A 70522-nucleotide genomic window follows, 5' to 3' on the forward strand; every position below is an offset into this window, starting at 1 on the left:
CTTTTCTTTCAAGAAATCATTTTTATCCTTTAACACTTCATTTTCAGATTTGCATTTGTTATATTTTTTTAGCAACTTTTCATAATGATGGATAAGATCATTAACAATGATGTATAAATCATCCATAGATAGGTCATATTAATTTACCTCATCCAGTTGATCTTTACCAGTCATGAAGCAAACTTGAGCTTTGTATTCAGAGTCCTCTTCCTCATTCGAATCGTTCTCAAGATCCTCCCAAGAGGCCATGAGCACTCTCTTCTTTTCTTTATTCCCTTTTTCTTCCTTCTTGAGATTTGGGTAGTTGTACTTCAAATGTCCAGCTTCCTTGCAATTGTGGCATATCACTTTGCTCAAGTCCTTCTTGTATTCCTTTGAGCTCGAGCCCTTGAACCTGCCTTTGTTTCTCATTAGCCTCCTTAGCCTCCTAGCAAAAAACACAATTTTATCATCTGAAAAACTATCACTTGACTCACTCTCATTTGATTCTACTTTTGATTTTAGGGTTGTTCCCTTTTTCTTTGAGTCTTGGCTTGTGTGTGTGATTTCATAAGCAAGAAGTTTTTCTCTTAGCTCATCATAGGTTATAGAACTTAGGTTATTACTCTCAGTTAGGTCAGTGGCTTTTGTTTTCCACTCTTTTGTGAGGCTTCTATGGACTTTTCTCACTAAAGTTTGTTTAGTGTGTGTTAAGCCCATAGCATCAAGGCTGTTGATGATGATTGAGAATCTCTCAAACATCTCATCAATGTTTCCTCCATCCTTCATGGTAAACATCTCATATTCTTTTCGCAGCATATCAATCCTTGTTTCTTTAACTTGTTTGGTGCCTTCGTGTGTAACCTGGAGTTTTTCCCAGATTTCTTTGGCTGTCTTGCATCTAGACACCTTTCGGTACTCTTCAAAGCTGATAGCACAATGCAGCAGGTTGATATCTTTAGCATTCAGTTTCACCTTCTTTTTGTCATCATCATTCCATTCAGCTTCCTCCTTTGGAGTCACCACTCCATCAGCACTTGTCTTTGTTGGGATCTTGGGACCATTCACCACTATCTTCCATATGTTGTAGTCTATTGATTGAATAAAGATCCTCGTTCTCTCTTTCCAGTAGGCATAGTTCTTTCTGTTCAAGAAGGGAGGCCTGTTATTTGATTGACCCTCAGTTAGCATGTAGGCCACAGTGGTTGTACCCAAGTTGTTTGCTATTGGATCTTGCTCCAAGCTATTAAGCTTAAGCTTGATTCTTGAGACCTTGGCTCTTGATACCAATTGAAGGTTACAGAAGCCTTAGAGAAGGGGGTTGAATCTATGGCCTTCTTTAACTTTTAATTATTAACCCCGTAAAGATAGAAATTTAAAACTGATTTCTATTGATCTACACAGCGGATAAATCAGGAGACAATTTTGTTTTGTCTCATAAAAACCAGAAAATAGAACTAAACCAGAGAAGATGAAGAAGAAGATGACACAGCCATATATCCTGGTTCAGTTACCTTGTGCAATGTAACCTACATCCAGTCTCTACTACAACTTTAGTGGAATTTTCACTATGATCCAAGTATTACATACACCAATTTCCTAGGACTCAACTCAATCCTATCTGGGCACACAAGCTTCAACATAAACTTGACTTGGTTATGCTAATAACTCATCACACTAAGTGCTTACCCAACTTAGCAAGGGATACCCCTCAGGTATATGACACAAGACAGAAGATACAACCAAAAGAAATCTGAAATCACTCTTGGCTTTTTCTCAATGCCTCTCTTTCTTGCCTTTTACGTCTCAAAGAAAACTAAGAAAGATATACATTGAAACTGAATTACAAAATAGTAAAACATGAAGGAGATTGATGAATCACAGCTTTAACTCTATACACTGAACCCAGCATCTGAACTCATAACCTTGTTCTTCATCTTGGCAGAGTGCTCCCTTTAGTGTAGGTGCAATACTTCCAAGACTTCAAACTCAGTAGTAAGGTTCTCTCTTTGCTCTCTCTTTCGGGTTCTCTCTCCTTGCCTTCAAACTGAAGTGATTTTTCTATTTGTATGAACTCTGTCTCAGCATCAAGAGCTTACTTCATAAAGTCAGCTTCTTAAATCTAGGACTAGCTGAGATCTTTCTTCTTTTTTCTTCCATCAGCCCCAAAAATAAGGGATTTGAAATTAGAGACAAGTAATACAACTTCCTTGAAAATAGATTTTCAATGGATTTGATAAATCCAAACCATTAGATTTGTGCTTTGCCTCTAAGAAATAATTGTAGCCATTGATTTACAACAGAGGTAGGATGAATCCATTTTCTTTTCGTATGCCCAAAAATAGTATGTATAGAAGAAGGTAGGTTTCAATCAAGCTAACAACATGCATATAAGTGGAAATAATCTACCATTATCTTCTAATCAAGCTAGAGGAGCCCTTTGCTTTTGGCTTCATTGATTTGACCTCTTCATTAAGAAGCTTCTTCCCCTTTTTTTCTTTGTGTATTATTCGAAAGACAAAGCTTGCAATAAAGAACTCTCTTTTTCTTCTCTGTGTTATACCTAAAGGACACCTAGCATTCCAGCTATTGATTTCTTTCTTTGAGAAACCACATGGATGATGTGAAAGAGAGAAGAGAGAATGTGGTTTCGGTGGATTGAGTTTGGTTCAAATGAAATGGAAATTGAATCGCATAGTTTAGAACCAAGAGAATGAGTTTGGATTTGCACCACCGTTGGGCTTGTTTATTTTCTTAGGCCAATTGCTTTCTTTAATCCCTGAAGAATTCTTTTCATCTTCGACGAAAATTTTGTGATGAACAATTATTTCCATGAACTTGTGTAAGTGGGCCAAACTCAATTTGGGCTTATTTTTATTCTCTTGGGCCAATGTGATTTAATTAATTTCCTGCACACTAACACACTAATCACAAATACAATTGGACTTCAACTCAAACACCAAATGTTTGTCATCATCAATATTATTAATTTTTCAAACTCAACATTTTGGATGAAAAATCGGATAAGGAAGCTTCTTGCTAAATCATCGAAGCACGTGACTGATCTAGGTAGTAAACTATCAAACTATTTCATGGCCACCTTGGTTAATGTAGTTGGGAAGACTTTACGGCGAGTTGCATCCAACGCATCTCTCAAATACATGCGGCTTTTGAAATTTCTCAAAAGATGCCTCAGATCGGTAGTTCATCATAAAGATCCATGTCCGGGCTCTTAAAGTTTTTAGGAACCTTAAAGTTGGACTCTAGTTTCAAGAGTTTTTCTTCTAACTTCCTTTGCCGTCGAACCTCCCTTCTCAAGGCTCTTTCAGTTTCTCGTTGTCGCTCTAGCTCTTGCTCGAGTTGTTTTAGACGTTCTTAATGTCCGTAGACAAGTCCCATGATCTCTGAGGGATATCTTTGGCCCAAATCCTTCAGGTCAGTGTACTTCCGAATGCTTCAGGTCAGTGTACTTCCGAACTATCCTGTGTCCTTCTGAGTCTAAAAGGTGCGCGTCTCTGGCTACACATTTCCCTTTATAAGCTCGGGAAGGTATGACTAACGCTCGCTTGTCGTTGTGTTGCTCTTCTTCTTGGGCTTCCGAGTCAGAAGCCGTGTGTCCATCTTCTGGCATGTCGTCCGCCATCGTACGGTCTTGATTTCCGAGTCCCCAGCAACGGTGCCAATGTTCCGAGGGTTACCTGAAACGGATGGATTTGGGTCTCAACACGAGGTCCAAACTCCTTTTTGGGGAGCGCCCAACGTCTTCTGGTGTCAAGGTGCCGCCGTCTGAGTTTCTTGTGAGGAGGTGAGGGTGGTATCTGCAAGGAACTACGATGTTTAAGTTAGCAAGTGTTTTAAGCATGTTTTTAGTAGATTGGAGTTGGAAAAATACTTGAGGGTGTCAGGACATTTATAAGTGTAGATATGGAATCGATAACTACCTTTTAGAATTATTCCATCTTTTTTTGGTGAACAACCAAGAGAAAAAACAAAAGATCAGAAAAGAAAAAGAAAAGAAATCAGGTTCTTAACAGCAAGAGAGGACAAACCACCTCTGGCGGCTGGTGCCAAAGGTGAACCTCATCAGCTCCGCTACCTCCAGATCCCATCTTTGCCAACCGATCTGCCACGACATTAGCTTCTCTCGGGATAAGCTCAAAACGAATATCCCAATCCCTTCTTAACTTCAAGTCAAAGATCAGTTGTATCACTTCTTTTCAAGATGCCAGAATGGAACTTGCCAACTAGTCACTAGCTCAAAAGCTGATGCACAATCTGTCTCACAGACAACAAGCTTAAGACCCGCATCCCAAGCCCAAGCCAAACCTTTCCATATACTCCACAACTCCATCTTGATGACACTAGATCCAAAGGAATTTCCTGAGCATCCCATTACCCATTGACTGGAGCTATCGCAAATTACCCATCCAAAACCAGCACAATCATCTCCCAAGTTCACACTCCCATCACAATTTAACTTTCAAGCACCAGGTTCTGGCGGAGACCAAGACAGAGATTTTAATCCCTGGATGCAACACACTCGATTCTGAGTTGTATATTCAAAATCCACCATGTACCTGCGAGCCTTGTATGCAATTGACCCAACAGATCCAAAAATTCCCTGAAAATTACCCATATTTCTGTCTTGCCAAATTGACCATATTATAGCTGCAAATTTGGAACAACCTTCATTGAGGAGGCCATGCTTGAACCAATCATGCACCTCGTGAGAGCCAAAGAAACACACATCAGAAAAACCTAGAGAAACCCAAACTGATCGCACCACTTCACAATCCTGAAAACAATGAAGAATTGTCTCCGGAAGTTGATTGCAACGTGTACATAAGGATGAGGAGGAGAGATGTCGCTGAAAATGCAGATATTGAGTTGGTACAGCATCATGAAGGCAAAGCCACACTAGGAGCCTCAACTTTTCAGGGACCCGCGCCTTCCAAAGCCAAAGCCAATTGATATTCCTATCCCAATTCAACTTATTCTGAATTAACCATAAATATCCTTGTTTAGCAGAGTAAAGAGTGTGCTCCCAACTCCAACCCAAATCACGACCAGAAGCCGAAATATGTACTAAACTAAGAATGTCTTCCCTTAAGTCCATAGGAATAAAAGAGTAAATCCTCTCCAAATGTCAAACTCCATCACGGTAAACATCTTCAATGGTCAAAGCAGCCTCACAAATATCAAGAAATTCAACCCTCGCTCCTACTGGCCCAGAGTGCAACCAAGAGTCAAACCAAAAATTCTTAGAAAGAGCTCCCACTTCCCAAACAAACCCTTCCTTTAATACGGAAGCTGTGTGCACAATAGACTTCCATATATACGATGAAGAACCCATTGCTTTAACTGCAAATAGGTTTCTATTCTGGAGGTATTTTTGAAGCATAATCTTGACCCACAGTTTCTCTTGATTCATCAAAATTTGCCAAACTAGCTTTCCTAATAAAGAAAAATTGACCAACCGCGACTCCCGCAAAGCAAGACCTCCAAACTTTTTCGGAGTCGTCAAAACTATCCAAGATGCTAAATGAAGACCACGGTGATTATGACTACCACACCAAATGAAACTTCTAGTAAACTTATCAATGTTAGAGCACACACCTGATGGAAAAAGGCTTACTTGCATCCTATAAATAGGTATAGAAGATAAAACTGATTTAGCAAGGCAAATCCGACCAGCTTTATTAAGGAAGCGACCTTTCCAAGATGCTAGCCTATTAGTAAGCTTATCAACCACATCATTAAAATCAGCTTTAGTAACTCTGCCATGCTTGAGGGGGACACCAAGGTATTTTCCCAGAGAATTAGCAAATCGGATAGAAGAAATACCAGTGAAGAGATCCTTGCGTTGTCTAGAAACATTCATAGAACAGATAGTACGAGATTTGTCAAAATTCACCTTCATACCAGATGCTCTGCAAAAGGTGGCCATAGTGTCCAAAACATGAAGCACTTGAGATTTCTTCGCTTTGCAAAAAAGGATAAGGTCGTCTGCAAAAAGGAGATGGGAGATTACAGGACCTCCCCTAGACACAGTCACTGGTTTCCATCTACCAACCTCCACTTGCCTAGCAATGAGGCAACTCAACCTCTCCATACAAATAACAAATAAATAAGGAGACATCGGGTCTCCTTGCCTCAAACCCCTCTTTGGCTGAAAACCATCCAACCGGTTACCATTCCACATTAGAGAAAGGGAGGAAGACTTTACACATTTCATAATAAGAGAAACAATAGTACCTGGAAAGCCAAACATTAGGAGAGATTGTTCCAAAAACTCCCAGCTCACCCTGTCATAAGCCTTTTCTAGGTCAATTTTAAAAGCAAGAACACCTTTCTTTCATTTGGTTTTCTTCATAAAATGGAAAACTTCCTGGGCTACAATAATATTGTCTGGGGCACCCCTTCCAGGAATAAACTCTCCCTGCAGAGGACCAATGATATCTTGTAGAAAAGGTCGTAACCTCTCCACAACCACCTTAGTTATAATCTTGTAGATAACATTACAGAGGCTGATAGGACGAAACTCTTTCATGCGAGACGGGTTATCAACTTTAGGAATCAGCACCACCAAAGTGTCAAACAGAGCACTATCCAGATCAAACCCAGCGAAAGCCTTCTTAACAAGTTCCCATACCTCTGTACCAACCACTTCCCAATATTCCTTGAAGAAAAAAGCCTGAAAACCATCGGCACCTGGGGCCTTAAAAGAGTTCATGCCCATAACCACCTTCCTAACCTCTTCTTTAGAAACATTTCTTGTGAGACTTTCAATAGCCTCACGAGATAAAGAAGGTAATTCCTGATCCCCCATCACATCAAGTTCTACTTGTTCCACATTACAAAAAAGATCTCTATAAAATCCAATTGCACATTCTTCGAGTTCTTGCGGATCAGTACTCCATCTTCCATCCTCCAAAAACAACCCCTGAACCTTGTTACGCTTCCTCCGCATAATGGTTTGCATATGAAAGAACTTAGTATTTCTATCTCCAAATCTGACCCAGTGCTCTCGGGATTTTTGATACCAAAACAACTCCTCTTGCATAAGCAGATTACTATATTCAGCCTGTAACTCCCTTTCTTCCTGTATGAGGGATAAAGCATCAACTCTCTCCATTCGCTGTTGGATACTAGTCACACGCCTCTCCAATTCCCTCTTTCTTTTAAAAATATTCCCAAAGACATCTCGGTTAAAGGCCAAAGCATCATCTCTGACCTGAGAAAGGCAACGAATAGGATTGGGTCTACCCTTGTCCCAAGCACCCTGACCACCGACAAAAAACTTGGGTGATAAGACCAAGCTACTTGAAAACGGAAAGGTTTTACCCCGACTCTTCTATCATTACCTTGACATCGTATCATAATGGGACAGTGGTCAGAATGCATCCTCGCCAAATTCTCCACATAGCTTTCCGGAAAACGAAAACACCAAGCATCAGTAGCCACAGCCCTATCCAGCCTCTTCGAGATGAACCGATTACCCTGCATATGTCTGAACCAAGTGTACAAAGATCCATGGGCTCCCAAATCAATCAAACCACACTCATCTAGGAGAGCTCCAAACCGCTCTGCCCTTCGAGAGACAAAGTTCCCACCTTTAACCTCAGATGAAAGAAGGATCTCATTAAAATCCCCAATAGCTAATAAAGGACCTGAATAATTTCTAGAAAAATCTGTCAAAACCCTCCAAGCTTCTTCCCTTTTGCTAGGAACGGGACTTGCATAAATTGCTGCACAGACCCAAGAAAAATCGCCATTCAAAAACTCAACACACACCACTTGCGAACTCGCTGCCACGACATTGCAAGATACTCTGGGCCATGCAGAGAGCACTCAAATACCTCCACTATGCCCCTGAGCTTCTTCAATATGAATAGGAGTATAACCTAATCTGTTCCAAAAAACAGCCATCTTTTAGAAAGCACAATGAGTCTCTAAAATGATAAAAACGTACGGATGAAAATTTTTTACCAATTGTTTCAGATGCACCCGAGCCAGCTTATTTCCAGCTCCTCTCACATTCCAAGCTATAATGTTTGCACAATCCATATTAATATTACTTGGAGTGAGACCCACACCTCAGATTATTTGAGGGTAGTGAGCGGGGTCTCCACTGTAACCACACTGTGCCCATTCTCAACCGGAGAATTCTGAAGAGAATTAGGCCTTAATCTCTTTAAATTGCTTTTGAATGGCGTTTTAGAAGTCTCCGCGCCTTGAGAATAAGCCCCTGCCCGTTCTGAACCAGGTCCTTGCTTGCCACCCGTCACACCTTGAGCAGAGGTAAAACCTGACGAAGCTAATTTAAAGTTCCTCGCTTGTTTTAGCACTTGATTGCCCTTACTTATGTGTAAAGCTGATTCAACCACATTGATGCCTTTCATAGCAGGTTCTCCTTTAGCAACATAATTAGAAGATTTATCCACATAAACTTTTTTGGACTTATCCTGGTCATGCCTACCCAAAAAGACCTTCTTGCCCTTTGCCTTTCTTTCCACTTTGGTCCACGTTGTATCCCCTGCATGTGCCCCTTCCATTACATGCACTTCCTTATCCTTATTCTTCTCTATCCCAATTGTAGTACAACCAAAAACAAAAGGCTTCTCAATATTAGAAGAAAATGGCACCTGATCTATCTTCTCATGATCTTGTTCCTTGTCTTCATTCACCCCTGTTTTATCAATGTTCGCTGAAATTGAACTAATCAATTTACAGTCCACACCAACATGCCCATAACAACCACACGTATTGTAGACCAACTCAAGGCTTTCATATTCAACATCAAAAACCCTCCCATCCACCTCAACACTACGAGTAATGGGAACGCCTAAATCAATCTCCACACAAGCCCTCGCATACTTCCCTCTTGCTGCCATCTTAGTTGCTACATCGACTTTCACTGGCTTTCCCACCGCAGCGGCGATCCTCAACATAGCCTTCTCATGGTAGTAGCGAATCCCTAAGCCGTAAAAGCGTACCCATACCATGGTGGATCCAAAAACCTCCTCCTCTGAATAGAACTCAGGTGACCATGGTTTTACAGCAAGATAGAACCCAGATATCATCCAAGGACCACCAAGTAATACCCTCTCCCGATCTTCGAAAGCATCAAACTTCACCAGAAAATAACCATTTCCTACATCCAGAACTTGAAACCCACCCTTCAATCTCCACACCATACCCAGCTTATGCACCATTGCCGTGTAACTCATATGCTTGCCCAAGACTTTGACGATGATCGCTTCCTTATATGGTACAGATAACGCCGCCAGCCCTTCTTCTGAGAAGATGACCCGAGGAGGATGCGAATCCCCGTGGTTCCCTTTGATCACCTTGGCTAGCCTCTCTCCATCTAAAGCCTCATTCCAAAGCATAGGAGACGGAGACTTCTGTCCAGTCACCATGTTGCGGAAGGAAACCTTTTGAAAGCCATGTTCTTTCTTAGAAACCCTAGTACCTTCCTCCTTCTCACCAGATACAAACCCCCGACGCTCTCCCCCTTAGTTCTACCGCCGGCATTACTGGTTACCTCACTGTGTGTCACCCTCTTCGTGAATCCCCCGCTCACTCCGTCACTCATACCTAAACCCTAGCAGAAAGAGTACAGAAAGAGGCGCTTACTTGGTATGACTTTGAATGTAGAATTATTCCATCTTTGATGGTAAGTAGTCGTTCCCTTTTATTAGGGAGGTTGAAATCTCCTTTCTAAATTAATAGGAGATATTGAGGGGATTAGTTACTTATTTAGATAAGTAGGGCTAGGCTCATGTCGCCGTGTTCAACCTCTATTAAGGTCAGGATATGAACAATAGTGATATGTAAAGTATATAAAATAAGAAAAAATCGTGAATAATAATTTTAAATAAGATAAAAATTTTAAAAAATAAAAAATGTGAATCACGATTTCAAATAGGATAAAAGATAATCAGAAATCATAAATCACGATTTCAATTTTTTAATTTAAAAAAAATTATAATTTACAAAATCTACAAATTGGCACTCACGATTTTTATTATACATCAGAATATACCAATTTAGACTCATGTTAGTGTATTATACGAGTTCATCTATCGTATTAAAAAATAATTAGCGTTATTCAGTGTGTCAATGGTGTTGACAACTTGACATTTTTTATTTACACTACATCCTCAAGCTTGACATTTTTTATTTACACTACATCCTCAAGATTCATTTGACATATGACATAAAAAAATTTCATACATTTCAAACGTAGCAGCAATTTCAAAGGAATTGAAGCAACAAATTAAAAACAACTGTCCACGCATGATGTACATGGTTTTCTCCTTTTTTCCATGGCCGCTGCCATAAAACAAAGTCTCAACTATATATAATAATTATCTTGGGGTTCGTATCTTGTTAATTGATTTTAAGTGAAAATATCTTTCACCTTATTTTAGAGACAATAATTCATTTGGAAGTACCCAGAATAAGGTTACTTCACAGAGAGTTCATGATTCAGAATAATATATTATATACATGTTTGTATTATACGACCATATAGTGAAATACTTCATGGAATTACCTATTCATATTATAAATTATAATAATTTAATTTTGATGTACAATTAATATAAAACAGTTTTATATATCTATTCAATTATATAATATCACAAAAACAACAATAATTTTTATATTAATCTAATAAATAATGATTTAAAAGAACGAATATAATTGAACGATTGTGTAAATTATTTTACACTCCTAATATATCAAAATTAAACCCTTATAACAAATGGTTAAAAAAAGTTTATGTGTATATTACTTTGTTGTTTAGACTTTAGAAAGTTTTGGATAAATATTTTAAAATTTTATAAATGGACAAGAGAAATATTATTTACATTTAAAATTAAATTTAGCTAATTTACATATATTTTTATGAATATAATAATAAATTTTTTGAAATTTTTTATGTACATTTTTAGATTTATGATGACAAACAACGAGATGTATAAAGAAAAGGATAGATATGGAAGTGATGGGGAACAAGATGAAAGCGAGAGAAGAATGGGTATTTATTTTTTTAGCAGAGTAAATAATTAAATTTGTTTTTAAAAAATTATTCGTTACTTCGTTGTTTATGACATCAGAACTTATTGATATGATACATTAAGTAACTACACATTTGACAATTCTAATTGAATGCTAACCTGATAAATTTATAAAATTATATCAAATTAATCTTAACTTTAAACACTTCAATACTTTAAAATATTGAATAATATTTTAAAAATAAATTTGACTATTTATTTTATTATTTTAATTATAAATAAATTTGTGTCATTTTAATCTAAATTACCAAAAATCTAGAAGTCCAACTATCCAAATAATACAGGCTTAAGTTGGCCCAAGTTGAGAGGTTGTAATGTATTTGAGCCGTTTCGTGGAATCCAACCCAGGACCATGTGGCTAAACGAGCGCTTAAAAATTAAGTTGGGTTGGTCTAATTGTTTGTTTATTAATACCCATCAACTTTGTATTCACTTAAAATTTCATAAAAGTGATCCTATTGATAAAATTTTCATATTTCTTTTTTCTTTAAATTATTCCCCACCAAGAGAAATCCTTTAAATTTGTATTCTAGCCACAATTTATAAATATGCTACCTGCTGCTATAGTTATCGTTATCGAAATTCGAAAGTACTACAAATCATAACACAAGACAACCTTAAGCAAGTCGAAATTGGTCGGTAATTCTTCTTGCCAAACCATAGAGATAGAATCAATCAATTTAGGCTAAGAACTAAAAACGGAACAGTCTTCATTTAATTTTTCGAGAAATTTGACTGTATAAAATAATAATTAAAATGTAGTTATTTCGCGTAAGAACTAAGAACCACAAGGATAGTAATTCATAATAAAGTCGTGAATACAGTCTTGAGCCCTATTATTTGGATGGCCACCGCCTTTCAAATTAGACTCCCTAGGAAGTAGGAATCGGTATATATAACATTTCTCTTTTGATTTCTAGGTTTCTATATTGTCAGTATTGTATGAAGACAACATTATCCTTGCAACCTTAGAACTAAGAAGGTAGAAAAATACAAAACTTCTAGGATGCCAAGCGGCAAAACACGATATTGAAAAGAAGGAAAAGAATAAATAAAAAGGTCATGTGACATTAAAATCTTGTACAAAAATTTACTGAAAATCTGTGTCATTCTACTACTTCTATTTCACCTGTGGGCAGACCATGCCAAAAACATAGATAAAAGACATTCCAAAACTAATTTGAGGTACGAAATTTCCCACCCGATTTTGACATGCTTGACCGAACCACAATTTACAAGCAGTTTATTGCTCTGCCTTTATAAAATGAGGAGCCAGCAGTTTGGTAACAGTGAAGCCAGTGAAGGTGTCAAGATCGAAGAGCTCTTTCAGCTTCTTGTCACATATTATTTTCCTCTTGTCAGAAGGATCCTTCACAAAACCAAATAAACTTCAGAACATGTGTTTTACCCCGCATGTACCGCATAATAACAAAGCTACATTAAGTATGGACATGCAGCTTAAGTGTGATTGGATTTGAAAAGAAAAAGAAATCAAATTTATTTGTAAATCTTAAGTTCAATGAAATGATGAATCTTGCATCGACATTGCAAATGCATGATAGAAGTTCTGGCCAACTGATTCATGGGTCACAATGAATATACCTATTGAATTTGTTATCAAATTCTAGGCTCTAAAGGCTGTAACAGGAAGTTTATTTGAATCATTAGTAGAAGAATATGATAAAGTCAAACAGCACTGATTGACTTGATTAAGAGAAGTCAGAGGCCTTTGGTTTACATCAAACTTGAAACACAATTCTGCATCTTGAGTTCCACAACACTGCATATGGCACAAGCTATCTAGAAATCTGAACATTGCATTGCTTGAGGTGTGCCATTTGAAATGGCTATGATAACTTTGATGCAGCTAATATTATGTTATGCAGCCAAAAATGTAAGATGGTTTGAATACGTCTTTTCAAGCTTTTGAAATGGCTATTTAAAGGAGAGATCATTAGAGCTTTAATTAAACAATGTATGCAGCTAGTCAACAACTTAAAGAAGTGACATACCTGAAGGTTGTTTCCTTTTATGTAATCCCACATTCTTTTTATAACCTCAGCTCTTGATAACTCACTTTCTCCAGTACCAAGGAAATTTACAAGGGCATCTGATAGTTGAAGAGGTGCAAGAAAACCTGATTTCCCCCCCTTCTGACGTTTTTCCTTTTTCTTTGGTTCCTCTGATTCTGTCAGAGTAGGTAAAGGATGCAGTGAACATGCTATTTTCATATAAAATTTGTATCAACAAGTATAACAATACGAAAACCATTACCACATACCATGAGTTACCCCCAAAAAATAAGATTGTGCGTCTAATGATTTCAATTCCGAATATAAGTGATAACTCATTTCACCCGGACCCCCACTTAATAGTTAAAACAAATAAGGAATAATCTAAGCAATCAAAATACAATTAGAAGTAACAAAGTAAACTACAATAAAATAACAGAAGCAAAACTCTATAATTCGCAAGGAAATGACACTGATCTGTATGCAAATAATGTATAACATTAGCCCAATGAATTATTCATACCGCCTTCTCTCTCATGTTTCTTCTGCTTTTCCTTTTCCTTCTCCTTTTCCTTTTCCTTTGGTGCTGTCTTCACCGGGATAACTACATCAAGATAAACAGTTTAAACATTATTATTCAAGTTATCTTAAGAGAAAACTACAGGACTAAGAAAAGGGCCTGAAGGGATATCAAGTCACAATGTCATAGAACAATGGTTACAGGAGTATAATTATATCATGCTTAAAAATACGATACAAGAAAAATGCTTTAAAAGAGTAACTCTTAAAAAGAGAAGACAGTTTCAAAATATTAGAACCCACATAATCATAAGAACATTACACAACGAAATTTAAAAAAGGATTACAAATCTTGCCAGACAAGCACAATGGAAGATAACAATCGAAAGGAATATACATCTTATTGGAGAATAACATAAGAACCAGTAAATGGAAGAACAAGGTTGCAGGTGCATACCGTCATCTGAATCTAATGGCCAGATATGCTTTGTTAGTGCTTTATTCATTTGGAACATGTTGATGGAATCGACACCAAAAATAGCTCGCAATGGTTCATCACAAATGATATTTCGCCTATTGTTTGCATCTTGCAAATTGTTCTCCCTAATATAGGCCCATAATTGCTTAACAACCTAAGACCAACCCCCCCAAAAAGAAAAGGGAAGATGTCAAAAAGCTGGACTCAGAATTACATCAATTTTAGGTACCCTCCCAGATACAACTGGAGTGACCTATCCCACTATCATTTTTTTTTTCCGGTTGCGGAAAAAGGAAAGATACCTCAGTCCTGGCCATTTCTGGTGCTCCAGTGAATTTCTGAAGTTGTGGAGACAGGCTACATAGTTTACAAAAACCGCCACCTCGTTTTTTTACTACCTCACTACCTTCCTTGTTAGATCTGAAACACAGATGGAACAGCATTTATTAAAACAATGGATCCTTCCCATGCAAAATATTACACCTATACATGTACATATTACAACACTTATATGTAATAAACATCAACATAACAGTTCTGTTACACAAATCATTTGTGCAAAGTTTCTATTAGTATCTGTAAGATATTTGAATCAGTGTAATACAAAATTTCTTTATGCAGCTTGTCTGGTAAAAAAGTTGAATTATTGCATTAGATATTTTGAAGACTACAACCTTTCTGCAAAAGAATTTTCGCCTTCCTTCTATCCTTATTGGCAAACGGGGTCAAACTAAAAAAGAAGAAACCGTTAATGTATGATGGTCATGGTGTTCAAGAAAGTCTTACATATGACAATTCTAGGCAGTTCCAAGGCATGATGGTATAAATTTTTTACTTCAAGACAAGTCACACCAATTGTTTCGGGTAAAGTAGCATTGTCTTTTAGGTAATTAACTCACAAATTTTGGGAGATCATCAATTATAAGTATAATAAAGAAAATAGAGAAAAACAATTTCGCAGAAAAAACATTTTACATGATTTCTGTTTAATTAATTGTTTGGGGCAGGGAAGGAATTTAACTTGGAGACTCTAAAAGCTAAAAGGCCACCTCTGGAGTAATTCTCCTGCAGGCAATCATGCAAGTGTATAAGTATCAGCATCTCACTTCAGGGATCTAAGCATAATAATCACTAGCATAGGTGACTGATCATTCATGCACTAAGAGTCTTTTATATGTTTGAAATATTAATTACAAAAGCATAACCTTCTTCCCATTCTTATCTTTACAAAATCTTGAAAATAGACTATATTTTCAGAAACCAAACAGGTCCTTATTCTGCTAAATCAACTCGAAGAAGGTATCGTGGTTCAATTAATTGTTGACATCCATGGAAGAGCGGTAAACCATATAATGTTTATGAAAATATGTAATCTAAGACTTCACATTACAAGTGCAAATTGGCAAAAGAATGATATGATATCTTCATATGTGATTGACGTTACCGCATAAGAAAGAATAACAAGATTTGATTTTTTGGCAAAGCAAAGTATAAGTATAAGATGAATATGCGTGCGTGCATAAAAGCTAAAAACTGAACACTTTATCTTGAAATTAAACCTGCAAGGCAAGTAACCTTGTCACTAACTTGAAAAGCACACAATTTAATTTATTTTAGAAAAGAAATCACCAATACAGAGCAACACAACACAGTCCTCGAGTGGAGCCCAATACTCAAAATAACGGAAGGCATGTGCCTGAGTCTATGATCATATACCATACCAACATGGAGTAACGAAATGCCAGCTAAAATATGCTTACGAAAATTCCAAAATATCTAACACAAAAATTAACCAATGATGCTATTGAATGCGAAATGGCAGGGAATCTTTGCTCCCAGTTCCAGATATATGACCTCAAAGAAGAAGCCCGTTACTGTCAATCAAATTCTCTCACGTAGAATCAAGCAATAATTTCAGAAAATTAAAATGCAATTATTTTAAAGAACTAATCAATTACGAAAAGAAAGGACTAACTAACCGTCCTTTATTCTTCTTCCCATTCCGAGCATTTTTGGATTTCTGTTCCTCTTCGTCTTCATCATCGTCTTCTTCTTCTTCTTCCGTTTCTCCCTTGGAATCAGAACCCCGGCTTCGTTCGGGTTTATCGGCCTCTTCATCTTTTTCTTCTTCGTCATCTTCATCTGCCGGTTGCGGTTCCTCTTGTTCTTGTGGATGGTTGTGCTCGCTCTGAAGGAACAAGTCCACCTGTTCCCGAATGAATGCCTTCCTATCGGACAAATCGATTCCGAAATCGGCCTCGAGCTGGCGGCGGACGGTGGCGGTTGTGGTGGTGTTTAGGTCGGAGCTACGGAGGAACTCGCGGAGGCGCCCGATGAGCTCCGATTCGGATACCATTCTCGACGAACCGAGTTAACCCTGTTTTCCCCCCTCTTTCAATGCTTGAACGAGTTCGCTGGCCGCGGCTGACTCACCCACTCTGACTCAGTCTCTCACACAAAAAGCGAATTTGGGGAAGACGAGGTTGCCCCAGGCAAGGACACAATTGGAAATATATAAAATGCTTCTCTCTCTCGCTTCGCCCGTTTCTCGTTACTCGTTAAGGAATATGGATTCCATGGAGGATGCAGTTACCACCACACGTGCCAATTTACATGGCATTTGCCAACCCTTTCGGTTTACTATTTTGCCCCTGTGATTCTTGTCTAATTCATGAATCTACCCCATCACTTAGCGTGTCTGGTTGCGCAAGTAAACAAAAACTTGTTTGTTTGTTTGTTTTTGCCTGCACGAGAAAGCAAACTGGCCTTAGCTTCGGGTATTTGGATAAGCTTTAGAAGGTGGATTTTTGGTGCGGCTGTCACATGCCTAAAAGTTGGGCTTTCACGGGATCTGTGATTTCGAGTTTCCTCGTCGTAATTGGGCCTTCATAAAGTGGGTTTTAAAGCCAGTCTAGTTTGGCTAATTCATTTTTTGGCCCATCCTTCATTTTATTGGGTACTTTTGCATACTTCTACAATTTAGTCATAAAGGGGAAAAAGAGGGGTCAATGTTCCCCCTATAATAAAAAGCGGGTGGGGTCGTTCTCAATCAGTCTGTAACCTTTCTTAGATATTTATTGGTATCACTTTCAAAAAAATATTTTTTAGAAAAGATATTTGTAGTATTCTTTTATATAATTTTTATGATAAACGATAAACAAAAAAATTATATACAAAAATAACATTATTTTTTTCGTGAATTATCGTACCTCAGTACATCGTTATCGTGAATTATAAGGTAACTGCAGGTGGCGTTTATTTGTATTGGGGGAAAAAAATTTAATTACCAATTTAGTAAATTTAGACGTTCACAAAAAAAATTTTAAAAGAATATTGTCAACAAAATAATTTTTAAATAATTTAAAAATAAACAAAAAAAATCAATAAATATTATTTTTTCATGAGTAATAAAAAAAAATTTTTATTAACAAATGACTTCTTATTCATTAGATATAATTTTTTTTGACGATATTTGAATAAAAAATATTTAAAAATGCATAAAAAATTTTGAACAAAATTTGATTTTTAGATTTTTTATTTTTTAAAGAAATATAATCATTTATAATAATTTTTCAAAAAAAAAATTTACTTGACAAATATTACTAAATTTTAAAAATAAAAAGATTTTATTTTTTAATAATGATTCCAAAATTTTGTATTAAAATTTGATTTCTAAAATCAATTTTAGAATATATATTTAGTATTTATTTTTTGTCATGTTTTTTAATTTTTTTTTTAAATTTATTTATTGTTAATATCTTTTAGAATTTATTTTGTCAGGAATATAAATTTTTGAGTATTATTTTAATAGTTTATTCGAAAAAAAAAGGGACAACTCAGCAATGACTTGGTTTGGAAAGTCAAAAAGATATAAGCAACAATGAAGTTTTGGTGAAAAAAATAAAACAGTTATACTATATATCCAAATTTTTTTAGTAATCAAGTTCAACCGAATTGGTTCAAATTTAACAAAAAGTAGTTTTATTAGTGGAGCGTGATTACATACTCCAACTATGTGAAACGGCTCCCGCATTCCTTTCCTTCTCCGTCTTCTTCTTCTCATTCTTCTTCGTGTTTCTCCTCCTTCTTCTTCGCGTTCCTCCTTCATCTTTTTTGGGTTTCTTCTTTTTTTTTGCATTCCTCCTTCTTTTTCTTCGTGTATTTCTTTCTTATCGTCGTTCTTTTGTTGTTGTTACTGCGTTTTTTTCTTTTTCTCCTCTTCTTCCTAGTAATTTTGTATTATTATGTATTTTTTTCTTCTTTATTTGATTTTTTCTTTTTTCATTCTTGTTAAGAGAGTAAATAAAAAGGTAAAATAAGAAAAAAACTGAATAAAAAAAAAAGAAGAAGATGATAATGATGAAGAAGAAGAAGAAGGAAGAGGAGGAGTTTTGAGTAACCATTAAGTAATTTTGGTACATCTTGGATTTAAATAAGGTGAACTTTTTGGTCTGTGCTTGTTTTAAATTGAATTTGTTTGTGTGTCATTATCATTAAGTAATTTGGTACATTCTGAATTTGAATTTTGGCGCCTTCTTGATTTAAATAAGGTGCACTTTTGGTCTGAACTTGTTTTAAATTGAGTTTGTTTGTGTGTCGTCATCATTAATAAATTTCAGTGCATTCTAAATTTAAACTGTTATACATATAAAAAGAAGACAACGATGATGACAATAACAATAAGGAAAAAGAAAAATGAGGAAAAAGCAACAGTAGCTTCTTCTTCAAGTGTGTTAAAAATCATCCAACCTTTGGGACAAACAAACAAAAAAAACACCAAAAATTTATAAGCACGACATCGAAAATAATTCTATATTACGTCAAATTATATTTCAAAATGTACCGAAACTACCATTAAACGTAACATAAATATATTCATCGAAAAAATAATTCAAAACTCCAACATTTCATTCAAATTCAAATATTCAATCATGAACACTGATTTTTACAAAGAAAAATGAAATTATTCAACTCATAGACAAAATAACTACACCAGCATCAACTACTAACGAATTACATTAACGAAGTGTAAACCAAACCCCATCCACTTGATTCGCTTTAAAATAATAATCCAATTCGTCCTGATTCAACTGACAGTATGAACTTGCATCCAAGGACGGATCCAGAAATAGTATCATGGGGGCCAATAACATATATAATATTAAAAAATTATGCAAAAAATTATATAATATAAAATGCATTACAAAAATATACTGATAGAGAATATATTTTAAAGTACAAAAAATATATATGTACTTTTTATTAACGAAGTGGTCGATTCCTCATTTTATAAAATTTATCGATAATAGAATTTGTGTCAAATTTTTCTGCAATTTTCTTTTCAATATAATTAAAAGACAATTAACAAGAAATTTATCTTTCATTTTGTTTCTGAATTATTCTTCTCAATATTCATAGCTGAAAAAGAACTCTCAGTTGTAGTAGTTGAAACAGAGAAAATTAATACCAAATGAATCAAGAAGGACGCTCACAAGAAGAAAAAAATCTACTTTATGGGAATTGAAAAATTTTATTTAATTAAAAAATATTAGTAATAATATCTTTTCATATTTTTTTAATATTGTTATTTACTTTTTAGATATTAGAAATCATTAATATTTAGGTTAGATTGAATTTTTATTTATATTAGACTAAATACTAAATAAATTTTTAAAAAAATTAAATCATACTTAATAACTTATTACTATTAATCTTTTTTTTAAAAATTTAGGGGGCCGAGACCTCCACTCGCCTCCCGTAAGTCCGTCCCTGCTTGCATCATTCATTGTCTTCGAAAATGAAATACATGTTCAAACCTAATTTCACAGCTTGATTTCAAAAAAATTGATCTAAATCTTCAAGTCAGATCAAAGAGTATTGATCTTGAACGAAGAGAATACAGAGAACGAAGATAACACAGAGAAGGAAGAGAACGTAGAAAACGTAAAAAATATTGAGAAAAATTGAAAAAAAAAATAAAATCCGCATAGAAGTAGTTATATAGTCGCGCGTGTTAAGTTAAAAGGTTGTTAGACATATAGTGGCGCGTGGAGCTGAATTAGGTTATAACATTTTGGTTGGACTTGGTTGATTAAATGACTTGGATGTAGAGTTTTATTGAAAAAAATAATATTAAAAACATAAAAAATTGGATTACTTTGGTGTGTCATAGGATAAATATTTCCTATTAATAGTCTGTTAGTTTGGATTTCTCACAAATAATAAAAAAAAATCGAGTCAATTTAATAAACGATTCTAATAATTATTAAAAAGACAATGAGACCCTCAATAAAAAAAAATATTTTTTTTGGTCCTTAATTTTTATTTCTATGAGACTGGTTAGTGCTTCCGGTAATATTTTTTCTCTAGGTTAATAGAATATACCTACATGGCATGTTAAATTGTTGATTTGTTCATTAAATACTAATTAGAATTGATAGATTTTTTTATTGGGAGTCTTGTTGTCTTTTGAGATAATTATCAAGGGCTGTTTATGGTTTTTCTCTATTTTTTGTTATTTATTTTATATACATTGACTAAATTTACTATATAAAATTAAAAAATATTGGAATTTTTATTTATAAAAATTGTATAAAAAATATAATATTTTAATCTTCTTAGTTTTCACTATTATTTAGAAAAAAATGTTAAGATATTATATTATTAAAATTATGTTAAATATTAAGTGTACTAAATTTAAATTAACGATGATAATTCATGAGGTAATATATATTTGTAAAACGATTCATTTTCTATTTTTGTAGATCATCTTTCCGAAGATATATCGAAGAAGAAATTATACCATCTGTTCAACTAGACTGGACGTATTAATGATATATATTTATCACGAAAATAAAGAAGTGGTAATATATATTTTTGTGCTTATCCGATATACAACGAAGGGTGGAGCTTTGAAGTCAATAGCGAAAATGGATAAAATGCGATTAAGAGGGAAGGTTATTTTGGTAGGAGAAGCTAGGTATCGGCGAATAGATGAAGTGAAGCATATGAAGCAGGATCATGAGGTAGGTGTTGTTCAAAATAATATACAACATCAATCTCAACATGGGGGGAATCAAAGGAGTACACGAGTGAATTTGGAAGCTTTGAGAAAGGGGAAAAAAGTGGAGGATCCGCATGGCAATGGTGGACGAAAAAAGTGGAAGTACATGTGGCTAATGAGAACTTGGGATTGTTACAAAGGAGTTTAGTCAGAGGTATGACGAAAGCCATTGATTATCACTCTTTGAAGACAATGTTTCGAAAGAATTTTCTTCAAGTGGTGCAAGTACGAGAACTAGGAGCGTACAAAACACTTCAGACTTTTGATAGTGTGCCGAATGCGGAAGAAGCCTACATGTTCAAACTGAGTAGTCTTTTGCAATTTTTTCATAGTGTATGGATGTGGGAAGCAGATGAGAGATGTGAAACTTGAAGGGTATGGTTAGAGTATTTTGGTGTTCTGTTGCATACAGGGTCAGCGAAAACATTCAAAATGATAGGAAGCTAGTGGAGAGAGGTAGTAGGGTGTGATCAAGCCACGGAGTCATGCATATTATTCAGTGTGGGACATATACAAATTAATACTTGTGTCATGGACATTCTCAATGAGTGGATCTATATCACAATTGGTACTAGTGGATTCGATGTTCTAGTAAAAAAGGTTGACCGCGAAAGTTATGATTTAGATTGCAAGTTGGAAGAGAGAGGCGAAAGTAATAATATAAGAGCTTGTGGGAGTTTGATTGTTAGCAGCACAAGTTGCATAGCACCGATAGAGGGCTGTGACCTGGCGTTAGACCTGGTGATGTCGTTGCCAAAGGAGGAAAAAGAGGAGAAGGGTAGAATTATAATTCCAGAATCTATTTTGGATGAATGGATTAATTGCAAATTAAAACAGAATTATGAGCAAAGGGTAACGTATCATGCTGAATTAGAAGGAAGTGCAGATTTTATGGGATTTAATAATTTGACTAATGATGTGGAATTGGAGAGAACTGCTAGTTAGGATTATATGGGATGTAATCATGGGCTGCTGAACAAAAGGATTAGGGATTTAAAAAACAAAACCCCACAAAATGTTAGTGTTAGGCCCAATAACAAGGAAGATGTTTTTGCTACTAAGGGAAGTTACTTGGGACTAATCCCACTAACCAGTGGCCCATCACATGCTGAAGAAGGTTTATGCTACGGATCGGGTTTTAGGAAGCTGGGTCAGGTTGCTTCCTCCTCATGGTCGGGTTTCGTAATACACAACATGAGAAGGAACAAGTAGAGCACCAAGGAGGAGACGAAACACAAGGTTGCTGCGGTGACGGAGACCGGCAAGCCAAAGATGGATGGAGGGTGATTGATGGTGACCGCAGCATAGTGGCCTTGGCTGTGGACGCAGGACCTGAACCACGACTAACGATATGCTCTTCCGTAACTGAAGCTTGTTCCAACGCGCACAGTTCCTGCGGTGACGGAGCCCAGCACGCTGATGATGAACACGGGATGCTTGGTGGTGACCGTAGCATAGTGCCTTCGGCCGTTGACGCTGAACCTGAACCACGGATGACGGTACGCAATTTTGCGAATAACAGCAGCTCCATGGCTTCGGTTTCATCTGAGATGGAGGGTATTCGGTCGGCTGGAGACATCGGCTTTGATAGTGATAGGGAGGATAGTAGTGTCGAGTCTGGAAAATAAAGTTGGGTACAAGGAGGACATATCGTTATGGTTGATGATGGAATTGATGTTGGTAATGCTGAGATTAATTTAGGGGCTGGCTTGGATATTGAGAATGAAAATTGGAGAAGCAATGCGATGAAAAAGAATTAGAACGGGAATAGCAAATGCTTGAAAATAGGAGAACATGTGAATTGGCAGTTGAGTCGGGAGTGGTGCAGTACAATGAAGAAGACGATATCATGGTTATTCTTCAAGCACAAAATGAAGAAATTGCTCAAAAAGGAGAATGACGAAATAGAAGGAGAAAGCAAGAAGATGCATGCCCAAAAACCATAAAAATGTGTGTAATAAAGTTTTAAATGATTTTTAGCTCTTGAAATGTTAGGGGGTTATGGGGTGATGGAAAATTGAGTATGGTGAAGGACCTAAAAAAGAAACATAAGTTGAATATGTTAGGAATTATTGAGTCTAAGATGCAAGTTGTGACTAAATTTGATGTAGTTCGTATTTGGGGGAGTGACACCGTTGGATGGGAGTATATAGGGCTGGAAGGTGTATTTGGGGTCTGTTATTAATGTGGGATGATATGCTGTTTAGAATGAATAATTGTTACAAAGGAGAGAGATGGTTATATGTTAAAGGTGTTTTACTAAAAAATGAGTTTCATTGTGCTTTTTGTTTGGTATATGGTGCTCATACTATAGTAGAGAAATTCGTTGTATAGGAGAAACTGAGTAATATTGCTGGTTTATGTCAAGTTTCGGTGTGCTACATGGGTGACTTTAATGAGATAGTGCTGGTGGAAGAAAGAAAAGGTCAAGACAAGTTAACAGCGTCAGCAAAAGAATTTAAGTCTTGGATTCAAGATATGCAGTTAGTGGACTTGCCGCTTAATGATCGAAAATTCACATGATTCAAAGGCTGATCTTACAATCGTGTTGATAGAGTTTTGTTGAGTGTGGAATGAGTTGAAGAGTTTTTGGATATTAGACTAAAAGGTGAACCTAGAGGTTTGTCAGATCATTGCCCAATAATAGTAGAGGATACTGAATTCAGAGGTAGACCACGTCAATTTCGAAGCTTAGATTCTTGGTTTACGCACGAGGGTTTCCTAAGCATGGTCAGGAAGAAATGGAGAAGTATTGGTGATGTGCAATTCACAGATAAACTGAAGGTTTTGACTGTCCCACTCAGAAGATGACATAAGGACAAATTTGGTGACATAGACAATAGAATTCAACGTTTTGAGGATGAGATAAAGAAGATAGATGATATGGCCAACAATGGAGTTTATGATGGTACAATGGAAGAAAGAAGGAAGGCGTTAGTCAGCTGTTGTGAGAAATGATACGTGAGAAAAGAGGTGCACTGGAAACAGATGTCGCGATATAGACAAGCAAAGGATATGAACAGAAATACTTGGTATTTCCATAACTTGGCATCCTTCAGAAGGAGGAACAATAGAATTGATACGTTGGTTCTTAATGGAAGGTTGATAAAAAAATCAAGCTAGAATTAAGATTGCTATTAGGGAGTTTTATAAGGACTTGTATCATCAGGATAGATCTCCAATTGTGGGATTTAGAGATGGATTAGGGAATTGAATAGCTAAAGAAGATTCTATAGCACTGGAGAGGATGCCGATGGTTGAGGAGGTTATGAAGGCAATGTTGGACTGTGAATCGTCTAAAGTTCCAGGAAGTGATGGGTATGACATGAATTTTATCAAAAAGTGCTGAGATGAGATTAGTATAGAGTTCACAATAGTTGTCTTGAATTTCTTTCAGAGATCCAGGGTACCTTCAGATTAAAATATTACGTGGGCGACTCTCGTACCGAAGCTTATTGGAGCCAAGGAGATCAAGGACCTTCGACCGATGAGCATGGTGGGCTGTGTATATAAGGTAATCTCTAAAGTGTTTGTTAGGAGGATGAGATCGGTGAAGTTAGGACTAGTAGGTGAGACACATAGTGCATTTGTTAAAGTTCGAAAAATACATAATGGTGCACTTATTGCGTATGAAACAATGCAATGGCTTAAGATGAGGAAGAAAAAAGCGACAATTATTAAATTAGATTTTCAAAAGGCATATGATAGAGTTAAGTTGAGCTTTGTGGACATTGTGTTGCAGAAGATGGGTTTTGGTTTGCAGTGGAGGGCTTGGGTAAAGGCGTGTGTTGGTACAACTTCTATGTTGATTTTGATTAATGGCTCACCATCGAAACCTTTTAAGATGGAGAGGGGTTTGAGACAAGATGATCCACTATCTCCATTTTTGTTCATTCTTGTGGTTGATGTTTTGCATAGGATGGTGGGTGAGATAGTTAGAAACAGACGTATTATGCCTTTGTTGGTTGGTAAGGATAATATAGAGTTGTCATATCTCCAATTTGTAGATGACACTATATTGTTCTATCCGTCGGAGAAGGAGACCATCAGAAATTATGCAAAACTCTAAGGTGTTTTGAGGTGATATTAGGGCTAAGTATTAACTTCAATAAATCGAGTTTGATTCCAATCAATTGAACCGCAGTGGGTTGATAACATGTGTAGCATATTGGGATCCAATGAGCTAATCTTTCAGTTAGATATCTGGGCATATCTTTAGGAGTGAACCCTAGGTTGGTCAAGACTTAGAAGTCTATGATTGATAAAGTGGAGGAGAAGCTCAGTTTGAGGAAAGCAAATATGCTCAATAAAGCTAGTAAATTAGTCCTCATTAAATCAGTGTTAAATAGCTTGCCAATGTACTATTTGAGTCTGTATAAGATGTCGAAGACTGTGGCAGAAAAGTTGATTTCATTGCAGAGAAGATTTCTGTGGAGTAAGGAGGAAGGAAAGAATGGTATGGCATTGGTTAAGTAGGATGTGATCAAGATCCAAAAAAGTTGGGAGGGTTGGGGGTGGGTGATGCCGCAGTTAGAAACACAGCGCTTCTTTTCAAGTGGTTGTGACATTTTTCAAAAGAGGAGTATCTGTTGTGGAAGAAGGTCGTTTACTCTTGTTATAGTTTAAATCCCAATTTGATGTTGTCAAATTAGGCATTGCCGGTTAGAGGGGGCCCATGGAAGGATATTTGTCAATTACAGTTAAAGGATTAAAATGTGAGACGTAAGATGATTTCTGGGTTGTCTATAGAGGTAGGTGATGGTCGAAGGACTCGATTTTGGGAAGATGTTTGGCTACAAAGTGGTTCATTAAAAGATCATTTTTCGAGACTCTTATCTATTTCAAACCAAAGAGGATCTGTAATAGGAGATTGTGGGTTCTAGGATAGGTTAGAGTGGATTTAGAACTTCTAGTGGAGGTGAGAATTATACCAGTAGGAGTTGAAATTAATAGATCAGTTGCATGATACTTTAATACCTATAAAGCTAGGAAATAATAGAGAGGATAGAGTTGTTTGGAAGTTTGATAGGAAAGGAGTATTTACTACCAACTATTTTGTGTCGGTGTTGCAGTCAGAAATGCTTCCGGAAGATGTTACGAGTTATAGTTTTACCAGAACTATATGAAAAGGCTTGGTTCCACCGAGAGTGGAATTATTCACTTGGTTTGTTTTGATAGGAAGAGCGAATATTAAAGAAAGACTATATAGACTGGGAATCGTTTATCAGGGTGACAACATATGTGTATTGTGTAAAAAAGATGTTGAATTTGTTCACCACTTGTTTATTAGTTGTGATTTTACTTGGCAGATGTGGTGTGCTTGGCTATCTGGTTTTGGAAGGTTGTGGGCAGTTTCAAGTTCACTGAAGGAACATTTTGAGAGTTAGACAAGTGCCTTTACTAGGAAGGAGGAGTGTACGAAGTGGCTCATATGTTTCTTTTCAATTATTTGAAATATCTTACTAGAAAGGAATGGGCGAATCTTTCATAACAAGGAATCAGGTATAGAAGAAGTGTTCCACAGATCGATTGCTAGTTATAATGCATGGAGTAGTGTGGATCTTTTTTATTATTGATGGTAATGCCGAAATGACATTGGGGATCCTTTTTATATATCGCTCTTTGTTTATTTTGGTTGCTGTTAGATTGTGTTCTAGTTTGTCATTTTGCTCCATTTTATTGTGTTGAGCTCGTTTGTTCAAAAACAAAAATATTATATAGTAGGGTTAAGTACGATTTTGGTCCCTAAAGTATTGGTCGAAATTTTTTTCATCCCTAACCTTTTTTTGCATACAAAATCGTCCTAAGGTTCAAAGTAGTTTTAAAATTGTCATTTGGACCAAAATACCCTTCTCTTCTTCTTCTTCACAGCATCTCTTCTTCTTCTTCATCACAGCTCCCAACCCTTCCCCTCAAAAGAAACAGAGCCCAACCACTGCCACACCCAGCCCTTTCCCTCCTACCTGGACTCCCCCTCCTCCCTCTCCCCCACAGTCAAAATCCTCTACCACATCATAACCACTACTCCTTCTCAGTCCATCGAGCAATCTCTCCAATCTCTCCACGATTTCTCCCTCTTCGTCACTTCCTCCGACGTCGAGAAAGTCCTCAAGTTCTCGTACGCCTTCCCCGCTTAGGCCGTCAAGTTCTTCTGCAGGTCCGGCCACGACCAAATCAGAATTTTCGCAAAATGGATGAGGAAGAAGAAGCCTTCTGCCTCCGATCGAGTCTCGAACTAAAGGGCTTGTGCTCCTTCCTGTCTTCTCCTTCTCCCTCGAAGGCGAATTGATGGAGGCACGTCAAGGGAGCAACCATGAAAGGCGGTGGATGGTTGCTCTAATGGCAGTGTGTTTGTGGGTTAGAGAGAGAAACCTTGGCATGGCGGATGAAAAGGATGCTGAAGCTTTGAGGTGCCACAGGCAGCTGGTGGAGGAGGAAGAAGCCGCTCAAAAAAGGTAGCAGGTTGCATTTGAGTAATTAATAGCGATTGTATGTTATCGTAATTGAATGAAATTAAGAAATTGAGCTTTAACAAAATCCTTTTGTTAATTTTTAAAATAAGAGATCTTATAAAATGATAGATCAATACAGGCAAGGGAACAAAAGCATGCGACAGAAATTGAAGAGCACATTGGGAGTGCAGAAGATGATTTGTCAACAGCAAAAACATGTTTGGCTACTTATGATTTTAAAGCACATAACCTGAAAACATTCATAGATAGCACTCCTTTATATAATCCTTTTCAATGGCTAACAGAACAAAAGACGGAGGCGGTGGGGGCCAGGCTCACTGGTGAAGATGCAAATGAAGGCGCAGTAGCTGCCATTGCTATGTATTATTGTTGTTCTTAAATTTGAATATTGGGTTGTTGTTGAATATTGTATGTTTTTGTAGTTCTTTTTCTTCCATTAATGATTTTTTTGTTTTTTTTTTTATTTTATAATTTTTTTTGTTAGAGAAATTTAGTCCAAAATTTTAAGATTTAAGTCGAAAAGACAATTTTAAAACTACATTAAATTTTAAGAATGATTTTATATGTAAAAAAAATTAAAAACAAAAAAAAATTTGATACATACCTTAAAGAATCCACTGTTACCAACATCAGAGCTACTAGCTAGCTAAGAACTAAGAAGACTTGAAGCTTATTAGCTTAGATGACTTTTTCTATCCACTAAAGCTTCAAGCTAAGATCACAAATCATCGCATTGCATTCATCTCTTCCAAAGTTCCAAACACCCCCTCCCCTCTCTTCCCCTCCTTTCCTCTCTCTCTTCTCTTCCCCCTCCCCTCCTTCCTCTAGTCTACTCTATGCGAAGTGGACGATAATGAGAGAGAGAAAAAAAAGTGGGTGTCATAATCAAGCACCTAACCGAATAGACCATGTCGATGCCAGGTGGAATGGGCTTGATTGGTTGAGGGTAAGAAGGGCCAATGAGAGAATAGCAATGAGTAATAAGAAGAGGGACCAAGTCGTCATTTTCAGCGGGTACAATCCAAGGCAGCCAAAACCCCCTCAAGTTGCTGCGCCTGACAACAACCCACAGCCATCCGTATACATTATCAACTAAGCAACCCACATCACCATCAAACCCTATACCGCATTCAATTATCATTCTAACAATAATAAAATACTAAAGTAATTCTTTATTCCATAGGTATATGCATATCTTATGTTATAATTTATAAAAAAGAAAATAACAAGAGCACATGCAGAGAGATAGAAATTAATTCAAAATTGAATAGAGAAGAGATAGGGAAGGAAGGGAAGCAACATGTTTAAATAAAAAAAAAGGAAAGAATAAAAAAGGAGAAAGACGACAATGTTGCTTACGAGGCAACCACCTCAACCGGCGTCATCTAATATCGGCACACAAACACAGAAAACGACGTCGTTTACTGCTTCCTCACTCATTCCATTACCTTACCCCAACTCAAAAGTCTCCTCCTCTCACAAACTCACCCACACAACACAACAATCTCAAACCTTTTCTACTTTCTCTGCTGCTAATAATATCTTCTTCACATATATAACTCATCGCTCTGCTCCGATCAGAAACCGCCGCTCTCTTTACCCCTCTTTTTTTGTGCTTTCTAATGTAATCTAATCTCCCTTCCTTCCAAGAGAGGAAAAAAGGCGGCTCCTTTTTGTTTTGCCTTTTTTTATTTGCCGATGGATCGAACGCCGGCAGCGGCGGCGGGAGCGGGCGGAGCAGGGATGGAGTTGCCAATCATGCACGAAAGTGATCGCTACGACTTCGTCCGTGACATAGGCTCCGGGAATTTCGGTGTGGCGAGGCTCATGAGGGACAAGCTCACCAAGGAGCTTGTTGCTGTTAAGTACATCGAACGCGGTGATAAGGTTAGAGATTAGGGTTTAACTTACCAGGGTAATCTTTAATCTACTTCTCTGAATCATTCATCCTTTTTTCCTTAAGTAATTCAAACAGGAAAAAAAAGGTTTTGATTTTTACGTATGTGTGTGTGTGTGTTTTATTATTTTTCTTTTTGGGGGGTTTGGATTTTTTTCTTTTTTTTTTGTGTGTTGGGGGGGGGGGGGAGTGGATGTCACATTTTCGTTAATCTTCCTTTTAATTGTTGAATGAGTTGTCGTTTGTTTATTGACGCTGACGTTATGATACTATATTTTCGGGTTGTTTATTTTGTTTCACTACTTATTAGTTATGGAAGGTTGTTGATCTTTTTTGGGGGGAAAAAATTAAACTTTTCCTTTCTTTTCCCCTACTAGTAATTTATGTTGAGTTGTTAACTTGTTATGTTTTGTTTCTTTGGTTCTGGTGACACGTCTGTTTGGAACATGAGAGGATATGGAAATTTTTGCTATGTTAAGCATGTTACTTTAGCTGGTTAGTATCAGTTATTGGCTTAGTGCACTTTATAGTTGAGAGATATGTTTAAGGAAGAAAAAGGGGTAACAAGGATTTATGGCAAGTCCTAGTATTTTAGGAGAACATGCACTTCAGTTAATCCAAACTTTTTTGTTTGAAGTTTTGCACTTTTTCTTCAAATGTCAAATGTGGGTCGGGTTCAGGGGGCTCACTGCTAGACGGTTATGGTGAACTTTTGGTTTAGGTATTCACAGTGGAGCTATGAATCTTTTGATGTTTAAAATCAATTTTTTATTCGAGTTCGACTGGGATCTTTTATTGACCTTTACTATTATGTTATTTGTGCTGCCTATGTTTTTGCCTAATTGTCATTGATCAAGACTCGAGTTGGACGCATCTGTTTTACCTATCATGTTATTGTGGTCACAGATTGATGAAAATGTTAAGAGAGAAATCATTAATCACAGGTCTCTAAGACATCCTAACATCATCAGGTTTAAAGAGGTTGGTATTTTTTTAAGTATATGTTGATTAATTCTGATACTTTGTAAGTGTGGAGCATGCAGATGATATATTTTGCAGGGGGGATAATTACATTTACTGAAATGTCACTCAGGTCATTTTGACACCTACTCATTTGGCAATCGTAATGGAATATGCATCTGGAGGAGAATTGTTTGAGCGAATCTGCAACGCAGGGCGTTTTACTGAAGACGAGGTTCATATACAATTTGTTTACTTCTCTGACACCTGTCACCCAAGCGGAGAATATTTTTGTAATTGTGATCTGTTTTCTCTGTAACCTGTTAACCCACTGTTGTTCTGCAGGCTCGGTTCTTCTTTCAACAACTCATATCTGGGGTCAGCTATTGCCATGCAATGGTAATCAAAGTCCTCTCCTTTCCTTTCTGATCTAAATTACATTTAACCTAGACTACAATGTAGTATAGGTGAGGTATCAGTCTTATGTATGTGTCTCCTCATGAAGCAAGTATGTCACCGGGACTTGAAGTTGGAGAACACTTTGTTGGATGGAACTTCAGCTCTTCATTTGAAGATATGTGATTTTGGGTACTCCAAGGCAAGATTTTCTTTGTCTCGCTAGCTTATCATGGTGTGAGTTCCATGCTTATTGGTTGTACTGGGTGTTTGTGTGATTGACTAAGTTTTACCCCTAAAAGCGTTGGGCACTCCTTTACTACATCACCAAGTTTATGTTAGATACCAATTTTATTTATTTATTTATTAAAAAAATAATATTAGCATAGCTCCAAATTACATCCCGCATTTAAAAAAATGGTTTTCTTGTGAATCACTTTTTTTCTGCAGTGCTCAATTGGAATATTTTTGAGTTTTGATAATGTGTCTTTTGAAAGGACAATTGTGCAAGACTGTTCATTTAAAATTTGATGATCTAGATTATTTAATGAGCTTATGCTTGCTCCATGTGCTAAAACTTAGCTACTTCCAAGTCCAAGCCTGTAACATTGTCATATGTAATCATCAATTGAACAACTATTGTTTTGTAGCTTACATTAACTATTAGACCATGTATAAGGTGATAATCATTTTAGAGGAGCCAAGTTTTATTGCGAATTCATGGTGCCAATATTTTTTTTTTTGGGGGGGAGGGGGGGGGGGGGGGGGACATCGCAATTAAAACTGTGCATCCAATATATGCATCATGACACCTTCCCGTTTTGTTCATTCATTTTTTTCCCTATCAGTCATAAATTATTCATATTTTTCAATCTACTTTGGGACTTATCAATTATAGATGTTCCCAATCTAATATATTTTTTCTTGGCAGTCTTCAGTGCTTCATTCACAACCAAAGTCAACAGTGGGGACTCCAGCATATATTGCTCCGGAAGTGTTGCTAAAGCAAGAGTATGATGGCAAGGTAGAGTACTTCTTAGTTTGGTAATGTCGCTCTTTATGTGTTGCAAACTTGCAATCACATTTGATTGAATGAAAGAATATTTGTTATAATTTGTGTGCTGGTGATTTTTATCTGGATCTGAACAAAAACTATTTTTCTTTTCTGGATTTCATCTTCACATAATTCATTTCTTCTTGGCACTACTTGAGCATCTTAACAGTATTTACATAAGTCTTAGTTATTATTTATTAAACGAGAACAGGAGGTAATTTTCTATCCTGAACCTTTCCTTAAAGTTAGAAGGTCCAGATATTGATCTTTTAAAAACTGAAGTTCTAAATGTACTAAATGATAAAATAAGGCCAAATTACAACCGGCCAACTTTTTCCCGCCACTCTTTCCATGATTTTTATGTTTCTAATCTGCATTGAGACTATTTTGGCATTTTCAAACTTCTACACCCATAATCATGTGTTTAGTAATTTTTGTTATAAGCTGTGAGCAATATCACTAAGCACTTATAGGCTAGTTTGTAATCTTGTTATCCAATCCCTTTTATTAGTGATATGGTGAATTGGATTGGTGTACTTTGATTAGACATTTGAACGTTTAACTTGGTATCTAATTGGTTTAGATTCTCATACATTTAATTTCAGGTCGCGGATGTTTGGTCATGTGGAGTAACCTTATATGTGATGCTAGTGGGATCATATCCTTTTGAAGATCCTAATGAACCTAAAGACTTCAGGAAGACAATTCAGGTTGATAAGATGTTAAGACATTTGCACATGTTCACAAGCCTTGCCTCTGATTGTATGACCTCAACTTGTTTCTGTTGGTTTCATTGCAGAGGGTCCTCAGCGTCCAGTACTCTATCCCAGACTTTGTTCAAGTATCTCCAGAGTGTCGCCACCTTATCTCAAGGATCTTTGTTTTTGACCCTGCTGAGGTAATTTCTAGTTTCTAAACTTGCTCGTTTATTCATTTATTTAAATCTAATGCAGTTGAAAAATTCATGTAACAGAGGATCACCATTCCTGAAATCTTGAAAAATGAATGGTTTCTGAAGAATCTTCCGGCAGAGTTGATTGATGAAAAAATTATGGGTAGCCAATTTGAAGAGCCAGATCAACCCATGCAGAGCATTGATGAGATCATGCAGATAATTTCAGAAGCTACAATACCACCGGTTGGGGCACATACGTTAGACCATTTTATGATGGATGATAACATCGATGTGGATGATGACATGGATGACTTGGACTCTGACTTTGAGCTTGATGTAGATAGCAGTGGGGAGATAGTATATGCTATATAACTTAAGAAGTCTTCATCTGCATTTGAAAGACGACATCATAATGAAAGGAAGTGAATTCATCATAGTGTTGTTGCACTTCATGGCCGCTTTCTCAGCATCAAGGAATGAGAAAATAGGTGAAGACCATAGTTTCTGTAGACTAGCATGGACAAACACCCAAGTTCATCATGTTAATTTATATTTGTGTGCTTCTAGGAACTGCCACGATCCACACCTTCACAATACCATTTTATTTACGGCAGAATCGTTGTTCTTAAAACCTAGAAAGAAAAGTGTGAAGACAGTGAAAAAAATGATTGGTTATCCTGTTGAATGCACTTGTTTTATTATGTATTAATATATATGTACATCAAACCTCTTCGGGTCTTTGCAAGCTAAATTGGTAGGAGACTTGTTTGTTGTATGTATACGCATATTGTTCGAGTAATATCCAACGGCTTTTTAGTTGGACATCTTGGTCTTTAATAAATTTTAATTATTAAATCAGTTTTTGATTTTTTTTTAAAGACAAATCAATGCACAAACAAATAATAAAAAATATAGAAAAATAATATTTATATACTTATATATAATTTTCGTTTCTGCTTCCTTTAACAACAAACCCAGAGCATGAATTACTCCACCAGACACGCATAATAACATCATCAACAACCTGAAACAGAAAAGGATAGAGGAAATCAGGTTACCAAGTTGAAAAAGCAAAAATTGACCATGAAACTTCTATTATTAAATATGTATAATATACAACCTCTTTGTCAAAGGCAACACTAAAAAAAAAAAAAAAGGCAGCAAAATCAGCATTTATAACACCTAATCATCTATAAATTACATGTGATAAAGCTCTACATAGGGTATAATCATGTCTACAGTTAACGAAGACAAAAATGCAACCAAGACTCCGGGAGTATAAGCCAACTCAGAATCATCACATAAATGCTTGATTTAGGATAAAGTATTATTTTAACTTTAGATGAAGTTTTACTTTTGTCGTTAATGTTTGGACCGCCTAAATGCACAAATAAAAACTATGCAATGTAGTTATTGACTTATTGTTGCACATATATTCGGCCAAATAGGGTGATTATTGATTACGTAAATAATAAGAAAAAAAGAGTTACAATACTTACTATTTTGAATTCACTCTTAATTTACAGGTGGACTAGAAGTAGGGGTGGCAACACTACCCGAACCCGCGGGTACCCACCCCGCCCCTACCCGCTCGGGGCGGGTAATTACCCGCCCCCGCACCGGGGCGGGTTTTAACGGGGCGGGTTCTTGGGCGGGGCGGGACGGGGTCGGGTTTAGGTTGAACCCGCCCCTACCCGCCCCGGTATATATAATATATATGTAAATATATATATTTTTAATATATAATATAGGTAACATATATAAAATAATTAGTAAAATGATTAATAATATTATATCATATATAAATTTTTACTTTAATTTATATTATGTATGTAAATGGTGGTTATATAATTTTTAAAATTTAATTTTATTTGTTGGATTTAATAATTATAGGGGCGGGTAGGGGCGGGGCGGGTACCCGCAGGGGCGGGTTAGGGTTTAACATTTTACAACCCGCGGGTAGGGCGGGGCGGGTTTGATGCGGGTTTTCTGTAGGGCGGGGCGGGATCGGGTAGAGCAAAAACCCGCCCCTACCCACCCCGTTGCCACCCCTAACTAGAAGGGTCAAAGAATACAGTTTCATATTTTGACAAGGAGATAATACTCAATTTGGTCCGTGAACTTGTATGCAAGCCACAATTTAGTCCCTAAAATTTTAATTGCCTTTATTTAGTCCTCAAACTTTATAAACATAACTCATATTAGTCCTTGAAACAATTTTCAACGTACAAACATTAACGGAACACTGTTGTGAACAGCCGGATGCCACACTAAACCTTGTAAAATGATATCATTTTAGTTTTGGGATTCAAATAACCCAAAAACACCATTTACCCCAAAACAACATTGTAAATGGTGTTTATTAAAATTTTACCTAACAAAATAAGTGATATGATACCGTTTTTGAACTATTTAAATGCCAAAACCAAAACTACATCATTTTACAAGTTTTAATGTGACATCTGATAGTCTATAACAGCGCTCTATTAATGTTTTTATACTAAAAATCGTCTCAGGGACTAATATGAGGCACGTTAATAAACTTTGGGGACTAAATAGAGACAATTGAAACCTCAGGGACTAAATTGAGACTCGCGTGTAAGTTCAGGGATCAAATTGAATATTAACTCTTTGACAAGATTCAAGATAGTACCAACTAAAATAGTGCGTCAGCAATCAGTCGCGGAACTTGAAACAAAATTTTGGGAGCAGTAAATTTAACATAAAAATTTAATAATAATATTTATATTAAAATAAAATTTATAAATATAATTATTCTTTAAGTTTGTTACTAATAAGATAATAAATAAATAATTCTACAGATAAAAAATATAAAATAGTTTATAATGGTACTCTTTGAATTTTTAATGACTTAAAATATTCAATAATTGAATCAGAACTAAACTTTTCAACAATTTCTTTCTCAATGTAAATAACCAAACTATCCGCAAGAAAGTCGTCCTCCATCTTGTTTCTTAACCTTGTCTTTATTATTTTCATTGCTGAAAATGATTGCTCTGTGGTAGCTGTAGAAACTGAAAGAGTTAATACAGACGAATCAATTTATCAATCAAGTAATACACTTTTGATTTTTTTGTTTCTGCTAAACATCTACACAGTTCATGAATAGTTGACAAATTCTTCATTTTTAGATGCTGACGAACATCAAGAATAAAATGCTGAAGTTGAAAAGGCAAATTAATCTTCTCTTATTCAATAAAGTTTTCGGGATAGTAGCTGTCAACAAGAATAGAAATCTTAGCAATGCCAAAATTTTTATAAGCATCCTTAGACATGAGAGTAGAGCTCAAACTTAATAGATCCATTGCTTGATTATTAAATTAAAGCATCTAAGCCAACTAAACTATTTTTTATTTTTTGAAAAACTACTACTAATTTTTTTATAAAAAATTTGGGGTAGCCATGCCACTGTCAGCAACGAACTCCATGAAGCCAATTTAAGCTGATGTCTACTTTAGCTGTCTCTATCTTCAAATTGGGAGTTGAGGGGACATTTTCCCATAATTGAGCCCTCTCCTCATCACATAACACAAATACTTGATGTTTTGCATTCTCAAAGTTCATGACTGAGTATGGCACCTCACTTAGCCCTGAACAACCCTTCATGTAGAGTTTCTCAAGATTCTGCAGATCTCCAATGTCCTCTGGCAATTTGGATAGACTTACACAGTCAGATATGTCGAGACAGCGCAGGTTACACAGTCGTCCAATCCCATCTGGCATCTCTTCCAAATCGGAGCATGAACTTAGCCTTAGCACTTCCAAATTCTTCAGATTTGCTGTGTCTTTAGGAAGTGCTGAAAGCTTGTGACAGTTGGTGATGCTAAGCTTCTTTAGTGGGGTAATGTTGCATACCCCCTCTGGCAATTTCTCCAGATCTTTGCAATAGTCAATGCTCAACTCCACTAGATTTGGCATGGATTCTGAGATTGGGATAGAACTGTTCCCAAAAGCCTGGCTTGTGTTGCACATATGAAGCGATAGTTTTTGCAGACTCTTCAGTATGCATAAAGAAGGAACTGAAACTTTCTCCAATCTGATTCTTCTCAAGTTAGACAAAGCACTCAGTATCTCAAAATCTTTTAGTCCAGAAAGATGGAAGCCGTAATTTGTGACTATTAGAACTTTAAGTTTGTTCATTTTCTCCATGAACTGTGGCAGGCTGTACTGGCTAGATCGAATGTTTAAGACTATAACCTCGGCTTCATCAGCTGTCATGTCGCACCAATCCGAAGCAAAATTCTCGTCTGCCCAAGCATCATATATGGCATCAAGAACACAAGATTATGCAAGATAAAGTAATTTAGATTTTAGAAGAGAGGAATTCACAAACCAGTTGATATAGACAATACTCTGGCAGCAACCTTTAGCTGCTTTTGTTCTATCAATCTTCCAGGTAAGAATGACAGTGACAAAAGGCGGCTGAATATTCCTTGCTGGTTTTGCCTTACCCACCATTCAGGATGATCATCTCCATTTAGCTCAATTATTAGTTTCTTTCTCTGTTCAATTTGTTCCTGCTCACTCTGATGGATTGCCAGCTTTCTGAGGAGATCATGTAGCAAGACAAAGTGGTTATTGTAGTACATGTCTGTGTCCTTTGCAATTTTCCTGATCAATTACCATAGTTTAGTCCAGCTATATTATGGAATCAATCTTTACTTGTCAATAAATCAAGCATTTTTAGATAACCAGCTACGAAAAGGATAAAGGATGATGTGTACTTTGTTACTATGAGCTTAATCAAGTTCCTGGTGGTTAAATCATGGATGATGGTCATTGCTTTCCTTCCATTGTCATCAAAGTTATACAGTTCTGCCCACATATCAATCAGGATTGCAACAGGGATCCTTTGGTCTTCAGGAAAAAGGCCTAGATCCATGAAGCACTCCTTCTCACTAACTGAGAACTTATCTTCCAACATATCTAAACTTTGTTGGAGCCGCGAAAGCAAATCTGTATTACCCGACTCCAAAATCGACTGCTTTTCTAACCATTCTTTCATATCTTGCCACACCTCAAAAGGCTGCTGACACAGTGATCCACCAATCACTTCAAGTGCCAATGGTGAACCCTTACAACCTTTCACTATCTGAATTTCAGTGCAACAAAGCAAAAAATCAGTGAACAAGATCAAACAAAGAGCTTGAAAGAGTTACATGGAATACAATACACACATTCAAAGTAGAAAGAAGATAAAGCACCTCATTGACAAGATTATCATCTGGCATGTAGGAGCATTTACTATTAAGTTGAGCCGAGTGACGGAAAAGGGACACTGCATCATCATGATCAAGGGGTTCCAACGGCCATGGGGTGCCAAATCTTTGAAAAGCAACCCTTGAAGTCACCAAAATCTTATAATCTGGTATCTGAAATCTGAACTTGTCAACAAGTGCCTCTGAGCTCTGCCAAACATCATCCAGGACTAATAGTATTGGGCTTCTCCCAACAAGCCTCAACAAAATTCCCAATTTGTTGATGGCGTCTTCATCACTCTGAAACTCGGGCACCTTACATCCGCAGTGCTCAAATAATGTCCTTACAATGTTCTTCAAGTTTGGTGTTTCTGAGAAGGTCACAAAGAAGATATTCCCCCCGAACTTGCCTAGCCAAACCAAGGTAAATTTCTATAATCAAGTAGTATCTAGAAGTATTCCAGAATGCATGATATGCATGACCATTTCACTAGACTAAGAAGAGTAACGGTATATAACTGAAAGCACCTACCTCAATTCTCAAGGCCACTGTAAACCTAATGTATCTGTTAATGCATATGCATAGATAATTATGGTAATATGAATAAAAAAGGAGAAAGGAATTCTTTTCATATTGAAAAACATCAAAATTTTTACGAGGCTTTCCCAATTGAGATACTGTAACTAACAAGAATGGACCACATTCCCGAAATAGCTCAAGTATTGAACTTGGTTTTGGTACGGTGACGGATACACATGACATTCTGGTATGCAAATAAATTGGTATGTGGTACTCGCAAATCCTTCATTCCATGTTTAAGCTCCTACTAGGTTTAACCAAAAGGAGAAATGGAAATCTACCTTTAACATGTGGGTCCCAGCAGAGCTTTTTAGCAAGAGTGCTCTTTCCAGAACCTCCCAGACCAGTCAAAACAAGAACACTGACATCATCCTTGAGAAGCTCAATCCTCAACCTGCTCAAATGCTCATCCATCCCCATACACTTGGGTTCTTCAGGAGCACCACTCAAACCCTGTATCTGGCTCCCACTGAACTTAGCAAAATCTTGTTTTCCAAGAATGTTCAAAATCTCCTCAACCTTCAAAAGAACCTCCATCAAGTTCCTCGCATTCTGAACCTGAACATCAAAGGACAAGTGCCTTTGAAGTGACTGGTCCTCGGACTTAAGCTTCCCCTGGTAGTAAGGGAATGAAAGAAACTTCCGGCGACTTAACTTTCTGGAGCACTTTCGTGCAAGTTCTTGTCCTTGACGTACGCGACTCTGAAGCCTCTGGATCTCTTGTCTTGGTCGATCTAACTTGTCGTTGTATTCCATCATCTGGTCAACCAGTGGTGCTATGTCGTTCAAGGTTTGTATGTTGGTTTCAAGTGTTGGCTTGAACTGTCGACCTTTGTTTATGGTTTCAATTACTGCTCGAAGAAGCTCTCCCATAACCGCTCCAACGGCACCTCCACTGAACAGATCTGCCATACTCTAGTGATCGGATTGTCAGGTCAACCAAGAGATTGATGGTGGTCAACGGCTTCACTACTAAAACAGAAGTTATTGTCTCAGCAAAACAAATGAAGTTGCCAATAGGATTATAGGAAGGATGGTAGCAACTAGCAATGTGTGTTACTTACAAGTTATCGTAAAATAAAATAATATTTTATCAACTACCAAAGTCTTGGTCATTCACTTATATATTTTTTTGAGAAATTCTTGACAATAAGTAATTTTTAGAAAATAATCAAAATATTAAAAATGTTCATGCGCTAATTTTTTTTTTTTAATAGAAGTTTATATATATAACGGAAACACCAATGGTGATAGAAATATAAACAATTCGCCCCAACATATTAATTTGTTCCTTTTGCCGAAAATTACAATTATATTTTTGAAGTTTTAACTACAAAATCTTATTATCAAGACATGAGAAATATACTTTAGACAGAAGAACATCAATTTAGAAATATCTATAAAAACATGTAATTTTTAAATACGTATTATTTTCTTTGAAAATAATAATTGTTACGACATTTATAGTTTATTTAAAATCATAAGAATCCACAAATAATTTCATACACCTAAATAAATAACAAATATATAAGAAAAGTTCATTCTTGTAATTAAGTTCATTCTCTATTATTGTTTCTTTCTTTTTTCACCGAATTAGTGTTTTTGTTTGTTTGGATTTGGAGTCATTCCGTTTGGGAATATGTTAAAAGGCAAAAAGCGGGTATTGAACCCGACGTGAATCGAACACGCAACCTTCTGATCTGGAGTCAGACGCGCTACCATTGCGCCACGGATCCACAGATGTTATCGAATTAAAGTGACATATATTTAGTTTATATTTATTACTAGAATTCGTTACATTTACCAAAATATTTAAGAAGTAATAATCTTATACATATCTCGAATCGTATTACATAACAGCGCATCTACTACAAGGGAAATTACTGTGTTTTCTTCTCCTTATTATCCTTGCCGTTCATTACTTTGGTTTTGATCTTCTGAATAGCCCTCTCATCGATAACTTGATAAGACTTGTTGCATCTCTCTCTCAACCAATTCACTAATCTCTGGACTTTATCCTCGTACTTCACGTATGCTACTGGAACTGTCATGCTCACTATTGTACCTACAAACCGAAAATACAAAATATTCAAGAACATAATTAACAGAGGGAATCTAAATATCCATACAGGAATATATAGCAGGTAAATTAAAACTAATAAGCAAATATGTATCATGTATGTACCTATATAAAGGAAAGTTAGGAGGTCCATGAAGGTTCCAACATAAGAGAGCAACAACAGTCCAACCTCGACTCCCACAAAGACATGCCACTCTTTCTCGGCCCCCACCCAGAACAACAACCTTATTGCTTCTTCAATCCAAACTCGAATAGTGTGGGCCATTCCCATAACCGTTTCTTCTGTCAGTTCAAATCTCGTCAAGCGCGGTGGTTCCCTGAATTCCACACAATAACTCCATTATAGCTTATTAATCTAATTAATCCTTAATAATATATATAAACATAAGAATAATAAATACAAGCAAGAACATATATATATCTTACTTGCCGAAAAGCTTAGTGAGATTGGCATAGAGGAATATGGAAGCAAGAAGGAATATGGCAAGCCACGATATGAGAGTGATGAATTTAAATTGATATAGTTGCATAGAGACCCATGTTGCGGTTGCCAATATGAGAAGGGTTGCATTCAGTTTCTTTCTTCTCCATAAGACCACGTCCTTCACAACGTTGTTGCCATTAACGTGGTCTGCAGTACAAGAAGTCAAGAACAAGATTGGTGCAGTACAATGAAATGAAATAATTATTACCTGGCGAGGAATGGGAGGGAGTTGTTGTCAAAACTTGAGATTCCGCTTCAGGTTCTGGTTCTGAAGGCATAACTGGTTCTGGTTGTGCAGACATGATGGAGAATGAAGGTGAGAGGTAGAGTAAATGTATGATATATGTATGGTTCCTGGTGCAGATTGAAGTGCAAAAGGGCGGTGTTGTGTTACATAGAATTGAAGGTGATATGTATCTTTATTAGTGTGAGAGCATACACGTGTAGCAGTGCATGGAAACGTGGAATCTTTGGAACCTTTTAGCACCGCATTGACTAGTCTAGTGTCATCTAATGTATTGACTTTGATTCTAGAAGGCGCTTCATATGGTAACACACACCTTGATTCGTCATTTAATCAACGAAATCAGTTAACATATTTTAATATGCATTTTATATAAATAGTGTGATTAATAACTAAGAATTTTTGCACATTGGAGGAGAGTCCCAAAACGAAATACTCTGTTCCAATGTGGCTCTGGTGATCTTCTTTTAATCATGAGTTTAATGTCCTTATTTCTGCTATACCAAAGTCTCCAGAAAGTGATTATGAATATTTCTTTCCAATCTATCATCTGAAGTGTGCTTGCATCCCAATCCATCATCTATTTCCTCTTGTTGAGGAGGTGGCATTGCTATTGTCTTTTCTCAAGTAAGGCCGAAAAGTGTTGCAGTCTTTGTAAAAGAGAAACTGATAAACCAAGACTATGTTTGTTTTGGGTTTTTAATTTTATTTGTTGTTTTTAAATTTTGTGATACATATTTTAAGCTCTTATTTTTTTCTTTTTGGAGATACATAAATTTTTACTCAAACTTTAATACTTATAAATTTCTAATTATTGAGAAAAGAGACACATAAGTCTTTTATTGACTAAAAGAAAAGTTTGTGTATCTCAGCACTTAATAGGTTGTATTTATTTTTTACGACAACATAAAATATTAAGAATAAGATATAAAAAATAAAAAAATAAAAATTTGTATTTTTATATTTTATTTTGTAATAAATTAAAATAAATTATAAAAATTTAATTTAGTTTTATTTTTTTATTTAAAAAATTTGAGACAAAAAATATAATAATAAAAAGTATAATTATAAAAAATTAATAAGAATAATAATAAAAAAAGTTGTATTTTTTATTAGTGGTTTTGTATTTTTTCTGTCATGATGAATAAAATATATTACTTTAATATTTTTAAATATAATATTTTTATCAATATCTCTTCTATTAAATATAATTTTGTGTTTCTATATTTTTATTTTCTATCTCTATAAACAAATGTAAATATAGATTCTTGATTTTTTTTTGAAGACATATTATTTTTTAATCAGAATTAAACACTTATAAATAGTCAAAAAGAAAAAAAAAACACTTATAAATAGATACTTAGATTTTTTCTAATTGACTAATAGAAAAATTATGTATTTCAATAAAAAAAAATTAACGTGTCTCAATTTTTAATAATTAGATATTAATAAATATTTAATTTTAATTAAAAATGTTATTCATGCAAAGGATAGTTAAAGACTTTTTTTTTCGGTGTTTTCATATTAATAAATGAAAAATATTCGAAAGTCAATATCTTTTAGTAATATTAGTTAATATTTTTTTATATTATTAAAATTTAAAATTTAAAATGAATTATATATTAATTAAAATAATAAGTTTTATTGGTAATATAAGATTTTTCTTTAACAAATAACAAGCCGCCTCTAAACTAGGGGTGCATGGCTCGACCCAATCCGAAGATTCGGTCTAGTTCTGAATTTTTAGGGGCTAATTTTGTGTGATTTTATCGGGTTCTGAATTTTTTAGGGGCTAATTTGGTGTGATTTTATCAGGTTTAAGACGGGGTAAGAGTCTAAAAAATAGACCCGGTCATTATTTTGAGTTGAGTCCGGATCATAGTTCGAATTACCCGAATTTAGCCTGGTGTCCCGGTCATCGTACACAATTAATATTGTGTTATTAGTGATGGATGATGGCTATTCTTATGTGAAATTTAATTTTTAGAAATTTTAATATTTTGTGTTATTAGTCACTATAAGATTATAAGTTAATGTTTTATGTTTAAAATGTATAAGATTTTATACTAATGCATAATATTGTGTTATTTGTATTGATTTAAATATTTGGTGTTATTAGACAATATTAGTATTGATTGTGGTTATGCTTTAATTTTAGAGAAGAGTTTGTTCTTGTTATATTTTTCTAAGTGAATTTTACCATGTCAAATCATAGTTGAAGTCTTAGAAATTTGAATATTTTCACATGCTAACTTATAAAAAGATATTAAAGTAATGTAATATTAACGTTCCAAATTTTTATTTGGTAGAATCGTGATCCAAAAATATATAGATTTCATCGAATTTAGGACCGAATTCAAATCTAATAAATAGATTCGGCGACCCATGACTAAACACAGAGGATTGGCTTTAAAATTCTAAATTCCATAGACCTCACTCAAGTAGGGTCCATATTTGATGGAATCACCGCAATTGGTAAGGGCCAAGGGGCACCGAAATCCGTTGTTTTTTTTTTTGGTCGATAAATCCGTTGTTTATCTTCCCATATAGCACATGCATCACAGATTCACATCTACCTCCTCTCAATCTATGCGATCTTTAACTTTTATTAACGAAAATTTCGCATAAAAATATAGGGTGTTGCGCATGTGTCGTATGACAAAAATCAACGTTTGAATATTTACAACTTTGATTAAAGAATAGTGCGTTGGATTACACCTGTTACTATCACTATTGCTAATAGTTGACTTCTCCCCTAATTTGTTTATTTGTTTTAATTATTTACAACTTGTTAGTAATATTGTAATCAATAAAATCATTTATGGCGTCTGCATAAACCAATCTCTTCTAGTGCAGGTTGAATTTGAGGTTTGTGTTAACTACTTGGTCGTCCAACAAACACTCGCTAATTGCTTCATTGCTAATCCAATGAACCTCTTATTAATTTTAAAACACCTCGCATGTATTATCACCATTTTTTTAAATAAATTCCAAATTATTATTATGAACGTAGTTTTGAAACTTCAATCTCTCGTTTCGGAGCTCTGTCTGGTATCAGTCTGATCTCAATTTTCACTCAATTCACCATTGAAAAATTATACAAGCATGGTCCTTCTCACTTAATTTATACTCAATTTACCATTGAATAATGATGGTTAACTTATGCTCAGTGTGATCGTGAAGTTTTGTTGAGAATGAATTCGATTATCATTAAATAAAATGGTATACAAATACAAATGTCTTTCCGTCAAATCACCTTCTCACATGCTACTAAAAGTCAAAATAATGTTCTGTCGGTGCTCCTTTCGCAACTACTTTCTCTTTAGTTTTTAGAAGAAAATACATTAATTTTTTAAAATTTTACATCATTAGTAAGGAATCAAAGGTACAAGAAAAGAATATGAAAATAACTTCTTCTTATTATTATTATTCAGTACAATAGGTATGAACTCGTTGAGAAATCTTTACATGGGCATAGTTGTATGCTTACTTAACTTGCGTTATTAAGCATCTTAAAATTTTCACATTTTAATGTAATTTGTCTAACAACTATTTAACACGCAAGAAGTTCAAAACAAGAATTTGACGGCGACTACTTACATGAAGACAATTTTAATCATTACGATGTGAAATTCTTCTATGAGACAATTTTAATCATTACCATGGAAACATGAGAAAAATGCAAGAAAATTTGAAGTAGCAGTTTTAATGTTTTACTTTAACATGAACAGTGTTTTAAGTAGGTATATATGCATACTTAATAATTGATTATTGGTTGATGGATTATTTTTAAAATGCCTTTCCAAAATATGTCTAGACAGGGTAAGTACAAATTAAAAAGATTCTGCTTTAATAATGATACATGATAATATGATAGGAAATACTTGTACCATATCCATCATGGAGAGACATAGTGTAAAGGAGACAGAAGCATAGTATTCCTTTAGCTATAAGCAAATATAGTAATAACCAACACGCGTTAACGCGTTACCCGCGCCGAATACGAGATAAATCAATTTCAAAATAAAATCATAAATAAATGACATACATTATACTATAATAATTATTATCCATTACAAAGGTCCAATATAGCTACATTTTCTTCATATATTAATCCTCCAATTCTAACAAGTCGGTGTCACTCTTCTAAGTTCTAACAGAACCATCCCCAGATCTAACACGTAAAATGGGAAGAAGCACAAGCATGTTACACTCGCTGTGTCTCGTTGTTGCTTTGTTGTGTGTGTGTGCAGTGGAAGCAGAAGATGCATACAAGTTCTACACATGGACGGTTACTTATGGCACTCTTTCTCCACTTGCTACTCCACAACAGGTTGGTGTGTTTCATTGGATCTCAGATCTATTTTTATTTTGGAATTCTCTTTCTGACACACATTGTTTTGTGCTTACTTTCTTCAAGGTTATCCTCATCAATGGCCAGTTTCCTGGACCAAGGCTTGACCTGGTAACCAACGACAATGTAGTTCTCAACCTCATCAACAAGCTTGACGAGCCATTTTTGATTACTTGGTATGGAATATGGATCTCACTTTCTCATCAACGATGTTTGTTTGTTTGTTTGGATTCTAACATTGTGGTCACAAACATATATAGGAATGGCATTAAGCAAAGGAAGAACTCATGGCAAGATGGAGTGTTGGGAACAAACTGTGCCATTCCTCCAAACTCAAACTACACATACAAGTTTCAAACCAAGGATCAGATTGGCACCTTTTCCTACTTTCCATCAACTGCATTTCACAAAGCCGCTGGAGGATTTGGAGGACTCAATGTCTATCACAGATCTGTCATCCCAATCCCTTATCCAAACCCTGCTGGTGATTTCACTTTGCTCATTGGTGATTGGTTCAAGACCAACCACAAGGTAATTAACCAACCAGGATTATTACACTTTGCTCCATTCTTGATGAATCATGAAGAAATTGAATGTTGGTCTTCTTGATTGCAGACATTAAGGCAGACTTTGGATTCTGGAAAATCTCTTGGACTTCCGGATGGCCTTCTCATCAATGGCCAAACACGCCCTACGTTTACCGGCAACCAGGGTAAGTGTATGATAATGAAGGATATATACATATATACTTATATAGTTCAACTATGGACAATTCTTCAAACTTTGTCAAGATCTATTTTTGCCAACAATATTTGGGGTTTTGATTTTCAGGACAAACCTATATGTTCAGGATCTCAAATGTGGGGTTGTCAACCTCAATCAACTTCAGAATTCAGGGTCATAAACTGAAACTAGTTGAGTGTGAGGGATCACACACTCTACAGAACTTTTATGACTCACTTGATGTGCATGTTGGCCAATCAGTTTCTCTGTTGGTAACCTTGGACCAACCCCCAAAGGATTATTACATTGTTGCCTCAACAAGATTCACCACAAAAGATCTCACAACAACTGCTGTGCTTCACTATGCAAACTCAGGTTCCCCTGCATCTGGACTCTTGCCTCCTGCTCCCCCTGCTAATAAATATGACTGGTCCATGCAACAAGCTACAAGCTACAGGTTAGTATGAATACATAGACACTGGGAAATTAAATATAGACCTATTTGAAATATGACAAACTATGAGGTTATGTGCTTGCTAATGATTTTGATCTGTTTGAAATGAATTACTGATGCAGATGGAATCTGTCAGCAAATGCTGCTAGGCCTAATCCACAAGGATCATTCCACTATGGAAAGATAACTCCTACAAAGAGGTTTTTGTTTGCCAGTACAGCACCCTTGATCAATGGAAAGCTCCGGTATGCTGTTAACTCGGTCTCCTATGTGAACTCGGATACCCCTCTGAAGCTTGCTGATCACTTCAACATCCCCGGAGTTTTCGACACGAGTTCCCTCCAAAGCAATCCCTCGAATGGCGCAGCACGCATTGCTACCTCGGTGGTCCCAACTGCTCTCCATGATTTCATTGAGGTTGTTTTCCAGAACAATGAAAATGCCATGCAATCTTGGCATCTTGATGGCTATGATTTTTGGGTTGTTGGGTATGTGCTTCCGCTAGTATCTATCTTTACTTAGAATTATATATTGGATAGTTCTATTGATGCTCATTGCTTCAATTACAGTTATGGTTTCGGCCAGTGGTCACCCAACAGTAGAAATACATATAATCTTGTGGACGCTCTGACCAGACACACTGCCCAGGTTTGTGTCCGAATACTTAAGAAATTAGTTGAAGCGACAATTATTCTGAAACAGAAAGAGTAATTAATTGGATTGATTAAAATGAATGTAGGTGTATCCAAACTCTTGGACTGCAATATTGGTGTCCTTGGATAACCAAGGTATGTGGAATATGAGGTCCTCAATATGGGAGAGGCAATATCTTGGGCAACAATTCTATCTGAGGGTGTGGAATGCACAGCAAAGCCTTGCCAATGAATATAACATTCCCAATAATGCCCTCCTTTGTGGCAAAGCCGTTGGACGCCACTCCTAGAATCAGTTATCAGCTATCACCTTCAATTTCTAGTCATGAGAGCATGACTACATTATATATTCTTTTTAGAGAAGAAAGTCACAGAGGGAGAAGTTCATTTCTCTGTTTTCAGGCTCGGTTACTTCTAATGTGTCAAATTTTTCATTGCTTATTTATAATTTGACAATCAATTCATCCGGTGTTGTTTACTGTTATAATTTGAGAGAGGTGTACTTACTGCACAATGTGGCTAGTTGAGAAAGCAAAAAACTAGCCCTGCGTCCAGGAATATATAAGAATGTACTATCAAATCAACTTGCTGAAGGTTGTTCAAGATTTAATTATAGGTTTTACATTTGAGCTTTAGATGTGTTATATATTTAGAAAGAAAAGGTTTTATCGCACTGCCTTTTATCGCACTGCCTCTTAAGTTATGTATTTTACCTAAAACAATTAGAGTACCTATAGTAGGAGAACATGGGTAGTTAAGCTAAGGGAATGGATCGTCTTAATTGTCAATAAAAATTGAGAAGATCTATTCCCGTTAAGCTAACCGTCTATAATGCACGGATATCGACTCAAATACAAGACATAATATAACATGAAATAGAGATACATGAATCTTAAATTCTTATAAAATATGAAAACTCAATATATATATATATATATATATATATATATATATATATATATATATATATATATATATTATAAAGTATTTTTTAAATAAATAATAATAATATTTTAATATTTTATTGATATTAAGATATAAATTAATAAAAGTTTAATTACTTTGTTGGTTCTTACAGTTTCGTAAAATTTTCAATTAGACTTCTATATTTTTTTTCTTTTAATTGGGTCTCTGCACTAATTTTTTTTTAAATTAGTTTTTTTAGTAGTAATTGACTTAATTTTATAGGGACCCAACTAAAAAAAATTTTTGGTGCAGAGACCCAAATAAAAGGAAAAAAATCCAATTAAAAAAAATTTTGGTGCAAGGACTCAATTGAAAGGAAAAAAAGTACAGAAACCTAATTAAAAATTTCGCAAAACCTAATTAAAAATTTCGTGAAATTATAAGAACCAACAGAATAATTAAACCATTAATAAATTATAAATCTATAGTGAAATTCTAGAATCTTACTGTACTTAACTAGTGAAATTTTTGTATTCTAGTCATTTTTTTCTCGCAATTGCCTTTTTTTGATAGCATATCGTAAAAGGAGTAATCTCTGCATATAAGCAATTAACGCTTACAAGTCTTACAAGTTCTTTACCTTCAAACGCGCGTCTTGTGGCATGTGTATTTCACGCGCCTCCTTAATAGACTTTTAAATCAATTAACACGCAAATATATAACTTCCTTTTTTCAAAGGATTTCGTTTCCTTTTTCGAATTTCTTGCCTTCTTTGTTCGATCTCGTTCGTGCGTTTCTCTTTGCCTTTTCATTCGTTGTTTACGTTCGTTTCTCACTAGTTTCTCCTTCGTTATTTACGTGTGTTTCTCTCTATTTTCTTGCTTCGTTTTTCTCGATTTTCATAGTTTCTGAAATCAAGCTTTGAAATCGTTTTGAAGATAATGGATGATTCAACTTCAGATTGTCAGCTGAACCAGTGCGAAGTGGATTTTGAATTTGAATCGAATGAAGTTTCTGAGGTGTGATTTAGTTTCAGTTAATTATTGAATATGAATTTGATTCAATTAGTCGTTTATGATTGTTTAGCTGAATAATGCGTGAACATTGACTGTGAAATTAATGCGTGAACATTGACTGTGAATTAAATCTAATGTACTAGTTTTGATTAATTTTGTGTATTTTATATCAGATGTTCGGGTGTAGATCAGAACTATTTGGATGTATTTTAGGGAAGTTTGGGTGTATTTTCAGTTTATGGCTTTTCTTATTATTTTAGTTGAGTTGTTGTCGCTCGGGTGTAGATCATGAATATTTGGGTGTATTTTAGTTGAATTGTTATTTTTTTATGACGTGTAGAAACTGTATAGTATATCCTTGTTTTTAACATGGTGCATTTTGCAGCCCTTCTGTGATGTTGATGATCAGTTTGTTCCCAAGGTTGGAATGACTTTTAACACCCTTAAAGATGCTGCAAAATTTTACAAGGACTATGCGAAGGCTACAGGTTTTTTTACAAGAGTTCGGAGCACAAATAAGAAGGGAAACGAGATTAAGAATCAATTGATTACATGTAGCAGAGAGAGAAAATGGAAATCTAAAATATCTCCGACCGAGAAGACAAATCCCACAGCTGGTTTAAATTGTCCTGCAAGAATTTATATACACACATTGAAGGATGTTGGTGCTTGGATCATTTCAAAGGTCGTGTTGCATCATTCACATCCTTGCTGTCCAACTCAAGCAGAGATGCTCAAACAGCACAGGGAACTAAGCATGTCTGTTCGTCGTACAATAGAGAATAATGAGGAAGCTGGTATCAGACCAAGCAAAACTTACCAAACATTCGTTGCGGCAGCCGGGGGTCACCGCGAGTTAAATTTTATCGAAAAAGACGTGAGAAATTACATCTCGAGAGAAGTGCAGAATGTTTCAGAACAAGAAGATGCAAAAGAATTCGAGAAATACTTATTAAGAATGAAAGAGAAGAATCAGAATTTCTTTTTCGAGCTCGAACTCGAGGACGATCAGTCAATTAAGCTTGCTTTTTGGGCCGATGCAAGGAGCAGAGCTGCCTTTGAGTATTTCGGAGATGTTATTTCATTTGACACCACCTACAATACAAACAGGTAACATGTTGTTCTGGTTTATGATGCTGAATTAATGTTATTTTATGAATCTGCTGCAGAGGTGTATATTGGAGGTTTTTGGGTGTATAGGATCATTATTTGGGTGTATTTTGTTGATTTTAATTCTGTTTTGTCGTAATCTATTTCAGGTATAATCTGGTTTGTGGTTCTTTTGTCGGGGTGAATCACCACGGTCAGTCAACACTTCTTGGATGCGCTTTGATGAAAAACGAAGATATTGAATCATTTAAATGGTTATTTCAATGTTGGCTTCGTTGCATGGGAGGAAATGTTCCGAAAGGGATACTCACCGATCAATGCACGTTAATGAAAAGGGCTATAGAGGCTTGTATGCCTACAATAATTCACCGTTGGTGTATTTGGCACATCACAAAGAAGATTCCAAGCAAATTAAACAGCTACAAAGGACACACAAAAATCGAACAAGAAATGAGCCAAGTTGTTTGGAACTCTCATAGCAAAGACTCATTTGATAGGAATTGGAATGATTTTCTGTTGAAGTATGGTCTTGTGGACAACAAGTGGCTTTTAGGTAATGATGTTTAAAATCTGTAGCAGAGGTGTAAATTGCATGTTTTTGGGTGTAATATAGTCTGATTTGGGTGTATTATGCAGATCTTTACGAAGACCATCATATATAGGTTCCAATTTATCTGGATCACCACTTCTGGATCGAGATGAGAAGCACACAAAAGAGTGAGAGCATGAATTCATTTTTTAACAAGTTCATTACCCGGAATAGTTCACTTATCCAATTTGTCAAACAATACGATAATTGCCTCAGAAGCAGGGAGCAAAGAGAGAGAATCCGATGCTGCAGATTTTCACACCATCATACCGTGTGCAACAAAATCCTCCATAGAAGCTCAGTTTCAACATGTGTATACTCACCAAAAGTTTAGGGAAGTCCAAGAACAATTCAGAGGGAAGGCGAATTGCATCACAAGATTAACGAACTCCGCTCTAGGCTATTCAGTATACGAAGTTGGAGAACAAGTTTCCAGCTCAATATTCAACAAGTTTGCGGTTACTTACGACTCAGTAGCAGCCCAAGTGAAATGCCAGTGCTTATTATTCGAGTCAAGAGGGATATTGTGCCGTCACGCCCTATGCGTGTTAAGCTTTCAACGAGCAATCCAAGTGTCACCGAGATATATATTGGAACAATGGAGCAAGAAGGTAAAGTGGCAACACACACACATCAAGACCAGTCACGACGAGTCACTGTTGGAGCCAAGAAGCAAGAGGTTTGACGAATTGGTGTTACGTTTGCAAAATATATGCGAATTTGCATCAGAATCCGAGGAGCTGACTGCCATTCTGCACCGTGCCTACGATAACGTCATGGTTGAGATGGAAGAACTAAAAGCCAAAAGGAAGGGGACATGTTCGTTATCTCACGAAGATGCCAACTTGGAATCCGTTAACAAGCTTCAAAGCCCTCCAAGGGTTCGAACAAGAGTACGTCTAAAAAGTAGGCTAGGTTTAAAGTTGGACAAACAGATTGCAAATGCCTCAAAGAAGAAGAAAACGAAAGCTCTAAACGAGGTAAAAGTAATATTCTTTAAATATGTGGTGATTGAGTTTAATTTTCTTGTTAATAGTTTTGCTAACATGTGAGTTTATTATTTCCTGTTAAACCTTTTTTATGCTGCATCAGTGGTGCAACCAAATTCCAGCCAATATCACGGACATATTATGAATTATCAGTTCAGGGAACTAGCAGCAGGGGATAGTTTTTTGGGTTATAGTAACAGGATAGGGGTGTAACGCTCAGCTTTTGGGTGTATTTCTGAATTTTCTTGTGTTTGACATTTTACTTTTATATTTTTCAGATTATGCTGTTTAATGTTAGAAATTATTGTTTTGTTTAAGTTTTTATGGTTTAAGGGTTAGGGTTTAGGGTTTAGGGTTTAGGGGTTTAGGGGTTTATGGTTTAGGATTTAGGGTTCTTGGGTTTAGGGTTTAGGGTTTTGAGTTTTAGGGTTTAGGATTTAGAGTTTTAGGGTTTAGGGATCTAGCATTAGGGGGATATAATTTTGGGTGTATAGTGAAATTATTTGGGTGTAAAATTCAATTTTTTGGGTGTAAAAATCAATTTTTTTATATTTTTTGAGATGCTGCTGTTTATGTTAGAAATTAGTGTTTTGTTTAGTTTTTATGATTTAAGGTTTAGGGTTTTAGTGTTTTAGGGTTTAGGGTTTTAGGATTTTAGGAGTTTAGGATTTTAGGGTTTAGAATTTAGGGTTTAGGATTTTAGTGTTTAGGGTTTAGGGTTTAGAGTTTTAGGGATCCAGCATCAGGGGATAGAATTTTGGGTGTATATTGAAATTATTTGGGTGTAAAATTCAACTTTTTGGGTGTATAGAAGGTTTTGGGTTATTTTCCTTCATTTTTTAGAACCTGTAATATAGAGCTTTTGAATACAGCAGAGACAATTTAATTATGAAAAAAAATTATAATAAAACTGGATTATATTCGCAGAATTTTACAACAAGTGTTCAAACTATTCCAATAATACATAACACTTAGATTAATCACTGTCAATATCATAAGAATCTATCTGAAAATATGGAGTCAACAACAATGAGGATGGCTTGGACAAGCTTTCTGCATCACTTCCCCTAATGGCTTCACCTCTGTCTTGATTCATTTCATGGAATAGAATTCGGGAAGCAAATTCTACTCTAAAGTGATACACCTCCTCCTACAATTTAAAAGAATATTCTTTTTAATCAACTATGTTAATTTAGTAAAGTAATAGAGAGTTATATAGTTTTAAACACAATTACTTGAGTCCAATTGTCCCACTCATACTTTCCCCTTTTAACGTTTTCAGGCTGAATTATTTCAAGCCATTTCATTACATAAATTGCACAATCATAGCTGAAAAACAAAAAATAAATTAGCAAATTAATATAGAAAAGATTAATTTTCAGAGTGAAAGATTTATACCTTGTTTTTTAGCCTGATATGTTAATATATGGTGGTTCAATTTCGTTATCCTTTTTCCTGAGAGGTGCCCCCAACATATACCATCATTCTCGAAATTACATATCCCTAAAAACAAAAAACAAAGAAAAATATAAGAATAAATTTAATAAAGAATACACCCAAAGGAGCACAAACTACACCTTATATTGAACAGAAATACACCCAAATATTAAAATACAAAACACGGAAATAACTTACAACGAATTTATTTAGCTTCATTCTGGCTTCAGAGGGACATGTCTTGTGATACGGGTCAAGTATATAAAATTTTCTCTTTCTTGCATCAGCCACCATATCCACCAATGCTCTGAATAGCAGACAGGTGCAAAAATCTGAAGCATGTCCATATTGAATAGTGTTTTAGTTTAATTGGCACATAAGCAAAGAATTGTGATAAGAAGCTTTAGAAACGAAAACTTACATATGGATGTGATGCTAATTTTTTGAGGTCCAAGAAGGGTATAAACATTGGCTAGTCTTCGACCCTAAATGGCTTTTTGGTTTTAGGCTGTAAGAATTTTCCATCTGGATGATTTCTAATGGCCATGTTCTGCAACATTTGTGAAACACCAAATAAAATATTTAATACACCCAATAGATTACAGAAATACACCCAAACGATTACAAAAATACATCCATACGATTGCAGAAATACACCAAAGGATTAAAGAAATACACCTAAATTTCGTTGAAGTACACCTTACCACAATATTAGGAGGGAGACAGTATATTTCTTCTTGAAATCTTTTAATGTTTTGTTGGTTAAGGATGAGGCACATGGCAGTGACAATCTAGAAAAAAAAAGTCCAAATCAATTTACATCAATCAACATTGCAGTTACATTTTATGATAAAATCATTAATGTTATTCCAATATTACCTCAGCTTCTATATGTGTAGCAGCTTTCAGAGATGCAAAGTGGACTTTTGACAAAATGAATCGATCTTGGGCTTTGAGTGTGCACACGGGGTCATACTCATTAGTGCTTCCATCTCCATATGTCTTCACACGTGTGGCCTAGACGTAGCATTTCTCTTTCATTTCAGTCGACATCTTGTTGATCTTCATAGGAGTTTCAAACTTTTCAAAAATTTCTTCGCCACTTTGCTTTTCAATCGGTGGTCTTTTACCTTTTGCATAATCCAATGCTGTCTTCACCCCACTGTTTGTAATTTTTTCACCAGTTCCTCTAATTGTTCGATTAGTTTTGGTGTTTTAGGACTTTTTGCCCTCTTCCCCTCTTGCGTCGGTGCTTCTTCTTGGCTTGAATCAATCAAGCCAAGGCTGAATGATGGCATCAAACCTTCTTTAGGTATGTAGGATGCTGTCCGGGCCATCATCATCAGTGCAGCAGCGTCTTCTAGGGCTGGATTACTGCGTGTTGACATATAACATACTATAAGAATAAGAATAGAAGAATGATATTAAAAACCAAATTTTATTATGCTGAACTTACATTTTAGATGGAGCTGGTGGAACTGTGGGTGTACTTTCATCAGATTTCGGGGGTTGTCGAGTGCTGCAGTGTTAGATAAAATGAATCATGTTATAAAAAAACCAGTTACAGATTAATTGTGAAGATATACATCCAAATAAGGACAATATACACCCCAATAATAACCAAGTACACCCGAATATCATTCCTCACCTTTCTATTCTTTCTTCACTAATTTTCTCTCTCGGAGACTTTGTGGGACATAAACTTGAATCGAAACTCTAAACAAGAGAAAAATAAAAAGTTAAGAAAGCCCGTTAAAATTCATGATTATAAGGTTGAAATTTAGTTATAAAACTCACATTGAAAGCGCTTCAGGTTGTGAATGTGTCTCCGTCTGCACAACCATCATGTTCTGTTGAGCTGGGTCATTGGCTAATTCTTATACCAGACTTAACCTGAAATACATCCAAATAAAGTCAAAATACACCTGAAGCATTGAAAAGAAACACATGCTTTGTTTTTTGAGAACTTACGTAGTTGCAGTTTTTGCTTTTTTTTCTGCCTTTTTTTTCTTGAATAAAACATTAAAGGGCTTTTTTTTCTAAAAAAAATATATACAGAATTAGAAGCAGAAGGTAAAAAAAAGATAAAAGTAACCGGTATTAGAAATAGAAATTACATGCTATCTGCCAGTTTGTTTATGCTGCTTTGATCTGTTTGTTCTTGAGACAAAGGATCATTCTCAATTCCTAAGTTTACCTCGGGCATTCTAAGCATTGAATAAACATCATTCAGTAAAAATACTTTACAGTTAATTTAGGATAACAAGATTTTATCAAATAAAGGTTCTTACATTTTGGATGAGTCATAGTGACCTTCTGTCGATCGCAGGTCAACTCCCTTCTTCTTGGAAAACCAAAAACAATTATCAGCAACCAAAACACCTTAAAATCGGTAATATACACCCTAAATATAACAAACCCCTATGCAGAAGCTTTTTCATTGTTTTTCTTCTTTTTTGATTCCCTTAAGAATTCTTCTAATACTTCAGTTTCAATTTCAGATCTGATAGTACATGCATAAAAGAACATGTTAACAAATATAATTTTGATGATAAACGGTAATATAGCTTTACAAAGTATCTTACCCATCATACAATTGAGTTTGTTCAGGAGACGAATCCTCAACAATGGGCTTTCTCTTTTTGGATTACGTCCTGGAAAAAAAAGTATGAATAAGAAAAACAAAATAAAATTGATCATAATAAAATACTATCCAAAGCAGTGCATACTTTTTGGCGGTAGTCTGAATTTTTTTCTTTTTTTTTTTGTTTTTTATTGGTAATGATTCTTCACTTCTAAAAGTTAATGAGAAATACTCTGTTAATACATCAAATTTTGAAAATAAAGGGAAAAGAAAGCAATGATAATTTCAGAATCTTACTTATCATTCGATTTAGTTTCTGAATTGGAATCCTCTTGAATCTGCTTCCTTTTTTTGGATTTCATTCTGTAAGGCAAACAATCATTAGTAAAAAAATACCCTAAAAGTGACAAAATACACCCTAAAGTGACAAACTACACCCTAAAAGTGACAAAATACACCCAAGTATATTACTTACTTTTTAACCGTTCTGGTGGGTTGTTTCCTTTTTAGTTCCTCTGAGTCTTCTTCAGACTCAGACTCAGAGGAAGAATCAACTTCAGTTTCAGATGTATCACTCTGAGATGATGATGAACTTGCCTACTTTTTTTGTTTTTTTCTTTCTTTTCTTTTTCCTTCATTTGTTTCAATTTCTTTTTTGTTTCTGTCATCTTTATGATTCCCTGAAACAGTAGAAATATTAGTTTACATCATCTACGTAAATAAAATACACCCAAGGTATTCTATTCACTTACCATATGTCCATCTATTTCTACTCTCATCCTTTCAACCAACTGCTCTCTATTCCAGTTGGTAACCCAGGGTCGTCCTGGTCTTTTTTCTCCTTTCTTGTCTTTGTTTTTTGACATATGGAAATAGACTATCATCAAGGCAAAGAGGCAGCCATCGATTGATTTTTTCTTTTTCAGATTGTAATTTGTCCATCTTAAAAATTGGAGCTAGGTGCACAGGAGAGATTTTGTTTATTGTTGTTGGTAACAAGAACGCCATCTATATATAGAGGATGAAAATCCTCTTGAACATCAGGCGATCTTATTCATTTTCAACACCAATACTCATCATCTCATCGGTCAGATTCTTTAGAGTCTTCCCCTGGAATCTTCTAAAAATTTGTTTGTTCTCTTCAGAAAGTTCCTTATAACTGACTTTCTCAGGAAATAGATCTCCTACAAAAAAGAAAATAATTTACACTGCAAATCACTTGAAATACACCCAAAGATCACTCATATATATCCAAATATTACTCATATACACCTATATTTATTTCTTGATTACATGATAGTAGAATAAGATATTACGAAGAATGGAAGTATAGAAGTTTTCTGTAATCAGTTACCTGATGCATTGAGGCCAAGTGCAGCCCATATTGTGCTGGGTTTAACTTTAAAGGAACCATAGCTTGTTTCGAGTGTGTTTTTCCCCAATTTAAAGGAGTTAGCCAACTCCTTTAATAGTTTGTGATGCACCCTTAATGGCGGGATGTGCATCAGTCCAGCAAAACCTAATTCCCGAACAATCGCTTTCTTTGCCTCGCTCATATTTTCAAATTTTTCACTCAGTAATCTGGTGGCACACTTCAAGTCTTTGGTTTGCTGTAAAAAAAACCAAAATTAGAGCATTTAAATAACATATATTTGTATTAGAAAAATTAATTTGTTCTAAGATATATATTTGTGCTTATATTGTATTTTTTTCCACCTTGGTTCTTGGTTGCCATTTTTACTGCAATAAAAAAGAGATACTGTCAATATATAAAAAAATACACCCAAATATCAAAGATATACACCCAAATATCAGTCAGATACACCCAAATATCAGCCACATGCACCCAAATCCAATCCTATAAACATTTTGTTTTTTTAATTAAACGAAATTAAATGAGTCCAACTCAACCAAACATGTATAAAATGACACTACAAGGTCAAGCACAATTAGAACAGTACCAGTTAGACTTTAATAATCCTAATATATATATCAGTCCCATACACCTCTACATTTTTTTTGGATTACTTGACATTATATGAGTTCAGAAAGATATTTAAGTTCAAAATGCTACTAGAAGCAACAGTCGCATTCCATGTCCGACATATACATCCAAAAATTCGCCATATACACCCAATAATCTGCCGTATACACCCAAAAATCATTTAGAAGAGGAAGAGTCTTTCATGTAAACATGCACAAACCTACTTAAAAAACATATAAACATGCACAAAATATGTACCAAAACAGATCAAAACACACGTTAAAGCATTCACTAGAAGTACATAAAATAGCCTAAACGAAGAACAGTTTCATCAGAACAGTAATATGAGATCTAAACCAAGAACAGTAAAACAGAGAGAGAAATACTGACGATATAGTGCTTCGATTTCGAAATCAGATACAGAAATGTGAAAAACCTAGAAGAACAGTAAAACAGTACCTTGTATAATGTTTGTTCGTTCTTTTTGGTGTTTTTTTATGGAGATTTGAATGATTCCTTATTGATTTCTTCTACTTTTCGCCAGGAGTTGGACGGTTTCTTCAGAGCTTTGTTTTGTTTCGAACTTGGCTTGAATCTCGACGGTATTGATTGAGGAAGAAGAGGAAGAGTTTTTCATTATGAGCGCGCTTTGGAAAAACGAAACGTTTGAGTAAGGCGCGTGGTTTTTACGTTCGAGTGTGGTGAGTGTGGTGCACGTCGTTTTTGTTGAGCTTGGGCCAACTTGTAAAACTTGTAACTCAAAAAGGCTTGTATGTGTAGCAGGCCTGATGTAACATCCCTTCCAGCAAAATACCTTGCTTAAGTCAGGGTATTTCTACTAGAAAGAACATTACGTAACCTTTTCTAGTATTAACTACTTAATTATCGAGCCTTTGTATCGAGTTCGCGTTTCAGTTTTAAGAAAATGCCAGAAAATTTTTGTTTTTATTCAGTAAAGTCATGTTTCAAAGATTTTCAACAAATAATAATCACATAAATATTATTAATAATAACTCTTAATACAAAAGAAACCAAATAAAACTCAAATACAATATACTAAACCTACCCCTCTATGTAAAATAAAATCTCAAGGGACAACAGCGAGGGGACTCTATGAAAGCAATTAAAACCGTAAAGAAGGCCTACTAATCGCTTGCAGCTTCATATCGCATCTTCAAACCTGTGTCACTGAAAGGGTGGAAAATTTGGGGGTGAGAACCAAACCACATGTTCTCAGTAGAGGTCGAGAATGCCGTGAAAGTAAAGAATAAATCGCAAATAGTTAATTTCATTCAAAGACATCTAAGAGAAAATTAACCTTCTTTAAAAGCATTAGTTAATTATTCAAAATCCTAGACCTATATTTTCTTTATAAAGCTCTTAAAAGTTTTCCTAGACTGTATGAATGACCAACCTGTTCCAAGCATGGGTTCATTAAGTCTATGCTGAACCAGTTTGATTTTTCATATTTTACTAGACCATAACATAAAAGAAGTTACCTACGCGGTATAAATGATCATCTTGCTCCAAGTATAGGTTCATTAAGCCAGTCAGATACTTTATACAGAACTAGACCTCAAACGTACTAGTCATAGCCTCAGGCCCAAACAACTCAATCAACATCCAATCACCACAATCCAAACAATCAGTTACAAACACAGATAATGAGGTTCAAACACAACCAAGAGCAATTACATCAAGTATAGCAATTAGCAATTAAACAGAATTATTCACTTAGGCAAACCAATTACAATATACACACCCAAACAATGTCACATAGATGCATATGATGAATGTCTAGTCCTAGTGCAAGCCATGAGCTCATGTGTCGGTTAGCACCTGCATTCCCGACATTTATCCGGTCACGAGTTTCCGATTTTCCGAATACGATTTTTTGTTCAAATAAATGCGCATATAATTATTAGCAGCTCTATTGAGACAGCCTCTGCTTTCTACTCGCAGGAAATATACTATTGGGACGAAAAATTGCTGTAGGTATCCTAGTTTTCCTACAGAAGTTCTTGGGTTGCTTTAAGCAACAGATAAATAAATATTATCTCTTGGGTTGCATTAAGCAACAAATAAGCAAACAATATCTCTTGGGTTGCCTCAAGCAACAGATAATCATACAATAAGTACTTTACTCTTTCCTTTTTCTTTCATAATTGCAAATACGCAAGCGGGACTAGACCCACGCCCTTACCAACAACCTCATAAACCAAATAATCTTTTCTTAAAAGAATCAGTGAAGTTATCATCAAGCCTTAAATTTATTTTAATTAAATTCTTATACTTTTATAAAAATTTGGACATAATTTCCTCTAAAAATAGGACTTAGCCACCCCTTCGGGTCCTTCTTTCTCAACATTTTACCAACCTCTTATCAGCAATTGCCACAACAATATATATATTCTCAAAAATATTTGATAATAGTATAGAAAATCTATTTTCTTAAATTCCATATCCAAGTAATCACCAAAACAACATCGGCAATCTAATTTCAATTTTATTTTTAAAATATCAAACGAATTCGGAATTATGCAAACCTTATATCCATGCGACCATCTCGGATTAAGCTTTCTATTAAACAAAAATCACAATTTTTCGCTGAATCTAGCTTCGGAAATATAAGCAAAACCGTGACTGCTCTGTAGTGCCTTAAAACCAGAAGACAGCAGCAGCGTACAACATTCGAAATTTCATATAAAATCCAAATTAAATCCAACCACCTTTAAAATTAATGTGGTTAAACATAACTTATCCAAATTTCTTTCTAAATTGGTTCCAGGGTCATACCATTTTTAATGAAGAAGTAACGTAGCTTCGAAGTTAGGTAATTCTCTGCAGAATTCTGTTTTACAAATCATTGAACACAACCTCTTCCAAGTCCCATAACTCACTTATTAAAACATGGAAAACCTTGAAATTTAAATCATATATGCTAAACATACTTAATTTTCACCTCCAATTAGTTGCATCTCAATATCTATTCAGGATCAAAAGTTATAAACTCTCAAAGTTACTAATTTAAGAAAACAGAATCTGGCTTTTTCTTCATAATGCATCATCTTTCAAAAATTTGTATCTTTTAAACCGCAAGTTCAACCGTTCTGAAATTTTACGACATTAAAATAATAGACTAAAGTTTCATTTAAAATTGGTTTCGCTTCAAAATTCAATTCGGGACATTCACAGCAGAGCCAACAAGTTACTGCTGTTCCAAAAATTCTGTAGTAAAAATCAGATCCCACAACCATTACTCAAAAATTCACCATAAATCTTATATTTAATAAAAAGATCTCAAACTCCCCAATTCAGTCCCAATTATTCCCAAGTTTAACCAGGACTTGGTTCAACGCAATTCCAATCATCACAGAATTAGTTACAGTCTTTCAAAGTTACTGTTTTTACTTAAAGGTAATGCAGAAAATCAGATTTTATGGCTTAACTTTGAAAAATCATAACTAAATCTTCAGTTAATACGAAACCTTCAAATTTAAATCCTAACAACTACACTTGTTAAAGTTTACTCAGATTTTAATCTCATACCATTTCGATCGCTAGCAAATTACTAGGCCGTCCTCAAAGTAACCATTCCATTTTGAAAACCAGATTCTTAATAATAGTTTAGTCTTTTAGGCCCTAATTCTTCAATAATTCTCAATCCAGTATCAAATATATCAAATGATTATCTTAGTTTCAACCATTTATACATAATCAGTCAAAACCACAATCCTCTACTAATCTCAAGTCACTTTCACAGCCATAGAAATATACCAAACAACCATTTCAACAACCAATAATCAATAATTCAATCATCTACCATACATAATTATAATCAATTCAATCACAGCACCAAGCACAATCGCAATCACAATCCAACATTCATATAATCAATTAATTACTCACAGCTATTAATACTATTTACAGTTATTCAGTAAATCTTGTTGGCATTCCTAAATTAAAATCATTTTAAACCCCCTACCTCGATGTCGCAATCGCATACTTTAACGTAACAACTCTCTTCTCTTTTAGTTTCAGGGCAGCAGCGGTAACTCTCACGCAACCGGAACAGCAACAATATTAGCCTTCGCAGCACTGACCATGGTTGCAGTAAAATAGAGGATTCAAATTGGATAAGAATCACAAGCAATTTCAGCTCTAGGGATTCAAGACAAAGCAAGAACTAAAATAGAATTAAAACCAGAACATGGCAACCACAGCAGTGACAAAACAAAACATGTAAATGGATCAACCCTAAGGAGAAGATAAGACCAGTACCCAGATAACAAAATCAGAATCAGTAATGGCTTCAACCGTCCCATGGCAGCACCAGCTTCAATACTCGACCTAATTGTAGCATGAAATAGGAGCCAAAAAGGGGCTGAGCAACAAAAATATAGGCAACCATGATTAAAACAAGTACATGAAAGAGAAAAAAAGTATAATCAGAGTAAGGGTGAGAGTGTTACGATTTCAAAAATGGAAAAATTGGAATCAGAACAAGGAGAAGGATCCTAGCTTAATTGAGAGTTGGTGGCGGCAGCTTGCTTTCTCCGATCACTACAAGATTTAAGTCTATTTGTGGCGGTTTTTTTCTGGTTTGTGGGGGTTTGAAACCCCCACCAAAAGGTTAGTGGGAGTTTTTAAAACCTCCAAAATTTGAGGTGCCACGAGCTTATTTGTGGCGGTTTTGCAGAACCCCCAGAACATACTTTAGTGGCAGTTCTTTGTCTGCTTTGTGGGGGTTTTAAATTGGATTTTTTGGCAGTTTTTGACACTTTTGTGGAGGTTTAAAACCCCCACAAAAACTGAATTTAAAAAAAAAAATTGCATCGAACTGAACTATTGCAAACTATTTAAAATTGAAACTGGACCTATTTGAAAGCTATAAATCACTATTATTCATTGAACAAATTACATCAATCAAACTAAAAATTATTTAACTTTAAAGAAATTAGTAATTAGTATGGAATGAATACAAATTTAAACAAATTACATCAATCAAATTGGTATGAAATGGAAAAATAGACACAAAAACTTAAAATTTCACTCTACTCAGTTTAGGCACTACTAAACCGTTAATTACCATTGAGAATCATGGTTTAGCATATGCAATAACCTTCCATTCATTGTTCAGAACCTTAACTATCTGCCTTGTGCCCCGTGTTTCACCGCTGAGAATCATCTGCAGAAAGTACACCATACAATGAACTGTTAAGCAATATTAATATTGTGGTACACACACTGAACCTATCAATGGTATTTGATAGAAAGTAGTAAACCTAAGTCTGAAACGTGTTTTACTTTTCAGGTCACGGGCCCAATTGGATTAGACATAATCATCATCATATCAACAATAAAACTGAACAACAATTACCAAGCAATACCTGAGATTTTCAAATCTAAGTCAGCACACCAAATTGAGTATAAACTACAAACCAATGTCCTTTCTCATTAGAAAAAGTTAGATGGTTAACATTTTGCAAAGAGTTTGTATCATCAAAAAATGGAAAAATTAATCATTATCACTCAAGTCCTAGTATCTGTTAATATTCAAAATTTTTCAGTAATTCATCAAATGAGAATAAGTAATATGACAAAATTCAGGGGAACTAAAATATGAGATTACTTACTTCAAAATAATTGTCACTATCAATCTTCTGTAATCGCATAATGAGTTCTCGGGCAGTCTTGTTAAAGTTCTTAAGAATTAAAAACTCAGCTAGTACAAATAACTCAGCTATATCTGCTTATTCAGGCATAATTACTGGTATATCCATAGCTCAACAAGCAATTAAACATGGGATTTATTACCCTCCAGACATAGTATTCAATTAAAAAAAAAAGTCTATTATATAAAAATTAACATCATTCTCTTTTAAACGAGTAGGTTACTAGGTTTGAGTCATAACCTTTGAGATGAGCGAAATGCTCCATCAAGAGTTGTCTGTTTCATCATGCTAGAACCTCTGCCTCTGCCTCTGCCCCTCCCTCTCGTTGGATTTTGAGAAGCACCAGAGGACCTAGCTTTTCCATCACTATTACAATAGTACCATATGATATGTTGGGTTTACCTCCATTGACTGATCAGCATAAGTGAACTGTGTGGGTTCCTTAGATTGTGTGGATCTTTGTTTGACACGTTCCTAGAAGATGAGAACCGACAAAATAATTAATAACACGAGAAAATGTATGTTTAATCAATCAAAGATCACAGTGATCCATACCAACACATACTAAGGTCCCAATAATTGCAATACTGCAAAGAAAATTGTGATGGACGGAGCCTGGAAGGACACAAGCAAATACATTCCTACATAATATGCTAGAATTCTATGTCATGAAAGCCTCGATAACATCAAGGCGTTCACCCCAAGGCCATGTTCATTAAACATTAAAACAAATGGATCTTCTAACCTCTAAGCACTTTCCAACTTTAACAATTAAATTTTCGTCATCGAACTTCATGGTATTTGAATCCTTAGCAATTTTGTTCTGTAGAAGCACAATAAATCATCAATGAGAAGAGGAAGGAGTATCACATGAACATAAATTGATGAGAAGAAGAGACAAGGTGGCCTACAATGTGAACCAGATCTACAACATAGCAAATATCAAAGACAAAGCCAAATGGCATTTAAAAGCAAAATAGAATCCTCACTTTTGTTTCGTTAATATTGCTTTGTACACACACGTAAAATGCATTTTTGTCATCCTTGTTCACAAAATTGTGTAATAATAGGAGTATCTCCATTTTCTGCAAAACCATTAAACGTAACATGTATTAAAAAAATAAAAATAATAAAACAAAAAAAAATTGAACTTGCTGCATGCTCATATTTATATTCCTTATCTTCAATTAAAACTCAAGAGAATCCAGATACAACCAAAGTTGGCTGGTACTATACAACTAGCAAATCAAGCTTAAACTAAATAATAGGAACTTAAGTCAGGCTCCCAATCAAATTAATATAATTGTAGGATACAACCAAGCATTGCAATAATATACAACCAATTTCGTCAGACTAGAGAAAGACACTTTGTTTGGTACTAAATTCTTTATATCAGAAGACCAGTTCACTTTCAATGTTTGGATATTATCAAGGATGGGGTGTATCCAAGAGTGATCGAAAGCAATGGATTTGAGTCTATAAAGAGAAGAGATACTTAACCCTTTGAGAGCAAGATGCAATAGGAGTTGAACATAATCAGCCTTAGATTTTTCCTCAAATAGCACCTCTTCAACCCTTTCCACTGACTCTTTAAATTCAAGTTTTCGAGACTTTAGTTCCCACGCCTCTCATATCAAATGATAATTTCTCCAAGCTCTAAAATAGGAGATTAACCTAACAAGCAACACAATCAAAATGGACTCTTTTTAAGAGCAAAATAAATTAGTTTCGAGATCTAATAGTGAATAAATCATGTAATTAATATAGAAAGTTGATTATCAAAACATTATCACTACTTCATCTTTATTCATATATAATTGTAGGCACCTTTCTATCAAATTCTGCATCTGTAAACAAATTTATTTCAAGATTTTATTTTATTTTTTTAAATTAGCTTCCTGACAAGCTAGTAGAATTTGCTTACAAGCTCAATGTCTTGGCGTGAAACTTTCTTGCTACCATTAATTGTAGCAGATGCTGATCCTAAATCCGCAATGAGAGCATCAGTTGTGTGATTGTTCGGTTATCGTTCACTTTAGAAGTCGTGAGAAGCTTGAGTTGAGGCAATTCTTGCTTTCTCTGCAATTCAGTTCATGAAATCCACAGAAAAGGTGCAGAAATAGCAATCTGGAATCATTGAAATGATAGAAGCAAGTGAGAAAGCATTCGTATGAAGCTGAACTAGGCACAAATTAGAGTTAATAGAGATCTCAAATTCAATTCACCTCTCTCAAAAACACGGTAATTGTCTGAACAAATTCTGAACGGAAGTGAGTGAGAAAATTTAAGTCTCGAACTAAACAAGAACAAATTAGGAAGAAATTCTCACTGCAATGACTTGGAACGACATGAAAATCAGTTCCACGAGATCTGATAGCTTCGAAAGCAGCTTCAATCGAAGCTTCCAGAGACTCCTGCTCACTCGCCTTCCAGATCTCCTCAGCTAATGCCACCGCGTCCGCGCCGAAACCACGCTCTGACTACTTCAAGCCACCGGAGCAAAAGCAGAACCAGCGGAAGAACCCTGGAAGACGACGCAGAAGCAGAAGAGAGGCTCCACGATCACCTCGTCCTCCATTTATAACTCCACCGGTGATGTGCTGACGAAGGAGACAAGGACAGCAACAATGGCGGTGGCGGTGGCGGTGGCGATGGCGATGGCGACGACATTGAGATTCTAGGGTTTCAGAGAGAATGAGAGATCTCACTCTCCCTCGTCCTCTCTCTCTCTCTCTCAAAGCCCTGTTTGATTTTTTTTTTGATTGGGCTGAGTTAATAATTATTTGAGTTAGATTATTTTAGAATAATTAATTGAATTGGGAGTATTATATCAGTGGGAGTTTTATAATTTGTCACAAATAAAATATATTATAGAGATTTTAATAACTTCCATTAAAAAATTATCATAAATAAATATAAATTTTGTAGTGGATGACAAGCTCCATCCACTGCAGCTCCAAAAATCAAAAGGACAGGGATCAGAAGCAGGATCTGCCGTTCTTGTAGTAGCTCCAAATCAACAGCAACCGTATTACCCTCCCCGTCAGTCTCTCTTCTCCGTTATTCTTTCTCTTCTCCTCTGCCCTAACCGACGTTGACAGTGGTGAGGGGAGCTTCAGCAGCGGCGGCTAGAAGTGCGACAGCCTCCCTCCCTCTGCATCTCGTGCTCTCTTACTCCCTCTTCCCCTGTTTCTCAGTCTCTCGTCTCCCACTTTTCTCCCTCTATGCGTTATACTATTGAAAATGTGTGGTGAATTGTTGAGTGTAAATGAATGGTAAGGAATGAAAGAACGTGGATCACTTGGGCAAAGGGTTAGTGGTAATGTGCGTATGCGTTTGTGATTGGTTAGGGATTATACGTATTAGATAATAACGGTACGTATTAAAATAAGAGACATAAGACTAGGAAAAATATATGCAAGTAACATAAATTTTATAAAATATTTGAGATAGAATAACAATTTAAGATTCAAATATAATACTATAAAGATTATTTTCAAAATGCATAAGATTTTATCTATCAATCTATTAACGAGCTCAAATAATTATTTCTAATTTAAATTATAAAATAAGCATACTAATCACATTTTATAAAATACGATTTAAATCCGAAAATATCAATTATTTAGATTATACGATATAATATTTTCATTACTTTTCTATTACCAAAACATTAATTCCAATTTATATAAAATAACTCTAATTATAGTAAAGATTGTACATAAACCTTAATTAACTTAAACCCAAAGTATTTATAAAAATCAATTTAATCATTTTCTAGTAAATTAATCTCTAAGAGCTCAAACTAATAAAATAAATATAATTTATTCATAATAGAAATTTCTTAAATTTAATTATATAACACTTCCAGTACTGAATTCTAATTTGAAATTAGATAAAATAACCAATTATAAAAATTTACACAAAAATATTAATTAACTTAACTCCGAATATTAATAAAACTAATTTAATTATTTTCAATTGAGTAATTTATAAAATAAGATATCAAATCAATAAATTAAATCGTAACCTTTCAGAATAAAAGTTACTTAAATTAAATTATACAATTCTTTTTTATTTTTTAATTACTAAAATTATACAAAATATTCTGTTATAATAAAGTTACTTAAAAATATTAATTAATTTAAAATAAAACTATTTCTAAATTTATTTAATTATTCCTAACAAAATAATTTCTAAACTTATAAAATTTAAACTTAATAAGATAAAATCATAATTTATTTATATTTAAATTTAAAAAAAATGTGGAATGTTACACCTGATCTTAAAATAGATAAGTACTGACGCTTCTGAATCCTAAGTAGCTGCTTAGATTGCATATAAAATTATAAATATCATATAATAACTTTTGATACAGTCACCGCGATTGCTAGGCAAGTGAGAAAGCAACAACGCCCTTTTCTTCCATTACTGATCGGAAGAACTCGTTGAATTTCATCATCAACACACTTGTGTAAAGATGGAAATTAGCTATGGGTAGTCGTTATGGAACCCCTCGGCTTCCTTCTTTCTTATTCCCTTCAATCCTTACTTTTAAATAAGGGATACTTATCTTTAGGAAGAGAGTCTCGAACCTAACGGGTGAAATTGAAACTCATTATCTTTTTTAATTATATAAAATATTTAAAATATTTTTTATTTTAATAAATAATAATATATTTTATTTTTAAATTCATTTTAAAAATATATATAAAAAATAAAATTAGATATGTTGATATGTAATGGTATTTAGAGATCTTTAAGCGTGTTTGATGAAATATTTTTATTTTTATTAAAACACAATTGGATATAAAAAATAGATGTGTCGAATGAGTGTCAATAAATATCGTGTTCTAAATGTGTCTGACACGTAGAACGGCAATTTAACAAAACGTTTGTATTTCATAGACAATAATTCTAGACAACCAAGTATTTTAGATAACTAAATCCAATCAAGTCATAATACATATATAGAGTAAAGTATTGTTTTTGTCCCCAACGTTTGGGGTAAATTCTATTTGTGTCCCTAACGTTTAAATCGTCTTATTTGTATCCCTAACGTTTGTAAAAGTGATTCAATGTTATCCTGCCGTCAATTACACATCATGAACACTTTAGTTTGAGTTTTAAAAATCTCTTCTTGAAGTTAGAATACAAATGTCTGGGATAGAATCGATGATCCACTCCGAAAAATAGCTCATCAAAGTTGAAATTAATTCCTACAACATTTACATAATTCACTTTTCTAGGGACATAATTGAATCTAAACACAAATAGTAGGTATAATATTAAAATCGAACACATCCAAGTGAGACCTAATTGAGATTGAATACATCTAAGTGAGAATAATTGAAAAATATAATCTGATTTGTTAGTATAATTGATAATAGGATAACATTGAATCACTTTTATAAACGTTAGGGATACAAATAAGACGATTTAAACGTTAGGGACACAAATAGGACTTACCCCAAACGTTGGGGACAAAAACGATACTTTATTCTACATATATATTTTTTTCTTCTTCATTCGTGTTTTTCTCTTTTTTTTTTTCTCCTCTTTATTTTTTTCCTTTCTCAATTGATTTTTTTTTCTTTTTCCTATTTCTCTTCCATCTTCATCATCATCGCCATCATCAACATCATTTTTTTTCTTATTCTTATTTGTTTTTTTTATTTGTTTGTGTATTTTTTAAAATTTTATGAAGGACAAGAATAAAGAAAAAAAACAAAACAAAAAAAAGATGATGATTATGATAATGATAAAGAAGAAGAAGAATGACACTTAAATTGTTATATAAAGCACAAAAATAAAATAAAAATGACATCAAAATTTGATATATAAAACACAAAAATTTTACTACAATAAACATAGAATTTGAATTAATATCCACACCACATTGAAGATAATTTGTTGTTTAGGACTTAAGAATATATAATTCAACTTTAAAATAATTTTGTTTATATAAAATTCTTCATTTTTTAAGTAAAACATAAGAAGATATAAAAAAAATGTTATATCAATAATAAAATATATATAAAAAAGAACCTGTTGAAAAAAAAGATAAAATATAAAAGAAAAGAAGTCGAAGAAGATATGTTGAGATAATCACATGTTGTTAGTTTTGTTTTTTTCCTCTGGTTAGCTATGGTTAATTGTTTATGAATTATAGGTCACTGTATAAACTCCAATCATGATGAAACAATCGCATAAGCAGTTGTAGCTAGCATCAGAAATAGAAAGAATGACCAAAAAGAAAAAATACGCGAAAAAAAGAAAGAGAATTATAGTGTACAGATGAATGAGCATACAGAGATCCGTATATTCCCTCTGCTTTAGTTCGTGAGCGACACGTGGTTATGGTGTCGAGGCTGGGGGGAGGCGGCTTGACAAATTTGTCGCATAGGGGCCCTTGATGGCTGATGGCTGGCTTGAGGCAGCTCTTACAGGGACACATATAACGCCCGTGCAACGTAACGGTGGGTTGCTGTGGACCTTGTATTCCCCAAAGAATGAGCCCAATGATACGCTTTGTTGAGAGCGTTTGGTCCGTGTTAGTAGTGGACTGAAAAATGATTTATTCAAGTCAAAAGTAAGAAAGTGGTAGAAAAAAAAAGGAGTGAAAAAA

The 70522-nt window shown here is 35.0% G+C and overlaps 6 protein-coding genes, 2 long non-coding RNA genes and 1 other non-coding gene across 26 annotated transcripts; 3 read left to right on the plus strand and 6 right to left on the minus strand.

Moving 5' to 3' along the window:
• Positions 1 to 11958: 11958 nt before the first annotated feature.
• Positions 11959 to 28432, minus strand: LOC112748754 (uncharacterized). Its single transcript, XM_025796998.3, has 7 exons — positions 28216 to 28432; positions 16055 to 16819; positions 14378 to 14495; positions 14055 to 14229; positions 13602 to 13682; positions 13079 to 13254; positions 11959 to 12435 (listed from the first exon to the last, which is right to left on the minus strand). Exons 2-7 carry the CDS (start codon positions 16429 to 16431, stop codon positions 12310 to 12312), a joined length of 1053 nt encoding a protein of 350 aa, XP_025652783.1. The 5' UTR covers positions 16432 to 16819; positions 28216 to 28432; the 3' UTR covers positions 11959 to 12309.
• LOC112748755 (uncharacterized) lies at positions 26968 to 28069 on the plus strand. The gene is made up of 2 exons (XR_011873118.1): positions 26968 to 27593; positions 27730 to 28069. It is a non-coding gene; the product is annotated as an uncharacterized lncRNA (long non-coding RNA).
• Positions 28433 to 28722: 290 nt separating the features above from the next.
• Positions 28723 to 33668, plus strand: LOC112748756 (serine/threonine-protein kinase SRK2I). Its single transcript, XM_025797001.3, has 9 exons — positions 28723 to 29498; positions 30415 to 30489; positions 30602 to 30703; positions 30814 to 30867; positions 30974 to 31066; positions 31796 to 31888; positions 32524 to 32628; positions 32718 to 32816; positions 32892 to 33668. Exons 1-9 carry the CDS (start codon positions 29310 to 29312, stop codon positions 33183 to 33185), a joined length of 1104 nt encoding a protein of 367 aa, XP_025652786.1. The 5' UTR covers positions 28723 to 29309; the 3' UTR covers positions 33186 to 33668.
• A 2330-nt stretch (positions 33669 to 35998) lies between these two features.
• On the minus strand, positions 35999 to 39706 carry LOC112748758 (probable disease resistance protein At5g66900). The gene is made up of 5 exons (XM_025797003.3): positions 38894 to 39706; positions 38039 to 38442; positions 37559 to 37926; positions 37168 to 37445; positions 35999 to 37081 (listed from the first exon to the last, which is right to left on the minus strand). Exons 1-5 carry the CDS (start codon positions 39522 to 39524, stop codon positions 36246 to 36248), a joined length of 2517 nt encoding a protein of 838 aa, XP_025652788.1. The 5' UTR covers positions 39525 to 39706; the 3' UTR covers positions 35999 to 36245.
• A 570-nt stretch (positions 39707 to 40276) lies between these two features.
• TRNAW-CCA (transfer RNA tryptophan (anticodon CCA)) lies at positions 40277 to 40348 on the minus strand. The gene has a single exon. It is a non-coding gene; the product is annotated as a tRNA-Trp (tRNA).
• A 7-nt stretch (positions 40349 to 40355) lies between these two features.
• On the minus strand, positions 40356 to 41573 carry LOC112748760 (reticulon-like protein B13). Its single transcript, XM_025797005.3, has 4 exons — positions 41385 to 41573; positions 41119 to 41323; positions 40798 to 41009; positions 40356 to 40677 (listed from the first exon to the last, which is right to left on the minus strand). The coding sequence occupies exons 1-4, from the start codon at positions 41476 to 41478 to the stop codon at positions 40493 to 40495; spliced, it is 696 nt and encodes a 231-aa protein (XP_025652790.1). The 5' UTR covers positions 41479 to 41573; the 3' UTR covers positions 40356 to 40492.
• Positions 41574 to 45456: 3883 nt separating this feature from the next.
• LOC112748759 (L-ascorbate oxidase homolog) lies at positions 45457 to 48239 on the plus strand. The gene is made up of 8 exons (XM_025797004.3): positions 45457 to 45753; positions 45841 to 45950; positions 46035 to 46305; positions 46390 to 46486; positions 46606 to 46954; positions 47074 to 47439; positions 47521 to 47599; positions 47691 to 48239. The coding sequence occupies exons 1-8, from the start codon at positions 45607 to 45609 to the stop codon at positions 47892 to 47894; spliced, it is 1623 nt and encodes a 540-aa protein (XP_025652789.1). The 5' UTR covers positions 45457 to 45606; the 3' UTR covers positions 47895 to 48239.
• Positions 48240 to 53095: 4856 nt separating this feature from the next.
• On the minus strand, positions 53096 to 57969 carry LOC114925291 (uncharacterized). Its single transcript, XM_072218559.1, has 17 exons — positions 57952 to 57969; positions 57590 to 57845; positions 56988 to 57419; positions 56711 to 56915; positions 56533 to 56598; positions 56237 to 56305; positions 55943 to 56154; positions 55769 to 55858; positions 55449 to 55544; positions 55300 to 55367; positions 55108 to 55170; positions 54531 to 55025; positions 54356 to 54442; positions 54073 to 54201; positions 53850 to 53983; positions 53613 to 53717; positions 53096 to 53364 (listed from the first exon to the last, which is right to left on the minus strand). The coding sequence occupies exons 2-3, from the start codon at positions 57789 to 57791 to the stop codon at positions 57286 to 57288; spliced, it is 336 nt and encodes a 111-aa protein (XP_072074660.1). The 5' UTR covers positions 57792 to 57845; positions 57952 to 57969; the 3' UTR covers positions 53096 to 53364; positions 53613 to 53717; positions 53850 to 53983; positions 54073 to 54201; positions 54356 to 54442; positions 54531 to 55025; positions 55108 to 55170; positions 55300 to 55367; positions 55449 to 55544; positions 55769 to 55858; positions 55943 to 56154; positions 56237 to 56305; positions 56533 to 56598; positions 56711 to 56915; positions 56988 to 57285.
• A 1222-nt stretch (positions 57970 to 59191) lies between these two features.
• LOC112748767 (uncharacterized) lies at positions 59192 to 67238 on the minus strand. 18 transcript variants are annotated; one of them, XR_011873121.1, is made up of 11 exons: positions 66224 to 67094; positions 66120 to 66143; positions 65819 to 66021; positions 65395 to 65568; positions 64884 to 64979; positions 64640 to 64717; positions 64135 to 64368; positions 62692 to 63407; positions 62501 to 62569; positions 62205 to 62317; positions 59192 to 59407 (listed from the first exon to the last, which is right to left on the minus strand). It is a non-coding gene; the product is annotated as an uncharacterized lncRNA (long non-coding RNA). The 18 variants fall into 18 exon arrangements; XR_011873135.1 differs by lacking the exon at positions 66120 to 66143 and having other exon boundaries at positions 65395 to 65596; positions 65819 to 65973; positions 66224 to 67238; XR_011873136.1 differs by lacking the exon at positions 66120 to 66143 and having other exon boundaries at positions 65395 to 65550; positions 65819 to 65973; positions 66224 to 67186.
• Between the last annotated feature and the right edge of the window lie 3284 nt (positions 67239 to 70522).

Source organism: Arachis hypogaea, chromosome 15 (genome assembly GCF_003086295.3).
Source record: "Arachis hypogaea cultivar Tifrunner chromosome 15, arahy.Tifrunner.gnm2.J5K5, whole genome shotgun sequence".
Taxonomy (NCBI): Eukaryota; Viridiplantae; Streptophyta; class Magnoliopsida; order Fabales; family Fabaceae; genus Arachis; species Arachis hypogaea.

Bases quoted from the DNA above. Each gene is read 5' to 3' on its own strand.
- LOC112748754 (XM_025796998.3), bottom strand. From the start codon at position 16,431: ATGGTATCCGAATCGGAGCTCATCGGGCGCCTCCGCGAGTTCCTCCGT. The intron at 14,496-16,054 runs GTTAGTTAGTCC...TCTGTGTTTCAG, and splicing joins GGGAAGAAGAATAAAGGACG to ATCTAACAAGGAAGGTAGTG. The intron at 13,255-13,601 runs GTATGAATAATT...CTACTCTGACAG, and splicing joins GAAACATGAGAGAGAAGGCG to AATCAGAGGAACCAAAGAAA.
- LOC112748756 (XM_025797001.3), top strand. From the start codon at position 29,310: ATGGATCGAACGCCGGCAGCGGCGGCGGGAGCGGGCGGAGCAGGGATG. The intron at 30,704-30,813 runs GTTCATATACAA...GTTGTTCTGCAG, and splicing joins GGCGTTTTACTGAAGACGAG to GCTCGGTTCTTCTTTCAACA. The intron at 32,817-32,891 runs GTAATTTCTAGT...TTCATGTAACAG, and splicing joins TTGTTTTTGACCCTGCTGAG to AGGATCACCATTCCTGAAAT.
- LOC112748758 (XM_025797003.3), bottom strand. From the start codon at position 39,524: ATGGCAGATCTGTTCAGTGGAGGTGCCGTTGGAGCGGTTATGGGAGAG. The intron at 38,443-38,893 runs GTAGATTTCCAT...TGGTTTGGCTAG, and splicing joins CTGGGACCCACATGTTAAAG to GCAAGTTCGGGGGGAATATC. The intron at 37,082-37,167 runs GTTTGTGAATTC...ATGCTTGGGCAG, and splicing joins AGTATTGTCTATATCAACTG to ACGAGAATTTTGCTTCGGAT.
- LOC112748760 (XM_025797005.3), bottom strand. From the start codon at position 41,478: ATGTCTGCACAACCAGAACCAGTTATGCCTTCAGAACCAGAACCTGAA. The intron at 41,324-41,384 runs GTAATAATTATT...CTTGTACTGCAG, and splicing joins TCCCTCCCATTCCTCGCCAG to ACCACGTTAATGGCAACAAC. The intron at 40,678-40,797 runs GTACATACATGA...TTCGGTTTGTAG, and splicing joins CCTAACTTTCCTTTATATAG to GTACAATAGTGAGCATGACA.
- LOC112748759 (XM_025797004.3), top strand. From the start codon at position 45,607: ATGGGAAGAAGCACAAGCATGTTACACTCGCTGTGTCTCGTTGTTGCT. The intron at 45,951-46,034 runs GTATGGAATATG...AAACATATATAG, and splicing joins GAGCCATTTTTGATTACTTG to GAATGGCATTAAGCAAAGGA. The intron at 46,955-47,073 runs GTTAGTATGAAT...TTACTGATGCAG, and splicing joins CAACAAGCTACAAGCTACAG to ATGGAATCTGTCAGCAAATG.
- LOC114925291 (XM_072218559.1), bottom strand. From the start codon at position 57,791: ATGAGCGAGGCAAAGAAAGCGATTGTTCGGGAATTAGGTTTTGCTGGA. The intron at 57,420-57,589 runs GTAACTGATTAC...TCTTTTTTGTAG, and splicing joins ACTTGGCCTCAATGCATCAG to GAGATCTATTTCCTGAGAAA.